The 72,089-nt window shown below is 36.3% G+C and overlaps 3 protein-coding genes across 4 annotated transcripts; 1 reads left to right on the top strand and 2 right to left on the bottom strand.

Moving 5' to 3' along the window:
* Positions 1 to 8,998: 8,998 nt before the first annotated feature.
* On the top strand, positions 8,999 to 11,271 carry LOC127120694 (cytochrome c-type biogenesis CcmH-like mitochondrial protein). 2 transcript variants are annotated; one of them, XM_051051212.1, is made up of 4 exons: positions 8,999 to 9,352; positions 9,759 to 9,908; positions 10,551 to 10,682; positions 10,783 to 11,271. In XM_051051212.1, exons 2-4 carry the CDS (start codon positions 9,765 to 9,767, stop codon positions 10,999 to 11,001), a joined length of 495 nt encoding a protein of 164 aa, XP_050907169.1. In that variant the 5' UTR covers positions 8,999 to 9,352; positions 9,759 to 9,764; the 3' UTR covers positions 11,002 to 11,271. The 2 variants fall into 2 exon arrangements, with proteins under 2 accessions (XP_050907169.1, XP_050907170.1); XM_051051213.1 differs by having other exon boundaries at positions 9,711 to 9,908.
* A 633-nt stretch (positions 11,272 to 11,904) lies between these two features.
* Positions 11,905 to 13,285, bottom strand: LOC127120693 (expansin-A7). The gene is made up of 3 exons (XM_051051211.1): positions 13,021 to 13,285; positions 12,611 to 12,926; positions 11,905 to 12,524 (listed from the first exon to the last, which is right to left on the bottom strand). The coding sequence occupies exons 1-3, from the start codon at positions 13,181 to 13,183 to the stop codon at positions 12,212 to 12,214; spliced, it is 792 nt and encodes a 263-aa protein (XP_050907168.1). The 5' UTR covers positions 13,184 to 13,285; the 3' UTR covers positions 11,905 to 12,211.
* A 48,618-nt stretch (positions 13,286 to 61,903) lies between these two features.
* LOC127120692 (PGR5-like protein 1A, chloroplastic) lies at positions 61,904 to 64,077 on the bottom strand. Its single transcript, XM_051051209.1, has 9 exons — positions 63,658 to 64,077; positions 63,459 to 63,555; positions 63,281 to 63,381; positions 63,140 to 63,196; positions 62,927 to 63,003; positions 62,661 to 62,712; positions 62,428 to 62,538; positions 62,241 to 62,338; positions 61,904 to 62,153 (listed from the first exon to the last, which is right to left on the bottom strand). Exons 1-9 carry the CDS (start codon positions 63,952 to 63,954, stop codon positions 62,090 to 62,092), a joined length of 954 nt encoding a protein of 317 aa, XP_050907166.1. The 5' UTR covers positions 63,955 to 64,077; the 3' UTR covers positions 61,904 to 62,089.
* Between the last annotated feature and the right edge of the window lie 8,012 nt (positions 64,078 to 72,089).

Here is a 72,089-nt window from a genome sequence, read left to right as displayed (position 1 = left end):
TGACCCTTATCTCTATAATAATGGAAAATAGGTTTAGATGAAACCTTTATTCTATTTCTCCTTGTGACATGAGGGTTTTTCTTAAAAATCTTCCCTCTTTCAGTTGAAGAACTATAACAAGTATTAGATAGTATGGTAGCATGTGCTAATTGTCCCTTAAGAGTTTCAATTTCAGTTTTTAAAATTAGACATTCAACACATTCCACACTTCTATCTTTTCAGCTAAAGTATCTGAAACAATAGAAAGCTCTTCCATAAGATATGTATGAACTTCCTTTAAACAATTTAAAACACGATTAAGATTCTATATCTATAAGTGTATCAATAATTTCTTTTTGGAGAGCAATTTTCTTAATCGATTTAATGCAATCAGCATACACAGCATTGAAAGAATTAGACAATTCACTATAAGTATACTCGTTTTTATAATCAAAATTATATACCTTTGAAGTTACACTTTTCTTTCATACCATCAAGAAAAAGTTGGCATACTCATCATCTGAACTTGAGCAAGAATCTGAGGAGGAGCTCTCTACCTCTTCTTCCCATGTGATGTAAGCTCTACGACCTTTGGAAGACTTTCCCTTTGTCTTGTAGAAAGCCTTGTCTTTTCTTGTATGATGTTTGGTGATATTTTGACATGTAGTTCTATAGTGTCCCAATTTACCACATTCATAGCATGTGATCTCATCATATTCTTTCATGTGATCCTTCTTTGGTAGATGAGTATCTCTGAAATTCATTAGACCTTTGTCGGTATGCTTGAGCTTGTTTCTCTTAATATATCTATTGTAGTGTCTGATGAATAAACTCATTTCTTCCTTTTTGGAAGCTTCTTTGTCAGAGTTGTCACTTTCTTACTTTAACTTCTTCACTTTTGAAGATGAATCTTTCAAAGAAATATCTCCTTTTATCTTATTTCCATTTCTATTTTTTCTTCGACTTTACTTCACAGTCGGCGAGTCATTTCATCTATTTCTCATGCTCGACTAACTTTCCATACAATTTTGTAATATCCAAAATACTAAGATCATTTGCTACTTTTATTGTAGTGACTTTTGGTTGCACCTCCCTGCACATGAATCTCAATGTTTTGTTTGTATAATCTTTGTTGGAAAAGATTTTACATAAGTCTCGTAGTTTATTGATTAAACGGAGGAAACTAGTTTTCATGGAACCCACAGGTTCTTCAGGTTCCATAAGAAATAGTTAAAACTCCTCTATAAACATACTGACTTTAGAATCCTTGATGTCTTTCTTTTCCTCGTAAAGAGTTTGGAGAGCATCCCACATACCTTTAACACTCATATGATGTGAAATCGAATAGAATATTTTAGCACTTAATGCTGAAATAATTATGTTCCTCACTTTCAAATCATATGAAGCCTTTTTGGTTTCATCGTCAGTCTAATCTTTTAGATGTTTAACAATGTCATTATCGCCCTTGGGAATATATGGTCCCTCGGTGAAGTTACACCACATATTTTTGTTAACCGATAACAAGTGTACATACATGATCGATTTCCAATATGTCTAACTTTCGCCTTTAAAAACTTGTGCTCTACTATACACTCCCTTAGGATCATTATCTTCCTACATATTCACAAACTTTTAGATGTTGACTATACACAATCAAAAGCCCGACTCTTGATGCCAATTGTTGGATATTAACATGGAAGTAGAAAAAAGGTCTAAAGGGGGTGAATAGACCCAAATTAAAAAATGCAACCGCCGTTTTCCAAAATCAAAGTGTTTTCCAAAATGAGTTACATGCGGAAGGTTTGAAGCGAAAATGAAAACTATACAGTTGAATATGATCAAGCTAACACAGTTCGTTTCACAAATATATAAGATTATAAAGATGAAACACTTCGTATGAATTGATTCAATTTGTATAGTCACAAGAAGTGTACACAATTGATTCAATGTGTAAAATTCGAAATTTAATTCGTTTTTAGATTTATCAATCACAATACTAGCTTGACTAGTTGTCCAATTCCAACAAAACCTAAGCTTTGCGTAATAAATCGCTATTAAGAACAAAATGATATGACACGGAGGAATTGAAAAACCTAGCATGCAATAACTATGAATATAAATGCAAGAGTAAGAGCTAGAGAGATGACACCGAGATTTATAGTGTTTCAACGTTCATCCTCGCTTGCCCTACATGCATTCTTCAATGGTTTCCCATTGGAACCGACATAGTTCCTTGCTATTTGACAAATATTTTCAAGAGTTCATACAGTCACCAATCCACAATTACAGCTGAGAAAATAAATCTCCTAACTTGGATCTTAACTTGTATACCACAAACTTGTCAAACGCTTCTACTTAATCTTTACTCGAATACATTTCTTGAACCTTCCAATAACACCAATTATGCTCCAAGCCTTCGTGCGTAGCTATCAACCCCTTGATCCTACCGATTCCTTGAGCGGGGAAATTTTACGAAGATCTGAGAAGAATTCCACCTTATATGTAGCCTTCTTAATAATTATTACTAAGGCAATTCTGAAGAGAAGAATCTACTTATTTTCAATGGAATTTGTCACCACCATTGACAATCCCTCAATCTTGCTAACAACCTGAAATCTCAACAAGATCTCAAAGAACGGTTAGTTTCAAATACATGCCTCATTCAATGAATCTAAGAACTTTCGTTATCAAGATCTGAACTCAGTTGAAGTTGAAGATGTAAGAAATTCATAGCAAGACTTTGAACACTCAAAACATAGGAAATTTATTTTCACACAAAATCACACTGAAAAATATTAACAGAATGATTGATGTTATTTAATAATGATGACAACAAATGATTTATATGTGCTTAAGATTAAGCACACAAAATGGTTTTAAAAAGGTAGATAAATTCGAATTAAGAAAAAAATGATTTGGATTAAATGAGCAAAATGAGGTTAAATGAAAGAAATAACCAATTTTTGAAAAAGATGTCAGTTGATTCGGATCAGAGAAAACATGATTCGAATCAAATTCCTTGTGATTCGAATCAAGCAATCAAATGACACAGAACTGACATGATTTTTAGGCAAAAGAAATTGATTCAGACCACGTTCAAAGTTTGATTTGGATCAAATCAAACAGAATCAACACATGATTTTTGAAAATTGAAATTGGTTCGAATCATGTATAAATTTTGATTCAAATAAAAAAAGACAAATTTTGTTCCCAGGAAAATGATTAGGATAAAGTGTAAAATTTTATCATGATCAAATTGCTGAGTTGAGCTACTGTCCAATTTGACCATGGTAAAAATTCAGTGTAAAACTGAATGATTCAAATCAATTTTGTAAAATCTCAAAATCTCAAAAGCTTTTTGAGATTTTACCTTTGAATCGACTTTGACCAAAACACAAAATGATTTCATTCCACTAACATATTTTATTGATCAAAGATCATTTAGATCAAGACTAAATCTAACCAAAGTTTTATGCATGCTAAAGAATGAATCAAACACAAACCCGATTCCGAGAAATGCAATTATGAATGAGACTCAACGAATCGAAATAAAACAAAGATGAAAGCGATAAGACAAGTAATAAAATAATTGGATAGTAGAGACCTGCAACTACACCCCTTGTGTTCCAATATACTAGCTTTGTAATGATCACCGAGGTTGATCCAAGACACAACATCAGATTGTCCCTGAGACTACAAATGGCGAGCAATTTCAACATTGCTAAGTTCATGACCAGTCACTACCCAATATGTTTAACAAAGCTATCAAGACATTCCCTCCTTTGATGAGAGGATTCTATTTCAGCCTCATGCAAAACACGAGAAGAAATTGGATTTTCAACAAGGTTTTTACCTCTATCAGGTTTCCTTGGAAATTGAGTCACCAATGAATCCATAGAAAGAACCCCTCCTGAAAGAGACTTTCTAGGCGTTGCTTCCATTTTCGTATCCTCAATCAAATGGATAATCCTTATTTTAAAATCTCAGTGACAGAGGAAAATGAATGCGATTCAGACTTCATCCCCCTTTTCGTATAAGAAAAAATACTACACTTTTAATCACTCTCGATGATGATAGGGTTATCGTTCATCACAATGAAAGTACAGTAAATGCTGAAATGAAAAGCCGAAAGGAAGGAAAGGTACCTCAAAATGTAAGGTCGGAGGCAGTAAAGTAAATGAGGAAACCAAAAGTCGAATCTTTGAAGCTTTAAATAGGAGGTAACAGTTACTCCGGTAAGATTCTCTAGGAGAAGAAGAGACTCAAAAGAAACAAGGGGAACTAAGTCTACAAGACTGCGAAATAGTTTCTCAACATTCTTTCTATCCTTATATAGGAAAAGACAATCAAGCTAATCATATCGAAAGTAAAAAGAAAACATGTATCAATGGTCAAATTTTTCCTGGGGAATATAATCAAACTCAAGTGCACTGGAGTGTACACTAAGCTACGTCACACCACTCCACACCTTTTCAAGTCACACATCAAAGAGAAATTCCAAAATGTTCCAATGATGAGACTACATTAAATGCACATGTTCCCCATTATAATTTGGAAAAACCAAAGCAGTGCATGCCAACCGACGTATGGATAACCATTCTCAAGGGCCGACCACAGATTTTTTTAAAATACTCCCCCGACATCCAGAGTGCCCGACATGTCTTGGGGGAAATTGTTTCGTGTCAGCCAAAGGCCTAAGGATCCACTGTTCCACGCAAGCCAAGGCTCCATTAACACGAGACCCATTTATTCCACCTGCTCCATCAAGCCCAAGGTATAAATACACTACAAAGGTTTTTTAGATACACAATCTCTAATCTCTATTCTCATTGGTTATCTCAAACCCTAAACTGACTTGAGCATTGGAGTGATATTCATGCAGGTACCCAATTATGAACCATTGTATCGGATATTAGTGACACATATTCAAGATCGACACCGATCAAGAATGTTGACTCAAGATCAACACTTTCGGTTCAAGAAGTACTGTGATCGCTACCTTCAATCTATTGTGCCACATTGCAAAGTCACATGCGAAACTTCACTCCACCGCAATTTCCGCAATCTCATCTATTTCTAATTCCACAATAGAACACACACACACACACACACACTCTCTCTCTCTCTCTCTCTCTCTCTCTCTCACACACACACACACACACACACACACACACACACACACACACATATATATATATATATATATATATATATATATATATATATATATATATATAATTTGATTAAATTGATTAAAAATATTTTTAATATAATTTATATTGTATTCCTTTACTAAAATTAGATTTTAATTTTATTTAAATAATATATAAATCGTATATAGATAAATATTTTATCAAAAACACATATTGCATCCACACTAGTGCTATTTTAGAACACACACGTAGTGGGGACTCACACGCCAAGAGCAAGTCTTCCATTCTTGAACCACATCATGCTACTAGTTGGTCTTCACGCAAAATTGGGCCAAATTTTTATTCATGTCAAACACAAAAAGGGTGTGCCTAACACCGCTAAATACACCTCCATCGTTCCCATAGTAAATTCGAATTCGGAGACCATCGCATGATACAACATGCCACATTTTGATCTTACAGTAAGTCAGACAAATGGAAATAACCAATATGCTATGGATGAGGGTGCTACTCAAGAAGAGGAAGTTATTCGTGAAACTCCCATTGAATGAGAGTCTGCTATGTAAATTGTCTCGTGTCCGAGACTTTGTTTGTCATCTCCATCATCCTGACTAGTTATGTTAGGTTTCAAAGAAGTTATTATGCTTTCCTAGAATATCCAAGGAGCTTATAATAATAAGGCTACAAGACACATGATGGATTTAATTATAAAACACTCTCTAAGGTTTTTAATAATTACGGAAACACACACTGACTTTCATAAGACCAAGTCCTTCTGGGACATAATTGGATATGTGAGTGTTCACTACGTGGAAGCATGTGGTCAATCCGAGGGCATTTTTGGGTGTTAAAGCAGAATGATAATAACATTGTAACTTTCGTGCATGTTGTCTTTATGGATACAATTACTATCAAGCTAACATTGGGAAGTTCCTCTTGGTATGGAACTAGAATTTATGCTAGTCCCATGTACACTTTTCGTCTTGACCTATGGCTTCACCTCATTGACCAGAGGAACACCGTGGATGATCCTTGGATGTTGATTGAAAACTTTAACCATATCATTCATCCAAGTGAACCCAAAGGAGGTAATTTTAATCATTACAGGACAACTTCGTTGTTGAATGTCATTGATAAATGTAATTTAGTTGAAGTAAACATGATCGGTAGGAAATTCACTTGGAATATGCGTTGTACTTGTAATCAAATGGTCTATCGCAAGCTGAATAGAACCCTGGTCGATGTTGCTTGGCGCATGGCTTCCTCTGATGCATATGTTTATGAGTTGTGTAAATTTCATTCTGATCATAACCCGATTCTCCTTAGATGCGACCTTCCTCTCCAAGACCACATGCTACATCCTTTTACGTTTAAGGCAAAGTGGATGACTCACCCGAAATACTCCAATATAGTCCAGACTGCTTGGAAGAAATTTTCATATGGCATTATATCTTCTCTCTAAAATGTGCAATATGATTCTATCTATAAGGAAATGTTCCTTAATATGAAAAAGAAATCAAGATTGGTTACTTAAAATACAATTGTGAAAGCTCCCACAACTCTTAAAGATGGATTTGAATTTAAATTGAGGGATGAGAACTTGTCTTTCTGGTGTTTCAATTGGTATGAGGTATGGAAATTAGCGGAGCAGGTTCTCTATGTGGATATACATGATATAGAAATACGAGTGAATGATGTTTACATTGATGGAAATTAGAACTCCAATTCGTTATATATTAATATTCCTCCAGTTGTTTGTGACCGTCTGAAAGCACTTCCTATTTGTTTGAATTCTCTAGTTCATGATCAGTTAACATAGAAAGACAATTTAGATGATATTTATACTACTTTAGATGATTATGACATGCTCAACTGACTTGAATTTGTTCAAGATACAATAAACAATAACTCTTGGAAGTGGGTGTAACATATTCCTGCTCTTGACAAGGTTAAATTTTTCCTTTGGAAAACTTTATATAAGTTCCCTTCTATGAGCTCAATATTCTATCATCATGGTATGCTCCGGACTAATCTTTGTCCTAGTTGCAATCAGGATGCTGAGTCAACTCTACACTGCTTAAGAGGTTGAGAATTTGTTACTCGCTTTTGGAAATCTATTGGCTTAATAGATCCAATTTTCTTCAAAGGAGATAGTTTATATGATTGAATTAGACATGACACCAATGATGGCTCTATCTTTTTGGTTGTTTGCTAGTGGTTATGGCGTGCTAGGAACAAACAGTGTCTTGTGAATGAAGATTTTGAAACTTATCACAATGAATTAAGCTAATCTATTATCTAAATGTTTTCTCAAGTATAATATGTCTCATCTAATGAAGACGATCACGTGGAATGCACACAAATGTAGTAATATGATTTTGAATGTTGATTGATTTGAAATCCTGATGGTGCTTGGATTCACGATTTTGCAAGTAATATTGGTTATTCCAACATCCTTCATGCTGAGTTGATGACAATATATCATGGTTTGTACATGGTTTGGGAACTTGGCATCAAAGATCTAATGTGTTATTCTATCTCAAACTCTGCTATTAAACTTATCTCAGAGTCTGTTAATGCTTAGCATCAATACGCCACAATTATTCACAACATTAAAGAGTTTAGGGAATGACGAGTTCAAATATTCTATATTCTTGGGGAGGAGAATACTTGTGTTGACTACCTTGCAAAACATATAGTTCATAATGATGTGGCGTATCAGTCTTTTGTTGATTCTTCGGCTAGAATAATCACTTTCTTATTATTCATCTGTCTCATAATAAGTGTCTTATTTGAGTTCTACATGTTTCTTAAAAAAATATTAGATATGTTGATTTTAATAATAAAATTAATATTATTTACTAAAATCTTTTATTTATTACTACCTCCGTTCCTATTTGTAAGAGACAAATTGTAACTTTCTTTTGGTCCTTTTTATAAGAGACACATTATAAAATTAAATTTTATTAATTGAGAAATCTCATTTATACCCTTAGTAAACAAAATGCAATATTTATTATTCATTGGGCATTAATGTTTTGAAAAGAACGTGCTATGTATATTCCCCATGCACATAATGGGTATCTAAAGCCAAACCTATTCAGTAATCAATATATAAAGAGATTGCTCACCATTTTCATCTGCCATGGACTTAATTCTAGTAGATGAAAACTAAATTTCTAGTATGATTGAAATGAAACACCAACTCTCTTTATATAAAAAAGACAAATATACTACCAAAATTGGTGGGAAGATTATTTTGGTTTTTAAAATTTGGTGGGAAGATGTATAAAAAAAATAGAGGGAAATTTAATTTGCATCTAATTTTTCACGATGAGAATGTGGAAAGCCAATTTTTTTGTTGTAATTATTTTTGGATAGAATAAATGCTGACCAATTTTTATTATATCAACATTTGGCTTAATTATAACATTAATACTACTAAATGTTTAACTTAGGGGTATTTTTGGAAATACAAGTTTATTTTTCAGAAAAATTAATTAAAAAAAATATTCCTTGGTTTGTGTGATTTCTTATGTTTGTCTCTTACAAATAGGAACGGAGGTAGTATAATTAATAGAATAATTAAAAAAAGTGAAAGTTAATAAATAGACGTGTAATAGTGAAAAAATAAATAAATATTATATTGGTATTTAAAAAAAACATTCATTTTAAAACATGAAAACAATTCAAAATAAAACACTTTTATAAGATGGAGTGAGTAGTTAAATAAGAGACTTTATTTTCTAAATAATTTCTTGACTTTTTATTCTTTGTCTTTTTCCATTGTAAAAAAAATACTCGTGAGTACATATTCGTGTTTTATTAGTTTTAAGAATTTTTAACATGTCAATATAATTCAAACTCATCTCCCTTAGCAATTCAATCCATTCTTATTTAACCACTCTAACTAAGATAGCTAAGAATTTGACCTCTCAAATTTACAAAATAATAATTTATCCCATAGTCATATTTTAATTTTAATTTACCATGCGTGTTTCATGAATCTATTCATATGATGTGTAGGTTTTTAATCCATATGTCTATTCCCTCAAATTTATTCGTTTCCTTATAATAAACAAAAGAAATAACGATAACAACTGTTGAAAGAAAAGGTGTGCCTGCCAGTCAGCTCTACCGGCGTATATACTCGACGGCACCGAGGACCCATTCTGCCGCACCGGTTTTCCTTAACGATCACCAGAATTCATAATCATCGGGTATTAAAGTTCAATAATCACTTTTTATTTTCAGCTATGTTTTTTATGTTCGTGTCTGCTACCTGTTTGATGAAATGCACAGCTGAAACAAAACTTAATTTGTCCTATATTTTAACTCACTAGTTTTTTTTTATTTGTTTGAAAATGGATTTTTTAACTGCCTTTTGAGCAAGATAGGATAGGATAATAGTAATACTAATACTGTGAAGCACCGACACCTTGGACACCTCGAAAACGACCCCGACACTGACACACCGCCACCGGTAATAATTTGAAAAAAATTAATAAATTAAACGTAATCACAACTATATATGCAAGTATCCGACAGCGACATGGACACTGTCACTTCTTTTTTCAGAGGTGCCGGTGTTACATAGACTAATACTAGTACTTGTTGTTCGGGAAGGTTTGAATGGCGAGTAAGGACGATGCTGTGAAAGAGGCACAGATAGTAGATGCTCGGGCAAGAAACATTAGTCACAATGTGAGATGTACTGAATGTGGGAGTCAATCCATTGAAGATTCTCAAGCCGACATTGCCATTCTTCTTCGAAAGGTACATCCACTTTCACTTTCTCAATCTCCCACATTGCATTTATCAAAAGTGTATAGAAACATAATCAGAACAAATCGTAGGAGCAGCATACTGCGAAAGTACAAAACTCAAGAACTACAGACAGAAATACCTTGAAAACTTGTTCATCAAAGCGGTCAGGTGAAAACATGGTAGAAAAAGTATGAGTAGTAACTAACTGTTAGAAACCCTTTGGCACATGGCCATCAGTCTTCACTACAACTTGATAAGCATACTCATCTTTTGCATCATCCACTGATGTCACTCTTAACACACTTGAAAACCGCTAGTGCACGCACATGACCGGGCAATGACTCTTTAAAACTTGCATCTGCACATAAAACACTAAGTTATATAGGGTGGAGAAATAGATATAAGTTGAAGTGCACTGCATTGAAGTTTAAATCCCATTTTCATGTTTTAGGTTAGTTGAAAATGTAGTCCATCAAGTGAAACCGGCCAAACCGCTGGTTTTTACCGGTTTTAGTGCAGGGCGGCTTTCATGACTGAACGGATGGTACACATCCGGGTTGAACCGCTGGTCAGATCGGGTTTTGAATTTCTTGTTTGAATGTGAGCTTTTTTGCTTTTATGTAAATTCTAAACACTCAAACAATTTTCCAGTTAATCCGTGATGAAATTCGTTCTGGAAAAAATGACAAGGAAATTTTCAAAAAGCTTGAAGATGATTTTGGGGAGACTATACTCTATGCACCAAAGTTTGATATGCAGACAGCAGCTTTGTGGTTATCACCGGTAAAGTTTTCCTGGGGGATTGAATGCACTTGAACTTGTAATTTTTTTGGCAGTGCAGTTTATATTTATACTGATTTTGATCACACTTGCTTTTGAATAGCTCTTAGTTGCGGGTGCAGCTGCTGGAGCATGGGCTTACCAGAAGCATAAACAGAAGACTAATGTTCATATTATGGCTCTGAACCTTGTTAGGGGTGTTCCATTGACCCCAAGAGAGAAGGAAACAATGCTTGATATTCTCACACCTCCTGCCTCACAGGGATTTAAATCACAGGAAGTTAAGAATTCCTTCTGGTGGAGGAGATTGGGTGGTCAATGATCACATTGAACATTCCGATTGTGGCTTTAACCTTTTAGGCAACTCTGCCAATTTCGATTGTGACTTTAGAGGACATCAAAAGTAGTCAACTTATATGACTATATATTAGATTTCCCTTTGATGTTAATCCATAAATTTCCAAGCCTAGTATTTTAAATTTGTGTCACTGTCAGCACTCAATCTTGGTGCATATGTACATGCTAAGAACTAGTTCATTTTGTAATAAAACAGATTTCATAGCATAATTTTCATGCCAATCCTTAAACTCTATTCCGGACTTGATATCCAGGATTTATGATATTGTGATTCTTTCTATTGACATTATATTTAGCAATCAACAGATAACCCCTATAACTTATTTGAAAGCTTCATAATGTTCTGTTTGCTAACACTTTTATTAGGACCCCCAATGACATGGTAGATATGCATTGAAATTATGGATGTGGTCCTTCTGATTTTTGTTTTGTAGAATTGCGAGAAGGATGTATTTGCAAAAGGCATCATAGGAGCCGAATATACCTTACAAGTAGACATAGCGGATTTTAAGCAAATCACAGTGCCAATGTGCAGTTTATGCAAAGCTCTCATGTGTAGTTTCTAGAAGTCAGTGAAAATGTCACCGTGGCGTGAAATTACCCTCATCTTAACATACAGGTAAAGATCTAACTCATGTTTGTTTTTATTCTAATTTAGGGTTTTCAATCATGTATTGCATGGAGAAGGGCTGGTTCAAGGTAACTGAATGTTATGTTCTGGATGTTATGTTATACCATCCATAACCATGAATTTGTTCTTCTGTAACCAAAAATCTAAACAATCAGTTTATCTTGATCTTCAAAATTATTATATTTTTTGTTCTAGCAAAAATAAACACCATTTAGTACACCAAAGTCTAATTTGTGCGATAAGCACTTTAATTTAGAGTATAAACACAAATTTCGAAAGTGTCAACCTTATGGAAAGATTAAGTTGACTGCAGGGGTAGGGGTCACATTTCAAATTTGTCAAACCAACAAAAAGGTGTGACAGTTTCTTTGCATTAGCCTTAAGCATCTGCTGAGCCTATGAAAATTTCATCTGCAGCAGACACAATAGCTTATTTACTAATAGTAAATCCTAAAAGACTAATAGAAAAGTGCTGTAGTTCATATTCATAGTATATTATAAAACAAAGTGGCCAGTCAAAAGTTTGTGGCATGCCATGAATTCTTCAGTGGAAGTTGGTGCTAGTGGAATAAGTGAGTCCTACGTTCCAATTAGAAGGAACAACATTCCATGCAATAATAGTCTCTTTGGTAGTGTATGAAGTAATCCTGAAAGATAGAGCTTGACCACCTAGTGTTGCAAATGCTTGGTAAGAAGCACCCCAGTTATGGCTCATTTTAATCCATCCTGTTCTGCTTCCTTTCACCATCATGCTTGAAATATCTCCTCCACCTCCCACATTCATCACATACACCAATAGCCAGTACCCATTTCCTTGGAAAGAGAATCTAACCCCTCCCTTCCTTTGGCATGGAACCCTATAAATTAATCACCAAAACATTAAAGGGAGGTACTAATGATTTCATACCAGGAAAAAAATATACCTTTAGGATTGTGAGTTTACCTGCGGTACATAACAGGGACGATACCGGCTTTCCACTGTGCAATTTTCATGAAGGCGGGTTTGGCCATGTCAAAATGAACTCTTGGCGGATTACACCACCCACCATTGTTGGAGGGCTTGGACCAGTTAGGAGGACAAAGATTAGTGGCAGTGACAGTGGTGTAGGCCACATTTTTGTAACAAGCACTCGCTTGATAGCATTTAATCTGGAAACAACTACCGCACGCATAGCCATTGTTGAACAATGTTGAGCTTAAAGCCACTGTATCTGTTCCGTAACCATTCTTAAACAAATTCCCGTATCCACATGCTCCTCCTTTAAGAGCAAAAATTATACATCAGTATTTGTTGAAATGGCTTAAGCAAAGTGAAAATCAATGAAAATTTTGAGATAAAATATAAATATATACCCATGGTTTCGGAAGCAGTTTCATCTCCATAAAATGTGGCATGAGCAAGAGACCATTTACTGGGTCTAAATGTCACAACAGCTGCTGTTGGTTCTCCCATGAAAGTGAACATCATTGCATAAGCAATCAACATGAAGCTACGAGCTTGAAGAATAGATGCCATGGTTAAGGTTTTTTTGGACAACTAATAGGTTAATTAGTTATCTTTGAATGCAATTCGATGCTCATTGAGAATTACAAGTACATGTATCCTTTATATATGAAGTACAGTTCCTACATCACGTTGTAGATTTATTGTAACTAGATCAGTCGTGATCCCACGATGAATTAGATAGAGTTTTTTAAATCTCTACATTACAAAATCAATATTAATATTATTTTTACAAGAGCACTAATATGGTTGATATTGATACATTGTACGTATGTCGGCGCCAAATAGAATTTGTCCTTACATATCTTATGATGAATTAACTATATTTTTGTTAATTAAGTAATAGGTGATTGATCCACGATTAGTAATCCATAAACTCAGGAAATGAAATGAAATATAAGGTAAAGGCCATTCTAAATTTTGTCATATATGACTGAAAAACGTGCGTACAAGTATCAGAGCTTTGGCAAGGATTAGAAAAATCATTTTTGTTAAGTCGTTATAACAATTACTTAATTAAGGTTGTTAGTCAACAAAGTTTTCAATAGCTGACTTTCATATTTAATGTTAGTTATATCTACTAATTAGTCAACTCGTTTTATTTTGTTATGAGAAAAAAAAACAGGAATGAAAAGGATACTGCAACGTTAACAGAAAGAATGGTGCTAGGCCTAGAAGATGAGTGAATTAGAAAGTTATGGTTAGATGTGTTAAGAAAATTGACTTGACGTGTCAATAGTTACATATAATTATATTCATAATAATTAATTTCAATTTATAATAATTAATTACAATTTATAATAATTAATTATACTTCATAATAACTAATTACAATTAATTATAACTATCCTTATAATCTAAGAAAATAAGTTATTCACAATAAGATTAAAACATTAGAAATAAGAATCGATATAGTAGCCAAACATTTTCACTTTGAGCTATAGATAGCCAATTACAATTTACAATTAGAAATAAGAATAAATTACCAACGACAATTGACAATGAAAAATCATGGGAACAAAATCAATCACAACAAAGAAATAAGAATCGAACAAGAATCAATTGCGATAAACATAAAATAAAGATCACAAAGGCAAAATCACGAGACAACAACTGAAAACTCATAATAAGAAACAATCATACATGGACGATGAACAAGATTTCGAGAGCGACCTGATTGGGTTTTGTTGTTCAACCAAGGTAACAAAATTTTGCAGGTTTGGTCGAACTTTCTGATACCATGTCCGAAAAATTAACTTGATGCCTTTCTCTATTGTATTTCACATTATATATAGTAGTCTGAGTAGTTACAGATAATTACAATTCATAATGACTAATTACAATTCATTATGACTATCATTCTAATATAGGAAATAAAATTATTCACAATAAGGGCAAAAACTAATTCCTGATTAACAAGATGAAACGTCCAACTTGATAATGAGAATTTGGATCGAACTCTAGTCTCGACAGGGATAACTTGATATTTTGACAAGAGTTATTCATGCTGTAGTCGAAGTCTATTCAAGCATGTTATCGAAATATGTTGACTTGTATTCAAAGTTAGTATGTCAAATTGAGCATTTGTTTAAATCCAATTATTTAAGTTAACTTGTTGTTTAAGTTAGCTTATTAGTTTATATATAGACTAGTTCTCTCAGGTTGTTAAGAGAGGTTAATTGTTGTTATTCACTTGTAATCTTTGAACCCTTATTGAGTAAGTAAATAATAAAACAGTTTTAATTAATTCTGATTTTCTTCTTCCCCCTCCTTTCTCTTTTGTAAAACATAATAGAGTTTCTTGTGTTCGTTCAAGAAACTCAATCTTTATCTCCTATTTTGGTTTGTTCTTGACGACATTAATTCACAACAAACTGATTTGGTGAACATTGAGAAGAAGATGCCGTCAACAAAGTATGAGATTGAGAAATTCACCGGTGTGAATGATTTCGGTTTTTGGCGCTTGAAGATGCAAGCCCTACTAGTTCAGTAGGATTTGTTAGAAGCGTCAAAAGGATAAGAGAAGATGGATGTTTCCCTATCAGAGAAGGATAAAACGACGATGGTCGAGAAAGCCCACAACACCATTATATTGAGCCTTGGTGATGAGGTTCTCTGGCAGGTTTTGAAGGAGAAAACTACAACTGGTGTATGGGGGAAACTCGAAGGTTTGTGCATGACGATATCATTGGTCAATCGTCTCTACCTGAAGCAAGCTTTGTATTAAGTCAAGATGAGTGAAGATAAAGTTTTGGCTGAGCAGTTGGATACGTTCAAGTTGATTATTGATCTTGAGAATATCGAGGTCAAGATTGATGATGAAGATAAAACATTGTTGTTGTTGTGTGCTTTACCTAAGTCTCATGCTCACTTCAAAGAAACTCTCATGTATGAAAGAGATTCGTTGAACTTTGAAGATGTTCAATCTGCCTTGTACTCTAAGGACTTGAACGAACGAAAGGAGCGCAAGCAATCAACAGTCGGCGAAGGATTTCCTGTTAAAGGGAAATTTTTGAAGAAATATGGTAGGTTTGAGAAGAAGAAGGTTAAAGTTCTACAAAATTCTTATGGTGGTAATGATTATGCTATTAAGTGTTATCATTGTAAGAATGAGGGTCATACAAGAAACATATGCCCTGATCGAATGAACAATCATGATAGAAAGGATAATGGTAATGCAACCATTGTGCAAGATGGTTATGAATTATCTGATGTCCTAGTGGTTTCAAGCAACGACTCTAGCAAGGAGTTGATTATGAATTTAGGATGTACTTGGCACATGACTCCTAACCAAAACATGTTTGAGGAATTATGTGTTCAAGATGGTGGATTAGTGATGCTGGGAAACAACAAAGCTTGCAAGATTACAAGAATTAGATCTGTAAGATTTAAGCTCCATGATGAGCCAATAAGGCTATTAACTAAGGTCAGGTATGTACCTAATCTTAAGAGGAATTTGATTTCTCTTTGTGAATTCGACAAGAAAGGATATGTTTCCAAATGAGAGCAAAATTTCCTAAGAGTAATGAAGAGGTCGAAGGAAGTCTTGAGAGGCGTGAAGAAACAAGGCTTGTATACCCTTAAGGCTAATGTTGTAAGTGGTTCAGCAGATGTGACATCCACAAAACCATGTCGAAAACTGAGTTATGGCACAAGAAACTTGACCATGCCAGTGAAAGATGTTTGGTCGAATTGTCGAAACAAAATCTGTTGTGTGGAGACAAAATCCTGTAGGGTGAAGTTTAACAAAGATAAACAGAAAACACATGAGTCCCTTAATTACATTCATGCTGATCTTTGGGGGTCTGCAAGGAATCCTTCACACTCAGATGCAAAATATTATTTTTTATGATTACTCAAGAAATTTATGGGTATTCATCCAGAAAACTAAGGATGAAACTTTTGAAAATTTCAAAAGTTGGAAGACTCTGGTCAAAAACCAAAATGGTAGGAGGGTCTGTGAAGTCATGGCTCTTTGATGATTTTGATGATTACAACATCTCTCAACAATTCTCATGTGAAAAGATCAAAAAGCTGTCAAAGACTTGAAGTGAATTGAAGTGGAGTAAAGATTCAAGTGAAGTATATCATTTCAAAGGATCAAGTATCATCATTGGTATATCTAAAACTTTCACTAATATGATATACAAGTGTTCAAATATTTATTCCATGATATCTTGGTTCATATAGAAAATTAGGATGTATTGCATTTCATTTTTCACATTCTGCCAAATTCTATTTTTCAAAACTGGGCTTCAGTAACCGGTTACCACTGTTGTTTTTCAAATATTTTTTGGACGTTGGAAGCAAGTAACCGGTTACACACCGAGCAGTAACCGGTTACCATTGACGAATTTTGGCAGATTGGTGCATTTCTTCATTCAAATGTTTTCTTTGCATTCCTTTGAATCATGGCATGCTTTCATTCACCATACTCTTTCAAAAAGGTGTTTGTAGAAATATATAAACATCATTACTCATTTTTTTATGACCACCTCCTTTCTTGCAAACACTTTCAATTAATCATTCTTATAAAAACTCAGATTTTTATCAAGTGTCCAAAAACTTTCTTAAAAAAGTATTCTTTGCATTAAACCTTCATATACCTTGCTAAGAATACATATCATTTGGTTTGAACACTTGTATACTACATTGAGTGATTGATATCCAAAGGGGAAGATTAATCCAAGTGATTAATATATTCAAGATTCATCATCAACTTTTTAATTAAGTTCAGATTTTTGTATCATACCTTGTTGTCCAGGATTGTTGGAAACAAGTGAAGTGTTGAAGAGGATTGTTCTTCATACACTTGATTACCTATAGGTTAGATAGTAAGCATCACCATTGGTGTGAGTAGGCTGTACAATAATTCTAACTATAGTGAAATCTCTTTCAAGTCGAAAGGGGAGTGGAGTACCTTCGGAGTGTGAAGGGAACCACTATAATTTCCGGTGTCCTTTTACTTTCCGCAATTTATTTTTCAGCACTTAAACGAAAAATAACCAAGAATCGGAAACAAGATCGAAGAAATTTTTACCACCTAATTCACCCCCCTCTTAGGCGCATTTACAACTTACATTTGGCATCAGAGCAAGTTATAGGTAACTTGTTCCTAAAGATTCAGATGGCTTCCGCAAACAATGGTCGTGTATTTAAAGATGGTGGTAGTAGTAACAAGCCTCCTTTGTTTTCCGGTCAATATTTCGACTTTTGGAAAACCCGTATGAAGGCACATTTAGAAGCACAAGGAAGTGACATATGGGAGGCGGTTCAAAATGGTCCTTTTATTCCTACAACGGTTGTCAACGGTGCTAGTTCAACAAAGCCACAAGGATCATGGGATGATGATGATAAGAAAAGGGTTCTCTATGATAAAAAGGTGATTAATATTTTACAAAGTGCACTTGGAATGGATGAATTCTTCCGCGTCTCAACATGTACAACGGCAAAGGAAATATGGGATACTCTTGTAGAAACTCACGAAGGAACGGCCGAAGTTAGGAGATCTAGATTGAACATATTAACTCAAGAGTACGAGTTATTCCGAATGCAACCGGGAGAATCAATCCTCGACTTGCAAAAAAGATTCGTGCATTTGACAAATCACTTGAAAGCACTTGGTAAGACACTAACTAATGATGAACTTAATCTTAAAGTGCTTAGGTCTTTAACAAGAGAATGGCAACCCAAAGTGACGACGATTTCCGAAAAGAAAAGTTTATCAACAATGACATCCGCTACTTTATTCGGAAAGCTTCAAGAATATGAGACGAAACTTTGACTATTGGAGAAACATGAGGTCCAAGAGAAGAAATCCAAGAGCATTGCCTTAAAAGTTGATTCCAAAGTTGTGAAGAAAGAAGACAATCCCGAAGAGGACGAAAACTTTATGCTTCTTGTAAAAGGACTAGGAAAATATTTTGGTGCAAAAAGTTCTTCATCGGATTCCGATAGTGATCAAAGCGCAAAACTAACATTGATGGCACCACATCATTCCGACGATGAAGACGATGAGGTTAGTAGTAACTTTTCAATTTTTGATAATGATGCTCAAGGAGCAATTGATGAACTTTTAAGTGAATGCAAAATTCTATACAAAACCATTTCATCTCAAAAGAATCAAATATCAACTTTGGAAGAAAATATTGAGAAAATGAAAAATAATCTCAAAGATGAAAAGGAAGAATTAATCAAGAATTTTGCATGCACTAAATGTGAGTCATTTGCTTTTCAAATAGTTCAATTGAAGAGAGTTATTGAAAGATATGAAAAAGGTCAAATCGGATTGGAACATGTTCTTAGTAGTCAAAGATACTCAAATGATAAAAGTGGTTTAGGTTATTCAAATTTTGCTAAACAAACTTCTAACAAGACCATTTTTGTAAAAGCTAAAGAACAAATTCCTTTAGATAAAAGTAACAAGCCTAAAGTGGTTCATCAATATAATAATAGGAAAAGGAACAAATCTTATTATAAAAATAAATCTTATCCCCCTAGATATAAAAGCAACTTTGAGCCTACATGTTTCTATTGTGGTATTAAAGGTCATACTCCTAATACATGTTATGTTAGAAACTTTAGTGTTGCTCAAGACCATTATGTATGGGTTAAGAAAAAGGAACTAACTTTGAAGGATCCAAAGCAATTTGGGTACCTAATAAAACTTAACTCTTTTTTGTAGGTATGCTTGAAGACCTCCTCAAATCAATGGTATCTTGATAGTGGGTGTTCAAGGCACATGACGGGTGACTTAAACAAATTTTCACATCTAACGCTTAAGGCCAAAGGATATGTTACTTATGGTGACAACAACAAAGGAAGAATCCTTGGCGTAGGCATCATTGGTTCACCGCCTTCAACAACTATAGAAGATGTCCTATTTGTAGAAGGTCTAAAGCATATTCTCCTTAGCATTAGCCAATTGTGTGACCGAGGTTTCAAAGTCAACTTCACTAAAGATGAATGTTTGATTGAAAATGAAGTTACTCATGAAGTTATTCTAAAAGGTAAAAGAGTTAATAATATATTTCAAATCTCTTTAGATAACTTGTCTTTGAATGTTAGGTGTCTCTTGACAAACAACAATGAATCATGGTTATGGCACAAGAGGTTTGCTCATATTCATACGGAGCACTTGAATAAATTGATCAAGCATGACTTAGTCATTGGATTGCCGAAGATCAAATTCATCAAAGATGGGTTGTGTGGTGCTTGTCAAAAAGGAAAGAAAACTAAGTCAACTTTCATTTCCTAGAATGTGGTGTCCACAACTAGGCCACTACAATTGTTGCACATGGATCTCTTTGGTCCGTCGAGAACAAAAAGCTTCGGAGGTAACTGTAGCGGTGTATTTCGTCACTTTATGATTTATTGATTAAATCAAAAGCAAAGCATACAAAGAATCGAGTCGCCACCGCACTTTTATTTATCCAAAGGAATGGCTAAAAAGCGAACAAAAGCCTAAGAAGTTTTACACATAGAAAACTAATGAAAAGATCAGAGATCTGGGTAAGGGGTTAATTACGCAATGGGAAGGTGTTAGGCACCCAAAACATCCTAGGTACTCCTAGGGAGCCCTTTTCACACTTGTTGTACGAAATGTTATTTGTTTATGAAATATTTATTGTGCAAACATGGATTGAAGGGATGAGAAAAGAATATACAAGTTATTATTTTTGTGTTTGAACGGATGAACCCGTTGCCTACGTACCTTCCATGAAAGGTAAGGATCAAAACGCCGTAGTTCGGCTAAAAGATTTCCAAAATATGAATGGATTCATTTTAAACAAAAGCCCTAAGGTCTTTCGTTATCCACGGGAGAAAACTCAACCTTATACAAACAACAAGTCCACCATGTGAGAAAAGCTTCAACTTGCTAGTGAGGGGTTAACCCTATAATAAGCAAGGAAGTCTTACAATTCAATCACTAAGGACAAAAGGTGAGGTTAACATCAACCAACTAGGATAAATCAAACGTATGGCTAATGTATGAAAACTTATCAAGAATGGACAAAGCCACAAAACAATTGAATGAGTGAAATTAACCAATTAGGATTATTCACAAAAATGGTCAAAGTATGATTAAAATTCAATTCAAAAGAAGTATTATGAAAATGAAGTTTGAAAAATCAGAGGCTTAAGGCCTAGGTTTCTAATTTGAAAAGAAATGAAAATGTTTGCACAATATTTTTGGTTTTGGGTTAACATGCAAAAGGAGGTTTAAAGAAACACAAAGGTGGAAGGTGAGGGATGTAAAACTTCTTAGATGTTCACCTCTTGAAATCGTATGTAGATGATTCAAGTGATTCCTTTGGAATAGGCAATGAGCAATAACAAATAAGCAAAACAAATGGATACCGGACGCCAATCAATGGACTTACACCAATCTCACTAACAAAGGTGGATACCGGATACCAATCAATGGATTTACACCAATCTCCTAAAACAAAAGGATATCAGATGCCAATAAATGGACTTATACCAATCTCCTAAAACAAACATGGATATCAGATGCCAATCAATGGACTTACACTAATCTCACAGAACAAAAATGGATACCGGATGCCAATCAATGGACTTATACCAATCTCCTAAAACAACAAACATAGATACCAGATGCCAATCAATGGACTTATATTAGTCTCCCAAAAACAAAAATGGATACCGGATGCCAATCAATGGACTTATACCAATCTCCTAAAACAACACAAACATAGATACCAGATGCCAATCAATGGACTTATACTAGTCTCCCACCATATCATAGGAACAACTGCCAAGTAATGGACTTATGCTTGTCTCCTCCATGGACAAAGTAAAATGCTACAAAGCAAAGTTTATGAAATGATATACAAATGATGATGATAAATGCACAAAGGCATACTCAAGCAAATACGCACAGATGAGTCAAGTAAGCAAACACACAAGTCAATTAGCACACACTATATACAATCAATTAGGCTCAAATAAGGTTAGACTTTACAGTCAACTGGAATGGGGTAATATGAGCTATTAACCCTAACATTGAGAGTTAGGGTGAAGCAGATGAAATGGAGATGAGGGGTGTGCCTCATAGCTCTTATCCCTGGCCTGGGAGAGCTTTGAATAATAGAAAGTGTGGGAGTTCAGAAAGTTGGAACTCTTCTCCACAGGTGATTGACTTTATAAGATCTTGGGTTAATATCCACAATGCATCAACATGTTATGTGAGCAAGGGGATGACACACTGAATAGTAGGAGATGGATTACACATCTCTTTTATCTACCAATTGCCTCATAAGAGGACTTTTCCTGCTTGGCACAAAAGATAAACAATCACAAGCATTGCCTCTTAAGGAGGACTTCAGACAGGTGCCTACCAATAACAGTAGGTCTTCCAGACTACATGAAGAAGAGAGGTTATACCTAAGTGGTTAAGCAACCAAGCAAAAGCAAGTTCAAAGTGAACTTAAAGCAACTAATGTACCCGTGGAAACATCAAACAAATCAGTACAACTATACAGACAAACAACCAATCAGTTAATATCAGACAAACAGACAAGGTTCAAATGTGCAAGCCAAAAGTCAAACTCAAATGAGTCAACATCAACCTACAAAACACACAAAGATTAGTAATCAAAGGCAAATATCAATGCTCAAATGATGGAGCATCAACAACTATGGGACTTGGATGGTCAACCTGAAATCAAAGCTCAAATGTGAGAGGCAAACCACTAGGTCAAAGCCTAGGGTCAAAGATGGAGAAAAAAATCCAAAACAGAAGCTGAAAATTAACATGAATCAACTTCAAACACATCTTAAAACAATCCAAAAGGTCTCACATCAATATCACATACCAAAAGCATTTCATGATCAATTGAAGTTCAAGACAATTTTAAAGCCCAAATGTGACCAACCAGAATGAAAAATATCAGTTAAATCAGACACGATTCAAATAATTCCAAGAAAATTCATGCTCATTCATAACATCCATAACATGCATCACACAAAAAATCAGGGCAATTGGAGATCATTTGGCAAGGCAAACACAATACATAAGTTGGACAAGCAAAGGTGTGACAGAAATTGTCACACCAACTTCACATGATCACAAAACAGAAATGATAAATGGTAAAAATACCAAATCAACACCAAAATGTCAAGCAAAGAGTCTAGTTTCATCATGCAAATTTTCAGATTCATTGGATAAAAGACCAGCATTTCACAAATGATATAGCAAGGCAAGGTATAAAATGCATACATGTTCAAATGCCCTAGCACAAAATGAAATCCAGCCAAACACAATTTATGGAAAAATGATCAAAAAATACTAGACAAGATAAGGAATGCAATGCAAAAAACCACATAATTTTTGGAGCAATTTTCAATTATATATGAATTTTTAAGGATGATGAAAAATTAAAAAATGATGTGAAGCATGTACATGGCATAATGAAGAAAAATGAATGAAGGAAATAAACATTGTTGCAGCCAAGAATCGAAGTAGGAGTCAATTTGAAATGAGAGAAACGCGCCACAGCCAAAACGACTGCGTTTTGGATCCAAACCCTAGCCTGGCGCGCATTCCATAATCCGCAGGAAACTCTATGAACTGGCAAATAAATCCGCAGGAATTCTGGAAATCAGCATGAACATGCATGAAGAACACGATGAAGATCATGAAGATCTTCATCCACTTTTTTCCAGATTTTCAAAAAAAGTTCCAGAAATTAACCAAAAGCATACCATTCGATTCATCATGCAATGCACATTCACAATCCATAATCATTTCAACATAAAACACCAAAACAAACACGGATCGAAGACATTAAGAATCATGCATGAAACTTCAAACAGTCATATCTCCCTCAATTTTGCACGAAATCTCATGGTTCAAAGCTCAGAACACTCAGCATAAAAAGATCTATCATAACATCATAACCTAATTGAGAATTAAGAGCATCGATTCTGTTACCTCTTGAAGAGCAGAAGTGGAATTCGATGGATTCAAGGCTTTGTAATGCTCAACAGTCCTTCTATGATGCTAGTACAGGTGTTTGTAGGAGAAAACTCAGCTCAATTGTGCACGATTTCATCAAAACTTGAAATCACCATTGTTGCTTCAAGCTTGATGAATGCTTCACTCTTGCACTGTTGGCCTCGATTCCACGTGTAATCCTGCTCAAAAACACCTCAGCAACAAGAATTAAGCAAGAAGAATGGATTGAATGTGAAGAAATTTCAAGAAAAAAGTGAGAGAAAATTTTTGGAGTTTTAGATCTAGATCTGAAATTGTGATTGTTGTTATGAAAAACAGTTAGGATTTGGCTTTTATACCTCTCCCTAATCATGTTTAATTAAGCTTAAACCAAGTGCAAATGAATTTGATTAAGTTTCAAGGTGTTTTGGCAAATTTGGTTTTTCACCTTTATGCATGAAAATCATGAATGAACAGTACACGAATTTTATTTATTTTCACCTAAAATGCATTTTTAAAATCATTGGTGAAGGCAAAAATGTTTAAATAATGCACCAATTTTGAATATTGAAATTTCCCTCCAAAAATTCAAGAATTTGCAAATGATTATGTGATGACAATTTGTGCAATGCAATGCATGTTTTGGAAACTAGAGGTTAAAATGAGAATTTAGCAAAAAGAACCACTTGAATTGGAGTTTTGGTTGAGAAGTTATGCCCATTTGAATCTTCAAGTACACTTTGCCATGTTTTGATCATATCTTCTTAACCACACATGAGAAATTGATGATCTTGGACTTTTTGGAAATGGGAGAGAAAGATCTACAACTTTCATGTTCAACAAAATTTCATTTGAAACTTTCTTGATAATGTATTTTGAAGTTGAAGTTGGGTTAAAACCTTTCCATTTTTGGCAAGTTTGAATTATAGGTCACTTTCTATTTTTGGAAAGTTTTGACCTGACTTTATTTTCTTCAATGTTGATGTTTGAAATGTCAAATGAGACATGTTTGAACATGAATGAAGTATTTCTAATCACTTTCCACCTCCAAATCCAATAGTTGACTTGGCAGTTGACTTTCTAGGTCTCCAGTTGACCTGACAATGTTCTGATGAAATTCAAACCTCTACCACTTGGGATTTTGATTCAAAATGATATCATGGTTCATATGAACTCTTGTGAATGATTGTGGTGTCCAAATTCTCAAGAATGGCCACCATCTATTGCTCAATGAATGCCTTTGACTGTTTTGACTGTTGATTGCTTCATTTGCAAGACCAAGGTTAGATGACATATTTTTGTACTTTTGGTTAGTGGTAAAAGGAAAAGAAATGATATACAAATGCAAACATGCTTGGTGATCAAGAACCACTCTAAAAAAGATAACCCAACCACAGGGAAGGAAGCAAGGTGCACAATGATCCTTGAGGCAATGTGATGATATGATATGATGCCATGAGGGATCTTAGGGACAAAATTGGGGTCTTACAGATGCCCCTATTTAAGGTCATTCTAGCCGGAGAAGTGAAGTTTAGAAATCTTCATCTCGACGCGGTAGAATGGGCTTAAATAACAGTAATGAGACAAATTTTGGTCCCTAAGAGACCTCATGATGCAGATGTATGCATGCAAAAGAGACAAACTCTGTGGGGAATAACGGTCCACAAAGAAAAGGACGATCCATAGGAGTAATACACTCACCAGGAACAGAGACTCTAACAAGACTCTCATGGGGATAAGAAAAAGAAAAGAATGCATGAGCAGGACACGACTCTGAATTAGGGGACAAAACTGACACTGCGTGAACAAAGCACGACTGGGCTGGAGACCTCACTGGGGAGTAAAGGACTCAAACAGGGGAAAGAAGAAATCCAAAGGAGGACACATCCATTGGAAAGATTCAAGCTGACTCAAACTATCCACGAAGGATACTTCGGATAAAAATCCGGACTCGGACTGGGGAAAAGATTCACATAGAACCTCCCTGCCGGGAAAAAATTGCATATATTGGGAAAAACGCCAATACAGCAAAACGGTAAAAACACAGCAGAAAACTCCACTGGAGAAGGTCTAACAAAAAGACTCTCCTGGAGAAGCAACAAAGAATGAGGTGTTACCGGTATAAGGGTAACATGCTCAGGAAGAATGACTATCTAAGACCGGTATAAGGGTGATAGATATCTGTAAGACCCCAATTTTGTCCCTAAGATCCCTCATGGCCTCAAGGCATCATATCATGTCATATCATTGCCTCAAGGATCATTTGTGCACCTTTATTTCCCCCCTAGTGGGTGGGTATCTTGTGAGTATGGTTCTTGATCACCAAGCATGTATTGCATTTGTATGTCATTGCTTTTCATTTGTTTACTAACCAAAAGTACAAAAATATTGTCATCTAACCATGTTTCTTGCAGATGAAGCAAACTAGGTCAAAACAGTCAAATCATTCATTGAGCAATGGATGGTGGCCATTCTTGAAGAATTTGGGCACCATGATCATTCATCAAGAGTTCATATGGGTTATGGTATCATTTGGTATCAAAATCTCAAGAGAAAGAGGCTTGAAATTCATCAGAACATGGCTCAGTCAACCAAAACCCTAGCAAAGTCAACTGTGGTCAACTGTGCATTTAATCAGGGATTGGAAGGTGTGAGATGGTTGGAAAGGTCTCATTCATGTCCATATAAGCTTCATTTGGCATTTCAAGCATCCACAGTGAAGGATTTGAGGTCAGACAAGAAGTTTCCCAAAATAGTAATGACCTGTAATTTTCACCTGCCCAAAATGGAAAGTCATTCTCCTCAAAATTACATCATGAACCAAGCTTCAAATCAAAATTTGTCCAACATGAAAGTTGAAGATCTTGCTCTCACCTTTCCAAAAAGTCCAGGAACACTCATTTCCCATGTGTGGTTGGCAAGTTATGATCAAATCATTTTCAGAAAAAAGTTGAAATTCAAAGTGCCATAACTTTTGAATGGAAAGGCCAAATTGGTTGATTCTTTTTTGAGCAAACCATATTTGATGTGTACTATCCAAATCCATCATCACATTTTATCAAAAACCTTCACATAAAAAGGTCATTTTTCAAGTGAACCATTTAATATTTGGTGGAAAAAAAAAGTCAAATTCAAAAATACAAGGGATTTTCACATGAAACCAATTTAGCTCACTTCCAAATGTGATTTGTGATTTGCTCCAAGTGGAAAATTACTGTTACATTGCATGGGATTGCATGAGGGCATTTTTGCCAAATTCCATAATAAGCTTCAATTCACTAATCCATCCAAATTGAGCTAAACATGATTAAGGCATGGATTAAGAGGAACTATAAAGGCTTAATCCTAACAGAATGCTCGAGATGAGAATCACAATTTCAGATCAAATCACAAAATTCTCAAATTCTCTCAATTTTTCTCAATTTTTCTTCACACTTTTTTGCAATTGTTCATCAAAATTCTTCATCATTTGTGCTATTCCTTGTACTAAACTTCATCTGCAGGTGGATTGGAAGATCTGTTTGAAGCTAGAATTGGAAGAATTGTGCAAATTCGCAGCTGTGGAAAACCTTGCTCATCCATGGCAGTTCGAAAATCCATCATCCTCGTGCATTGTTGAGCTGAGCATTCATCACCATACACCTCCTACATCATCCAAGACCATCTGTTTCACACAATTTGGATCAAACACGCACGGATTCGACAGCTGCACATCAAGAAGGTAAAATTTCAACTCCTTTAATTCTTGCAATTGACATGTGGTTTAGGTAGAGTGTGCAACATAGAATAATCTGACGTTTGAATCGTGCGATTTCGTCCAATATCCATGGAGAAATCTGGATCTAAAGTTTGAATGTCAAAGCAATTTTCGATCGAATCTTTTTGTGTGTTAATTTCTGGACGATTTCACTGTGATATTTGTAATCTACGTTGAACGCCGGTTCTAACCATATGTGGCATGATGATTTTCATGGAGATTTGGTCATGGTGATGTTTCTTGATCAAGAACGCGAAGAACACACAAAATTCCTTTCCAGATTCGCGTTTAGATCCAATTGGCCTGGCTTCGTTTCAAATTTCTTGTTTCCCGCGCGAATCAGCCACTCACTCAATGCCACCGCGTTTAGTGAAACGGGGCGTTTCGCCCCTGGCTGTGGATATTTACGAAAATGCCATCCGCGCCCATTATTTGATTTGAATTGTGAAATGTTTATTTCATTTTTAGATTAAACTTCAAAAAAATCATAATTAACCCATTTTTGATCCAAATTGAGTGAGGATTTTTGTGTTGATCTCCAAATTTTCTCTAGTTTTTTTTAGGTATGATAATCAAAGTTGTGCCTGGCTGATTTTAAACTTTGCCTAATGACTTTGGACATGTATGCTTTTGATGTATGTTTTTCCATTTCATTCATAAAATAATGATGCTTGCTCAAAAATGCTTGAAATTTTATATGCATGTTCTTGACTCATTCCTGGCGATTTTGATGTATAGTTTGCTAATTTTGAGTTCCTAGTTAGAGAGATATGATGTGATCTTTTTGAGTGTGACAATGTGTGTCACACTATGTTATGCCAACCTCATGAATTTTGTTTCCATGCCTATGCTATGCCATTTGTTCTGGATTTTTGCATGTGATTACATATATATGTCTAGTTTGAGCATGATTTTTTGTAGGATTTGTTGATCAATTTCCTATTTGATTGGTATTTTTGTTTGCTGTTTACCATTTTGTGAACTTTTCTTGAGTGATCAACTTACATGACTTGTAAAATTCTCATTCCTTATCATGTGAATATGAAATTTGGTGGAGTGGTTCTTAACATGTTTAACTCCATCTTGGCTTTGGTCCCATTCATTTATCATTTGTTTTCACTGTTTGGCATTCATTTGAAGTTGATACATGATTTGTAGCCTTATTTGAAGTTGTTTTTGTCTACCATGACTTGTTGATTTTAATTTCTATACTTCCATTTGTCCAAATAACATGAAATTTGATATGCTGTTCATTGAATGTGTTCTGTTTGAACTGGAATTTTTGTGGAATTTATTGAGCTGTTTTGATATTGGTTTAATTGTGATCATTCTGTTTGCTCTAATGTGATTCCAAAATGCATAGTTTGACATGTTATGTGTATAAAATGGATTTGGTGCATAGTTTTGATGTGAGACCAACTGGAAGTTCTTCTTGTTTGATAAATCTTGATTTTGATCAATTTTCACTTGCTGGTTTGAATTTTTCACCTCCTTTTGACCCTAGGCTTGTCCTAGTGGTCTTACTTCTCACATTTGAGTTGTTTTTTCAGGTTAAAGAAGCAAAATGCTTTGAAGAGTTTAATTCAAATTGATTGATTTTGGTTTATTTGATTATCATGAACTAACTTGGTTTGTTTTGTAGGATGCTAACTCATTTCATTTGAGTTTGTGCTTTGCACATATGATTGATTGTGTTGTCTGTTGGTTCTTATGCTTGTCTGTTTTGACTTTGTGATTGGGATACTGATTATATTTGATTGATTTCAGGTACCATAGTCGCTTTAGTTCCTTGAGAACTAGCTATTGCTTTGCTTTGCTTAAGCATTGAGGTAGACTCTCTTGTCTCCATGTAGTCTGGAAGACCTGGCTTGTTATTTAGCCAGGCAACTGTCTGAAGTCCTCCTTAAGAGGCGATGTTTGTGATTGTTTAACTTTGTCCCCAAGCAGGTAAAGACCTCATATGAGGCAATTGGTAGACAAAAGAGATATGTAGCCTATCTCCTACTATTCTGTGAGTCACTCACCTTGCTCACACCACATGTGTTGATGCATAGTGAGTAAAAACCCAAGATTCATCGAGTCTAACTTGTGGAGAGAGTTCCATCTTTCTGAACTCCCACACCTTCTGATATTCAATGCTCTCCCCGACCAGGGATAAGAGTGATGAGGCACACCCCTCATATCCTTTCATCTGCTTCACCTTGGCTCTCAATGTCAAGGTTAAGAGTGCCATCTACCCTATTCCAGTGGACTTTTAAGTCCAACCCTTTGATTGAGCCTAATTGTTTGGTTATAGTGAGTGCTAAATGACTTGGTTTGATTGATTGCTTGTTGCATTTGTACATGATTTGCATGCTTGCCCTTGTGCACTTATCATCATTGATTGTTCATTAGTGCATGATCATCATTGCATATCTTTGTGATTCATATTTGAGTTTACCCATTGAGGACAATTGTAAGACCATGTTCTTTGGCCATTGTTCCTATGATTTGGAAGGGACAGAGTGTAAGACCATTTCACTTGGTCACTCATGTCCGTTGCTTAATGCTTGTTTGTTTGTTGTATGTGAGGATGCAAGTATAAGTCCACGTTGTTGGCCCTTGTATTCCTATGATCATCCTTTGGAGGTTAGAGTAAGCCCAGATAGATTGGCATCTGACATCCAAATTTTGTTTTACTTTAGGAGATTGGTGTAAACCCATTTATTGGTATCCGATATCCGCTTTTTGCTTTGTGAGATTGGTATAAGACCATTGATGGCATCCGGTATCATTGTTTTGTTTTAGGAGATTGGTATAAATCCATTTATTGGTATCCGATATCCGCTTTTGTTTGTGAGATTGGTATAAGACCATTGATGGCATCCGGTATCACCTTGCTTTATTTTTATTTGTTTGTTGCCTCATTCCTAAGGACACACTTGAATCATCTTCTATATGACTTCAAGAAGTGAACCTTTTTAAGAAGTTTTACATTCCATCATCCACACCCTTTTGTTTCAAAACCCCCTTTTCACTTGTTGACTTTTAAAAAACTTGAAAATGCATGTTGTGCAAACATCTTCATCCTCTTTTCAAATTAGAAACTTGGACCATAAGTCCTTGATTTTTCAAACTTCACTTTTCATAACACTTCTTTGAATCAATCCTAATCATACCTTGACCATATTTTGTGAATAATCATAATCAATTAACTTCACCCATTCAATTGTTTTGGCTTTGTCCATTGTTAATATGTTTTCATGCATTAGCCTCAGGTTTTAATTACCATAGTGGTTGATGTAAATCTTACCTTATCCTTAGTGAGTTGATTGTAAGTCTTCCATACTTATTATAGGGTTAACCCCTCACTAGTATGTTGAAGCCGTCCTCGCATGGTGGATGGTTGATGTTGGTTGAGTTTTCTCCCATTGGTAATGAAAAGCCTTAATGCTTGTGTTTTAAAATGAACTCACTAATTTTTGGAAATCTTTTAGCCGAACTACGGCGTTTTGATCCTTACCTTTGATGGAAGGTACGTAGGCAACGGGTTCATCCGTTCGAACACAAAAATAACTAACTTGTATCTTCTTTTCTCATCTTCCCATTCATGTTTGCACAATATGTCAAAACAAATAAACATTTTTTTATACAACAAGTGTGAAAAGGGCTCCCTAGGAGTACCTAGGACGTGATGGGTGCATAACACCTTCCCATTGCGTAATTTACCCCTTACCCAGATTCTCTGATCTTTTTCATTAGTTTTCTACGTGTAAAACTTCTTAGGTTTTTGTTCGCTTTTTAACCAGTCCTTAGGATAAATAAAAGTGCGGTGGCGACTCGAATTCATTGTATACTTTGCTTATGGTTTAATCAATAAATCATATAGCGACGAATACACCGCTACAATATCAATCAACCAAACATCTGAGAAAGACCTGAAAAAGGTACATCAACTCAGGAAAATCTGACTCCACAGGGGACCAAGGTCATAATAGGGAGCAGAAAGGAAGGAACACCAGGGATACCGGGTACTGGGTATATCATAGGTGGCCAACCGAAACGTGAATTGGTATATATGCCAAAACACTCATCATCCGAAAGGAGGGCTTGAAAAAGCAAATCGACTTACAGGATGGACATTCGAATCCACAACGGGAGAACGAATCTTACTCAGCTTGGGGATACAAACCCAAAGAGCGCATGAGATATAATATCCATTACCGTCAGAACGTGGATAGTATACTCGCATGGAAGGAAACACCAGGGATACCGGTTACTGGGTATATAATAGGTGACCTACCGAAAACGTGAATTGGTATATATGCCAAAACACTCATCATCCAAAACACAAACTTGTCAAAGGATGGATATTCGATTCTGCAAAGAATACGAATCTTACTCCGCTGGGGAAAATCAACAAAGGATTCCAACCAAAGAGTGAAAGAGATATATTATTCATTACCGTCAGAACGTGAATAATACACTCGAAAAGGAAGAGACACCAGAGATACCGGTTACTGGGTATATAATAGGTGACTAACCAAAAAGAGAGACAATCGATACCAACAACAACAGGGTAAACGAAAGATAACTCACAGGGGATAAATTGCAAGCATCCGACAATCATCCAAGAGACAACAAATATTCGATTCCACGAAGGAAAAACGAATCTTACTCGACTGGGGAAACACAACAGGCTTCGACTGAAGAGTGCATGAGATATATTATCCATTACCGTCGGAACGTGGATAACATACTCGCATGGAAGATTATCCACAACCGGTTACTGGGTTAATAAAGGATAAATCGACCGAAAAGAAAGGCATCGGGATACCAAACTAGGTATATAAAGATGACCGATCAAAGGGAGCAACAATCATTACCAAGCAAAAGGGTAAATGAAAGACGACCCACTGGGGATGAATTGCATAAACAACAATTATCCACAAGGACTTGCTGGGGATACAATTGCTAGCAAACAACAATTACCCAGAAGCAAGGAAGGAATATCAACATCGAATATTGAATGAAGATAACCACAAAGAGTAACCATCATAGGTTAGGATGAATAACAAGGTTAACTCTGCAAAGAGGAGAAATTAGGGTTTACATCTACCGAATACGGGGTAGAAAACCAAAGACTCAACTGGGGATAAGGTGAATGAATGCCAAATACTGAGCAATTATTCAACTTATTCCACAGGGAGACACAGGCTCCGTTGGGGATAAAACCACAACAGCACAAAAACCACCACCAACCAGAACGAACCACAAAGGTTACCTCTGCTAGGGGAAAAGAGATAGGACTTACAACTACCGAATACTGGGTAGTAGCCAACAACTCTGATGAGGATAAAAAGTAGGGTTTACATCTACCGAATACGGGGTAGAAAACCAACAACTCCGCGTGGGAATGAAGGAAATCACAAATCCACACGGGAACAAAAAATAGGGTTTATAACAAACCACAAACTGCTGGAGAGCAGGAAAATAGGATTTACGACTACCGACTACTAGATAGAAAACCAACGACTCTTGCTGAGGAATAAAAGGTATATAACCACAAATTCCGCCAAGAGGCAAGAAACATAGGACTTATAACTACCGGTATAAGGGTAGAGGCCCAAAAGATTCCGCTGGGGATAAAAGAATTATTGCCGATTACTGGGCAATTGATTCATTTATTCCACAGGGAAGCATAAGAAACAGTTGAAAATGCCAATTCAGGATCAAACCAAAAAGGCAAACTGAATCAAAACTCGTCCTAATGAGGATATAACTCAATAGGAAAATCCATCCCAATATATGTGTTGGGAGGAAACGGAAGAAACCGTCATCCACGAGGATATATCTCAGTGGGGAACTGCAGAAGGAAAGACAAATACTTTCTGCTTATGGGGCTGACTCTAAATTGAGAGATTAAACACCCGACATCTGCTTGGAAAAGATCTATAAAGAGATCTATATCACCCATAGCAGGGAACAACAAACAAGAGATATATGGCAAAAATGCAATATGAATATCTGAATGTTTATAATTATGCATGAATATGCGTAATTTATGTTTGATGAATGCTGACAAAACAGACATATCTAACACAAACAGGGTCCAGGAATCAAACGCCCGGTACTACACTTCCAGAGGAAACAACCCAACTGGAAAGCCAATCTGCTGGAGATCCACATGCTGAAAAGCAAAGATCTGCGGGGAGGCAAAAGATCAGAGATATCAGGAAATCACAACTCTCTGAGTGATGGATCAACAATCAACCCAACTAGGGTACAGAAAGTCACAACAGGCAACAACTGCCACAAAAGCAAATCTGTTGGGGAATAGAGAAATCCTGAGAGTCCTGCAGGGAATCCTCAGTATCACCTGGGAAACAAGAGTTCATTGCACAGGCGAGAACTGTCACGAAAGCAACTCCAAATAACTCCACTGGGGAACAACCCACAAAGGGAGAACAGATCATCCATGTAGAATCTAACTGCACAAGCAACTCTACTGGGAATACTGTCAGCCACTCCAATGGGGATAAACCCACTGAGGGAAAAAATAGATCACAAAAGTAGATTCTGCAACAAGCCACTCTACTAGGGATCAAAAGCATCAGGGAATCAACCAAATCTCTGGATGATAGATCACTAACCGACCCTACTGGGGAAAACAACTCCGGCGGGGATCCTGACTCTGTTGGGGATACCAACTTTGGCGGGGACTCTGGGGGAAATCACAGCTACAGTCCACTATACCACAAATCTACTGGTGGCTTTACTGGGAAATCCACTGGGGAATCCACCGGGGATGAAGAGGAGAGCTGGGGATCAACCACCAAATGCTGAACCTTCCAAGAAAAACCCAACAACTGCTGAGGAGGAAAATAAACACTGCTCTGCTGAAGGGATAAGAGGTGAAAACCTCAACAACGCTCTAATAGGGAGAAAAAGCATAAGTGCAGTATATTATATCAACAACTCTGCTAGCAACTGTGCTGAGGAAAGTGGTAAAGTACCGGGATGTCAACCCACCAACCACTGAATCTTCCAAGAGGGAAAACACCCATGCTGAAGAGAGAATACTGTTGGAGAGAACTATGAAGTCTTAACCAACACTCTGCTTGGGGAACAACCCCAACAAAAGCTCTGCTTGAGGAACAACCCCAACAACAAAAACTGGAGAAAGAGGACACAACCAAGCTAGGAATATGAACAAATGTCTTACCTGTTGGAAATCATGCCACCCTTGGGAGAGCACTGAGAAATTCTTAAGTATCCTTTCATCATTGTGAATGTTCACTTTGTTTAAAACAACAATTTTGAAATTTTTTATTTGTTTAAAACAATGAGATTTTATCAATTAAAACATGCAAAACATTTGTTGAATTGAAACAAATAAGAGTGCAAATAATTGGGTAAAAGCTCAAATTAATTTGATGGAATGGTAGCCTGCAAATGGCGAGACTCCATAGATCTGTACAAATTTGAAACCAGTGATATATATTGGAAGAGGGCTACATTGAACATAATGATCCTTTCTCTACCAATTTGAATCTCGATGTATTCGAAGCTTCAGTCGACGACGAATCGAGAATCTCTGACGAACAGACAGCTGCTGAACAGAAAGTCTTGTCAGGATGCAGTTACTTGCCATATCCCTAATTTTTGCCTAGATTGCCCCAGGGTGAGGTACTCAATCTAGCGGGATGCAAATATTCTCTTTTTATGTCTCTAATTTTTGCCTGGATCGCCCTTTCGGGTTCTCCACCGAGACGCTCATTTTTGCCTAAGCCGCCCTTTCGGGTTTTCAACTTAGCGAGCTATTCTGTTTTTCTTTTGCATATACTTTTTTTTAGGCAAAGTATTCCTTGACTGCATCTGAATTCACAGGACGAGTGAAATCCTCCCTATCCATTGTTGTAAGCATCAAAGCTCCGCCTGAAAAAGCTCTCTTAACAACATATGGACCTTCATAGTTTGGAGTCCACTTGCCCCTGGAATCGGGCGCGAAAGACAAAACTTTCTTGAGCACAAGATCACCTTCTCGAAACATACGAGGCTTGACCTTCTTATCGAATGCTTTCTTCATTCTCTGCTGATATAACTGACCATGACACATGGCAGTCAATCACTTCTCTTCAATCAAATTCAATTGGTCATAACGACTCTGAATCCATTTAGCATCAGTCAACTTGGCTTCCATCAAGACTCTCATTGATGGGATCTCCACCTCTACTGGGAGAACAGTTTCCATGCCGTAAACAAGAGAAAAAGGGGTTGCCCCTGTTGAAGTGCGTACAGACGTACGATATCCATGCAAAGCAAATGGCAGCATCTCATGCCAATCTTTGTATGTAACTGTCATCTTCTGGATAATCTTCTTGATATTCTTATTTGCAGCTTCAACAGCCCCATTCATCTTAGGTCTGTAAGGAGAGGAATTATGGTGTGCAATCTTGAACTCGGTGCACAACTCTTCCATCATCTTATTATTCAGATTAGATCCATTATCAGTAATGATCTTATCTGGCACACCATAACGGCAAATCAGCTGGTTTTTGATGAACTTCACGACCACCTGCCTGGTCACATTCGCATACGATGCGGCTTCAACCCATTTGGTGAAGTAATCAATTGCTACGAGAATAAACCTGTGCCCATTGGACGCTTTCGGTTCAATCATGCCGATCATGTCGATTCCCCACATAGAGAAAGGCCATGGTGATATAATCACATTCAGAAGTGTCGGAGGAATATGAATCTTGTCCGCATAAATCTGACACTTGTGGCATTTTTTCACATATTTGCAGCAGTCAGACTCCATTGTCAGCCAATAGTAGCCTGCTCTCAACATCTTTCTAGCCATGGCATGTCCATTGGAATGAGTACCAAATGAACCCTCATGGACCTCAGTCATCAACAGGTTTGCTTCGTGTCTATCCACGCATCTGAGCAAAACCATGTCAAAATTTCTCTTATACAACACTTCATCGCTGAGGTAGAAACTGCCTGACAACCTTCTCAAAGATTTCCTATCTTTCACAGATGCCCCAGGCGGGTAGACCTGGTTCTGGAGGAAATTCTTGATATCAAAATACCAAGGCTTGTCATCTTTCACTTCTTCGACTGCAAATACGTGAGTTGGTCTATCCAAGCGCATCACGACAATATTGGGAACTTCATTCTAATACTTGACCACAATCATTGAAGCAAGCGTAGCAAGAGCATCTGCCATCCGATTATCCTCTCGAGGAATATGATGAAAGTCAACTTTAGTAAAGAAAGTCGAAATCCTCCTCGCATAATCTCTATATGGAATGAGACCAGGCTGATTCGTCTCCCATTCACCCTTCATCTGATTAACAACTAGGGCCGAATCACCATACACATCAAGATGTTTGATTCTCAAATCAATACATTCTTCCAGTCCCATAATACAGGCCTCATACTCAGCCATATTATTCGTGCATTTGAAAGTTAGCCTTGCGGTAAACGGAATATGCGTACCATGAGGAGTAATGATTACTGCCCTAATTCCATTTCCATACTGATTCACAACGCCATCAAACACCATCGTCCATCTGGAACCAGGTTCTGGACCTTCATCAAGTGTAGGCTCATCGCAATCTTTCATTTTCAAATACAGAATCTCCTCGTTTGGGAAGTCGTACTGAACAGACTGATGATCTACAATCGGCTGATGCGCTAAGTGGTCAGCCAAGATACTACCTTTGATAGCTTTCTGAGCTCGATACTCGATATCATACTCAGACAACAACATCTGCCAACGGGCAATCCTCCCGGTTAAAGCAGGCTTCTCGAAAATATACTTAATTGGATCCATTATGGATATCAACCAAGTTGTATGATTTATCATGTACTGGCACAAACGCTTAGCAGCCCAAGCCAAAGCACAACACGTCTTCTCAAGCATAGAGTACCGAGACTCACAATCAGTAAACTTCTTACTGAGGTAGTATATAGCAGATTCTTTCTTCCCTGATTCATCTTGTTGACCGAGTACACAACCCATCGAGTCTTCAAGAACAGTCAAATACATGATCAGAGGTCTTCCTTCTACAGGCGGAGACATGATCGGAGGTTCAGACAGATATTCTTTGATACTGTCGAAAGCTTTCTGGCAATCCTCGGTCCAATCATGAGATTGATCTTTCCGGAGGAGCTTGAATATCGGCGCACATGTGGCAGTCATGTGGGATATAAATCTGGAAATATAGTTCAAGCGGCCAAGAAAACCTCGGACTTGCTTTTCAGTTTTGGGTGCAGGCATCTCCTGTATTGCTTTGACCTTTGCAGGATCAACTTCAATACCTCTCTCACTGACAACAAAACCCAACAACTTGCCGGAACGGACTCCAAATGTACATTTGTTCGGATTCAGACGAAGTCTAAACTTCCTCAGACGCTGAAAAAGTTTCAACAAATGCTCAACATGTTCAACTTCCGTTCGGGACTTAGCAATCATATCATCAACATAGACCTCTATCTCCTTGTGCATCATATCATGAAACAAGGTAGTCATAGCACGTTGATACGTGGCTCCGGCGTTCTTCAAACCGAAGGGCATCACTCGATAACAGAATGTTCCCCAAGGTGTGATGAATGTTGTCTTCTCCATATCTTCGGGTGCCATCTTGATTTGATTATATCCGAAAAATCCGTCCATAAACGAAAAGACTTTGAATTTAGCTGTATTATCTACCAACATATCAATGTGTGGTAGAGGAAAATCATCTTTCGGACTAGCCTTATTCAAATCTCTGTAATCAACACACATACAGACTTTTCTATCTTTCTTAGGCACAAGCACAATGTTGGCCACCCATTGAGGATATGTAGAAGTCACCAGAAACCCCACATCAATTTGCTTCTGAACTTCCTCTTTGATCTTCACTGCCATATCTGGATGAGTTCTTCTGAGCTTCTGCTTCACAGGCACGCACTCAGGCTTTAAAGGCAGGAAATGTTGCACAATATTTGTATCTAGACCCGGCATGTCTTCATACGACCAAGCAAAGATATCGGAATATTCTCGTAGCAAGTTGATCAACCCCTTCTTGACAGACTCTTCAAGGAGTGCCCCAATCTTCACCATACGAACACAATCTTCAGACCCCAAGTTGACTGTTTCCAGATCTTCGAGATACGGCTGAATGATCTTCTTCTCGTGCTCAAGGAGACGGGTAATCTCATCAGGAATCTCTTCAACATCATCTTCCTCTGCTTCGAATACAGGGAATTCAAAATTGGGAGATGGCGTTGGATCATTATGTTCAATGGGTTTTAGAATCAACCTGCATAATGATTTTGGTTAATAAAAACTTTAGAATTTAAACAAGCAAACCATTATGCAGATGAAAAGGTTGCTTTTATTCTTGTTTTTAGGGTTTTTTGTGATCACCGATTTCATGCAAAAAGCAAAAAGTGAAAACAAATGGAAAAACAAATGTTTAACAATGCATTAATTGAATGAAATATCATTGTATAAATGCTGCCAACAATGTCATCACTTCTCCTTTTGGCATGGGAGAAGGGTTTTGAAACAAAGTGAACAAATTACGCTGACTTATGAATGACCGTAGGAACATCCACAGCGACCCAATTGTGGCAGATCCCGCCAGGGATAACAAAGTTGCTCAAGTCCTCTGCATCCTCTTCCAGAATAGCGGCAGCTTCCTCAGCTTGATCAGCATGGATGAAACCTCCACTCTTGAACAATCCTTGCTCGTTGAATGCCCCAGAAGAATAGCCAATGCCAGCCCGGGATTTATTATCTTCAAGCTCAATCGTCTTCCCTAAACCAACAACTGCACCACATTCAATGGCCAGTTTCGCATCACGATAGGAAGCAAATGAAGGAGACTTCTTCTCAATTGGCTCAGCAATAGATAAAGCTTGGAAAGGAGTTCCAACTTCATCCTCAGCATCAATATATGAGAAAGAAGATAGGTGGCTAACTAGGAGAGCCTTTTCTCCCCCTACCACAACCAATTTCTTATTCTTAACGAATTTCAGCTTCTGGTGTAGGGTGGATGTCACGGCGCCAGCCTCGTGAATCCATGGTCTACCAAGGAGACAGCTATAAGATGGGTGGATATCCATAACCTGAAAGGTAACTTGGAAATCACTTGGTCCAATCTTGATTGGGAGATCAACTTCCCCAATCACGGTCTTACGCGACCCATCAAAAGCTTTCACAACAACACCACTCTGCCTCATAGGAGGCCCCTGATATGACAATCTCGAAAGAGTGGTCTTCGGCAATACATTCAAAGATGACCCAGTGTCCACCAGCACATTGGACATGGCGTCGGTCTTGCAGTTCATGGAAATATGTAAAGCCATGTTGTGGTCTCTTCCCTCCTCAGGGAGATCAGCGTCACAGAAACTCAAAGTGTTGCAAGCAGTGATGTTTGCAACTATACTATCAAACTGTTCAATCGTGACATCATGATCAACATAAGCCAGGTCCAAAACTTTCTGCAGAGCCTCCCTATGGGGTTCTGAATTCAGAAGCAAAGATAGCACGGAGATTTTGGACGGCGTTTGTAGAAGCTGGTCTACAACATTGTACTCACTCTTCTTGATGAGCCTCAGCATCTCATCACATTCTTCATTCACATTGCCACCCGGGCCAACAGAAGAAGCATGAGTCTTTTGTACAGAGGAGGGTTTGGCAACAGGTGCCGGATTCGGAACATTCATCGCAGTCCCAACCGGACGCTCAGCAGAATCAGAAACAACAGCTTTAGCCTGAGGCTTAGGTGCTGAAAACACGCGACCACTACGGGTCAACCCACTCACATCAGCAATATTAACGATAGAAGTTGAAGGCAACGACACCTCTTTCCCATCTTCCACAGCAACGGGATTGTAGCGGAAAGGAATAACTTTATCCGAAGAATAAGGCACAGGGCCTGCTGGCTTGATTACCAGAGAAGGAGAAACCTTCGACTTGCTACCATCGTAACGGATGACAACAGGCTCGGGCAATTTGAACACAGGAGAAATAACATTCACCTCTGGTTCGTCTTCATCAACATTTCGATTCTGCAGAATCTCAATGGTACCCTCATCCAACAGCTCTTGAAGCTCTCTTCGCACTTGGCGACAACCCAGTCTATTAACAGAACAGATGCGGCATCTGTCATGGTCGTGCTCCATATGACTGTACTGACACAGCAGACGATGCAACTCGACCAATGACTGTCGAATATGGCTCACATATTTGACTTTATATTTCCCAGGGCAACCCTGGACCATGTTAACCGACTTCCCATGCTCGGGCAATGGGTTCTTCGTAACATTCGGGCCTGAGTCCTCAAAGCTCAGAATGCCGCATCGCATAAGGTCTTGAACCTTAGTCTTCAATGGATAACAATTTTCAATATTGTGACCCGGAGCACCGGAATGATAAACACAATGTTGATCTGGCTTGTACCACCACTGCGGGTTAGCAGGCACAGCCGGAGGCTCCCTGGGAGTAACCAGTTTCCTCTCCAATAAGGAAGGATATAACTCATCATATGACATAGGAATAGGATCGAAACTGATCTTTTTCCTATCATAATTCAGATTAGCCTGATTACTGGTGCTGCCACGAGGCTGGTAAGCCTGTTGCTGTGGACGATGTTGCTGTTGATACTTAGGTTGTTGCTGATGGTGATGCTGATTAGGCTGCTGATACTGCTGAGAATCATCTCTGAAAACAGGTGCTATATGAGCCACCTGGTGCTGATGACGCACTGGCTTCCTCTTGACAGAGGGTCTTCTTGGTTTGGCATGGGATTGCACAGCATGTGCCTCCCCATCTTTCTTCTTAAACACCCCATATCGTTTAGAAGAGCTCTCATCTTTAGACAACCGTCCTTCACGGACACCTTCCTCCAGACGCATCCCCAAGTTCACCATCTCGGTGAAATCAGAGGGAGCACTAGCTACCATCCGCTCATAATAAAATGAACTAAGAGTCTTCAGAAAGATCTTAGTCATCTCTTTCTCTTCCAGCGGAGGAGTGATCTGAGCTGCTAACTCTCGCCACCTCTGGGCGTACTCCTTAAATGTCTCTTTATCCTTCTGAGACATGGCTCTGAGTTGATCACGGTCAGGAGCCATATCAACATTATACTTGTACTGCTTGACGAAGGCTTCGCCAAGATCGTTGAAGGATCGGATGTTTGCACTATCAAGGCTCATATACCAACGAAGAGCTGCACCAGACAAACTATCCTGAAAGTAATGAATCAGAAGCTGATCATTATCAGTCTGAGTAGACATTTTCCTGGCATACATGACCAGGTGAGCGAGAGGGCAGGTATTCCCTTTATATTTTTCAAAGTCAGGAACTTTGAACTTTACCAGAATCTTCACACCGGGAACCAGGCAAAGTTCAGCAGCAGACTTGCCAAACAGATCTTTCCCTCTGAGGGTCTTCAATTCCTTACGGAGCTCGAGGAATTGGTCGTTCATAGCTTCCATCTTCTCATTAACATCTGGGCCCTCAAACGACTCAGAATGATAGATGGTGTCGTCTACCCTAGGAGTGGTATGCACAAAAGGAGGAGGCATAGCAAGGACCAGGCTAGATGCCGGCATGGAAGCAAAAGTTGGAGCTGGAATATCAGGCATGAAACCTGGAGGCATACCCCACGGGAACCCGGCTGGCATGGTTGGCACGAAGTGGGCACTGGCAGCTGGCACAGTTGAAGAAACCACTTCAGATATAACAGTCCTCTGGGGAGGAGTTGCAGGCGGTGGAGATGGTTGATTCTGAGCAGCTAAAAATTGCTCCATCAAAGCAGTGAGCCTAGCGACTTCATCCTTCATCTCTCTGTTCTCTTGTTCCAATTGATCCATCACTCTTGCAGAATTGGCTCTGGTATAGTACCGGTGAGTCAGCTTGTCTTCAAAATAAATGAATAGCACAGAGTTAGGCCACAGACAAGAAGACCAGAACAACACCTGCTTATGCAAGATGATGCATGCAATGCTTGTGCATATGCTTTGTTTTATTTTCAAGGAACTTTTAGGGTTTTATTTGCAATTTTGAAATATTTAAAGCATTTAATAGCATATGGAAAATATCTCATCAAATATATATTCAAGACAAAGAAGTACAACATTGTTGATTATTTACAAGGGAAAAGGAAAATAAACATCCTATGGATCCCTAGAAGCTCGGGATGCTGGAAGACGAGATGCACAAAGCTTCTTGATCTCTCTCTCATATGCTGCTTCCATATCTGCTTTTTCCTTAGTAAGTCGATCATACTTCCTCTTCCAAAACTTGGAAGACTGAGGAAGCAGAGAAGTCCAGGTATCATTAGGATCATCTATCACCTGATGCTCGAGAAATTCAATCAGAGCGTCCTTTTCCTTGATTTGCTGAAGCAACTCTTCTCTTTCACGGATCCAGGCACGTGAAAGGTCTTCTTCTTTCAACTCCTCTACATCTTGGTTAGGGAGGGTTGAAGGCCCAGCCACAACCAACGGTGTAGGTCTCGGATAATCATATGGCATAAGATACTCAGAAGCTCTCTGTCTGACCCAAGAAGTATACGGCTCCAAAGCAATGCAGTTCTTCGGACCCAACTCATTCCTACCCTTCTTGTGAACCTTGCGCCAAGCGCGGACCATCCTGGCTTTCAGGCCTTGGGGATCTTTACCCTCCTGAAATAATACACCTTCTAACAGAATGTTATGAGGTTTATCCTTTAGGGGGAACCCAAGCTGACGACGTGCTAAGATAGGATTGTAACTGATCCCACCACATGTACCAAGAAGAGGCACATTAGGGAATTCACCACAATAATCAATGATCTGAACTGTATCATACACGCGATCATACAAAGAGATATCATCATTAGTGAGAGACATAAGTCTCGTAGACCACCGTAAACATCCCTTGTTCTCCTTGAAAGCAACCGTCTGCGGTAAGTGAGAAATAAACCACTTATACAACAGAGGCAAACCACACACAATAGCTCCTCCACCCTTTGCATTCCTCAGATGCAAAGAGAAATAGGCATCACCCAACAGAGTCGGAACGAGATTAAGAACTGAAAAGATCCTAATGGCGTTCACATCCACAAATTTGTCGATGTTGGGGAACAATACCAAACCATAGATGAGCAACACAAATATGGCCTCAAAGGCTTCCTCACTCATGGCCTTCCCATAAACAGTAGCTTGAGCGATGAGGAAATCAGAAGGAAGACCCTGAATTCCACCTTTGGTGGTCATATGCGCCTCAATCAAAGATTCATCTATGTGCAACAAGTCTGCGATCTCTCGAGAAGTCGGAATACTCTCCAAGCCACTGAACGACACCTGATCCAGAATAGGAATACCCACAAGATGAGCATACTCCTCGAGCGTAGGCAACAACTGAAAGTCCGGAAAAGAGAAGTAGTGATACAGAGGATCATAGAACTGCGCCAAAGTACTCATCAACCCTTCGTCAACCTGAGTAGTCAACAGAGGCAGAAGCTTCCCATACCGAGCTTTGAAACCCAAGGGATCTAGTACATAAGATGTCAGATTCCTTAACTCTTTCACATCGGGCTGTATAAAGCTGTACTTCTTCGTATGCCTTTTTGGTCTTTCCATGTCTGAAAATTTTGCAAATAAACCCTTTAAGTTCCTTGAAAATTTTCTGATTTTTCTGATGACATGAATGCAGATGAATGCATGAATGCAACAATCACACTCAAGGATCAAGCAAATCACACCAGACAAAGGTCATGGGAAAGCTCATAGTATCCTTAATATCAATCATCCATTTTGGTGGATTATGGTCTTCACCTTATCGACACCCAAGTTCCATTGATATTAACGATACATGAACCGGCTCAATCATCCTTAATATCAATCATCCGTTTTGGTGGATTGTGGTTTTCACCTTATCAACACCCAAGTTCCATTGATATTAAGGATGTCTGAACGACTCAACCATGAATCACGGGTTTGCTGAGAGTCACGAGCATGGAGTCTCGGTTAAGAACCACCCAAAGGGAGTGTACTAGGGTTTAAACCTGCCGAACATGTTCTACCAGAGGTTCCCATAGTCATCATTCCATCTTTTGAATATTATCGGAGGAACGAATACTCGTATTCCAAAAATATTCTCAAGAGAGACTCTTATGAGTGTAGTATCGCGTAACAATCGCATCAGATCTTACATCTGAACGACCTCCGCACTACGTCCTAAAAATAGGCCAAGATGGGCTTGGTAAACTAAGGTCCTTGGCTTCTAAGGCACATGATTGAAAGAATAATGCCTAACCACAAATAACTTGTGTGACATTATTAATCCAACACGACCTCCACCAAGTGAATGGACTCGCAAGTCAACTTGTTAAGGAATACTCCACACAAGTCGACAAGACTACGCCATTCTCCTATCCTAAGGTGCACTCGAGTTCGGGTATAGAACTCATCTCACAGAGATCACCAAGCAAACAACAATTGTATATCAAGCAATTCAAACATTACAATCAATACAGTTATCCCAAATTATACAAAAATATGTCATATAACAAATAAACAATATCATACAACAAGGGTGAAAAGTAGGCAAAACCACCAAGGATGTTTCTCCCCAGCAGAGTCGCCACTTTTCTGTAGCGGTGTATTTCGTCACTTTATGATTTATTGATTAAATCAAAAGCAAAGCATACAAAGAATCGAGTCACCACCGCACTTTTATTTATCCAAAGGAATGGCTAAAAAGCGAACAAAAGCCTAAGACGTTTTACACATAGAAAACTAATGAAAAGATCAGAGATCTGGGTAAGGGGTTAATTACGCAATGGGAAGGTGTTAGGCACCCAAAACGTCCTAGGTACTCCTAGGGAGCCCTTTTCACACTTGTTGTACGAAATGTTATTATTTTATGAAATATTTATTGTGCAAACATGGATTGAAGGGATGAGAAAAGAATATACAAGTTATTATTTTTGTGTTTGAACGGATGAACCCGTTGCCTACGTACCTTCCATGAAAGGTAAGGATCAAAACGCCGTAGTTCGGCTAAAAGATTTCCAAAATATGAGTGGATTCATTTTAAACAAAAGCCCTAAGGTCTTTCGTTATCCACGGGAGAAAACTCAACCTTATACAAACAACAAGTCCACCATGTGAGAAAAGCTTCAACTTGCTAGTGAGGGGTTAACCCTATAATAAGCAAGGAAGTCTTACAATTCAATCACTAAGGACAAAAGGTGAGGTTAACATCAACCAACTAGGATAAATCAAACCTATGGCTAATGTATGAAAACTTATCAAGAATGGACAAAGCCACAAAACAATTGAATGAGTGAAATTAACCAATTAGGATTATTCACAAAAATGGTCAAAGTATGATTAAAATTCAATTCAAAAGAAGTATTATGAAAATGAAGTTTGAAAAATCAGAGGCTTAAGGCCTAGGTTTCTAATTTGAAAAGAAATGAAAATGTTTGCACAATATTTTTGGTTTTGGGTTAACATGCAAAAGGAGGTTTAAAGAAACACAAAGGTGGAAGGTGAGGGATGTAAAACTTCTTAGATGTTCACCTCTTGAAATCGTATGTAGATGATTCAAGTGATTCCTTTGGAATAGGCAATGAGCAATAACAAATAAGCAAAACAAATGGATACCGGACGCCAATAAATGGACTTACACCAATCTCACAAACAAAGGTGGATACCGGATACCAATCAATGGATTTACACCAATCTCCTAAAACAAAAGGATATCAGATGCCAATAAATGGACTTATACCAATCTCCTAAAACAAACATGGATATCATATGCCAATCAATGGACTTACACTAATCTCGCAGAACAAAAATGGATACCGGATGCCAATCAATGGACTTATACCAATCTCCTAAAACAACAAACATAGATACCAGATGCCAATCAATGGACTTATACTAGTCTCCCAAAAACAAAAATGGATACCGGATGCCAATCAATGGACTTATACCAATCTCCTAAAACAACACAAACATAGATACCAGATGCCAATCAATGGACTTATACTAGTCTCCCACCATATCATAGGAACAACTGCCAAGTAATGGACTTATGCTTGTCTCCTCCATGGACAAAGTAAAATGCTACAAAGCAAAGTTTATGAAATGATATACAAATGATGATGATAAATGCACAAAGGCATACTCAAGCAAATATGCACAGATGAGTCAAGTAAGCAAACACACAAGTCAATTAGCACACACTATATACAATCAATTAGGCTCAAACAAGGTTAGACTTTACAGTCAACTGGAATGGGGTAATATGAGCTCTTAACCCTAACATTGAGAGTTAGGGTGAAGCAGATGAAATGGAGATGAGGGGTGTGCCTCATAGCTCTTATCCCTGGCCTGGGAGAGCTTTGAATAATAGAAAGTGTGGGAGTTCAGAAAGTTGGAACTCTTCTCCACAGGTGATTGACTCTATAAGATCTTGGGTTAATATCCACAATGCATCAACATGTTATGTGAGCAAGGGGATGACACACTGAATAGTAGGAGATGGATTACACATCTCTTTTATCTACCAATTGCCTCATAAGAGGACTTTTCCTGCTTGGCACAAAAGATAAACAATCACAAGCATTGCCTCTTAAGGAGGACTTCAGACAGGTGCCTACCAATAACAGTAGGTCTTCCAGACTACATGAAGAAGAGAGGTTATACCTAAGTGGTTAAGCAACCAAGCAAAAGCAAGTTCAAAGTGAACTTAAAGCAACTAATGTACCTGTGGAAACATCAAACAAATCAGTACAACTATACAGACAAACAACCAATCAGTTAATATCAGACAAACAGACAAGGTTCACAATGTGCAAGCCAAAAGTCAAACTCAAATGAGTCAACATCAACCTACAAAACACACAAAGATTAGTAATCAAAGGCAAACATCAATGCTCAAATGATGGAGCATCAACAACTATGGAACTTGGATGGTCAACCTGAAACCAAAGCTCAAATGTGAGAGGCAAACCACTAGGTCAAAGCCTAGGGTCAAAGATGGAGAAAAAAATCAAAAACAGAAGCTGAAAATTAACATGAATCAACTTCAAACACATCTTAAAACAATCCAAAAGGTCTCACATCAATATCACATACCAAAAGCATTTCATGATCAATTGAAGTTCAAGACAATTTTAAAGCCCAAATGTGACCAACCAGAATGAAAAATATCAATTAAAAAAGACATGATTCAAATAATTCCAAGAAAATTCATGCTCATTCACAACATCCATAACATGCATCACACAAAAAATCAGGGCAATTGGAGATCATTTGGCAAGGCAAACACATCACATAAGTTGGACAAGCAAAAGTGTGACACAAATTGCCACACCAACTTCACATGATCACAAAACAGAAATGATAAATGGTAAAAATACCAAATCAACACCAAAATGTCAAGCAAAGAGTCTAGTTTCATCATGCAAATTTTTAGATTCATTGGATAAAAGACTAGCATTTCACAAATGATATAGCAAGGCAAGGTATAAAATGCATACATGTTCAAATGCCCTAGCACAAAATGAAATCCAGCCAAGCACAATTTATGGAAAAATGATCAAAAAATACTAAACAAGATAAGGAATGCAATGCAAAAAACCACATAATTTTTGGAGCAATTTTCAATTATATATGAATTTTTAAGGATGATGAAAAATTAAAAAATGATGTGAAGCATGTACATGGCATAATGAAGAAAAATGAATGAAGGAAATAAACATTGTTGCAGCCAAGAATCGAAGTAGGAGTCAATTTGAAATGAGAGAAACGCGCCACAGCCAAAACGACTGCATTTTGGATCCAAACCCTAGCCTGGCGCGCATTCCATAATCCGCAGGAAACTCTATGAACTGGCAAATAAATCCGCAGGAATTCTGGAAATCAGCATGAACATGCATGAAGAACACGATGAAGATCATGAAGATCTTTATCCACTTTTTTCCAGATTTTCAAAAAAAGTTCCAGAAATTAACCAAAAGCATACCATTTGATTCATCATGCAATGCACATTCACAATCCATAATCATTTCAACATAAAACACCAAAACAAACACTGATCGAAGACATTAAGAATCATGCATGAAACTTCAAACAGTCATATCTCCCTCAATTTTGCACGAAATCTCATGGTTCAAAGCTCAGAACACTCAGCATAAAAAGATCTATCATAACATCATAACCTAATTGAGAATTAAGAGCATCGATTCTATTACCTCTTGAAGAGAAGAAGTGGAATTCGATGGATTCAAGGCTTTGTAATGCTCAACAGTCCTTCTATGATGCTAGTACAGGTGTTTGTAGGAGAAAACTCAGCTCAATTGTGCACGATTTCATCAAAACTTGAAATCACCATTGTTGCTTCAAGCTTGATGAATGCTTCACTCTTTCACTGTTGGCCTCGATTCCACGTGTAATCCTGCTCAAAAACACCTCAGCAACAAGAATTAAGCAAGAAGAATGGATTGAATGTGAAGAAATTTCAAGAAAAAAGTGAGAGAAATTTTTTGGAGTTTTAGATCTAGATCTGAAATTGTGATTGTTGTTATGAAAAACAGTTAGGGTTTGGCTTTTATACCTCTCCCTAATCATGTTTAATTAAGCTTAAACCAAGTGCAAATGAATTTGATTAAGTTTCAAGGTGTTTTGGCAAATTTGGTTTTTCACCTTTATGCATGAAAATCATGAATGAACAGTACACGAATTTTATTTATTTTCACCTAAAATGCATTTTTAAAATCATTGGTGAAGGCAAAAATGTTTAAATAATGCACCAATTTTGAATATTGAAATTTCCCTCCAAAAATTCAAGAATTTGCAAATGATTATGTGATGACAATTTGTGCAATGCAATGCATGTTTTGGAAACTAGAGGTTAAAATGAGAATTTAGCAAAAAGAACCACTTGAATTGGAGTTTTGGTTGAGAAGTTATGCCCATTTGAATCTTCAAGTACACTTTGCCATGTTTTGATCATATCTTCTTAACCACACATGAGAAATTGATGATCTTGGACTTTTTGGAAATGGGAGAGAAAGATCTACAACTTTCATGTTCAACAAAATTTCATTTGAAGCTTTCTTGATAATGTATTTTGAAGTTGAAGTTGGGTTAAAACCTTTCCATTTTTGGCAAGTTTGAATTATAGGTCACTTTCTATTTTTGGAAAGTTTTGACCTGACTTTATTTTCTTCAATGTTGATGTTTGAAATGTCAAATGAGACATGTTTGAACATGAATGAAGTATTTCTAATCACTTCCCACCTCCAAATCCAATAGTTGACTTGGCAGTTGACTTTCTAGGTCTCCAGTTGACCTGACAATGTTCTGATGAAATTCAAACCTCTACCACTTGGGATTTTGATTCAAAATGATATCATGGTTCATATGAACTCTTGTGAATGATTGTGGTGTCCAAATTCTCAAGAATGGCCACCATCTATTGCTCAATGAATGCCTTTGACTGTTTTGACTGTTGATTGCTTCATTTGCAAGACCAAGGTTAGATGACATATTTTTGTACTTTTGGTTAGTGGTAAAAGGAAAAGCAATGATATACAAATGCAAACATGCTTGGTGATCAAGAACCACTCTCAAAAAGATAACCCAACCACAGGGAAGGAAGCAAGGTGCACAATGATCTTTGAGGCAATGTGATGATATGATATGATGCCATGAGGGATCTTAGGGACAAAATTGGGGTCTTACAGTAACGTTTATGCATTAGTTATTGTTGATGATTTCTCTAGATATACTTGGACATTGTTTTTAGTGCAGAAAAGTGATGCCTTCAAAGCATTCAAGAAGTATGCCAAGCAAATTCAAAACGAGAAGTCTCTTTCAATTATCTCCATTAGAAGCGATCATGGTGGAGAATTCCAAAATGCCTCATTCGAAGAATTTTGTGAAGAACATGGAATCTCACACAACTTCTCCGCACCAAGAACTCCACAACAAAATGGTGTCGTGGAAAGGAAGAATAGGTCATCAATAGAACTTGCAAGGACAATGCTAAGTGATTCAAATCTTCCTAAGTATTTTTGGGCGGATGCGGTGAGCACGACATGTTTTGTAAGTAACCGTGTTAATATTCGGCCTATTCTCAAGAAAACCCCTTATGAACTTTTCAAAGGGAGAAAACCAAATATTTCTTTCTTTCATATTTTCGGGTGTAAGTGCTTTGTCCTCAACAACGACAAAGACAACCTTGGTTATCATTTTTGTGAATGAATGCTTATTATGTTTGTGAATGTATGACTATTTTTTTATCAAGTCTTTCCCCAACCTTTTTGCTAATGACAAAGGGGAAGAAGAATTTCTTGTTGTTTTTGTTTCTCTAACATTTTGTAGGAAAGATACACATTTCGAAAGCTTTGCCCATATTCCAAAAGAAAGGGGGAGCACTTGCATAGGGGGAGATATCCTTGGATTAGAGAAACAAGTTTAGAATCAACTTTCAAGTAGTGAGTTGTCATCATCAAAAAGGGGGAGATTGTGAAGTCATGACTTCTTGATGATTTTGATGATTACAACATCTCTCAATAATTCTCATGTGAAAAGATAAAAAAGCTGTCAAAGACTTGAAGTGAATTGAAGTGGAGTAAAGATTCAAGTGAAGTATATCATTTCAAAGGATCAAGTATCATCATTGGTATATCTAAAACTTTCACTAATATGATATACAAGTGTTGAAATATTTATTCCATGATATCTTGGTTCATATAGAAAATTAGGATGTATTGCATTTCATTTTTCACATTCTGCCAAATTCTATTTTTCAAAACTGGGCTTCAGTAACCGGTTACCCACCGAGCAGTAACCGGTTACCACTTTTGTTTTTCAAATATTTTTTGGACGTTGGAAACAAGTAACCGGTTACCCACAAAGCAGTAACCGGTTACCACTGACGAATTTTGGAAGATTGGTGCATTTCTTCATTCAAATGTTTTCTTTGCATTCCTTTGAATCATGGAATCCTTTCATTCATCATACTCTTTCAAAAAGGCGTTTGTAGCAATATATAAACATCATTACTCATTTTTTTATGACCACCTCCTTTCTTGCAAACACTTTCAATTAATCATTCTTATAAAAATTCAGATTTTTATCAAGTGTTCAAAAACTTTCTTAAAAAAGTATTCTTTGCATTAAACCTTCATATACCTTGCTAAGAATACATATCATTTGGTTTGAACACTTGTATACTACATTGAGTGATTGATATCCAAAGGGGAAGATTAATCCAAGTGATTAATATATTCAAGATTCATCATCAACTTTTTAATTAAGTTCAGATTTTTGTATCATACCTTGTTGTCCAGGATTGTTGGAAACAAGTGAAGTGTTGAAGAGGATTGTTCTTCATACACTTGATTACCTATAGGTTAAATAGTAAGCATCACCATTGGTGTGAGTAGGCTGTACAATAATTCTAACTATAGTGAAATCTCTTTCGAGTCGAAAGGGGAGTGGAGTACCTTCGGAGTGTGAAGGGAACCACTATAGTTTACGGTGTCCTTTTACTTTCCGCAATTTATTTTTCAGCACTTAAACGAAAAATAACCAAGAACCGGAACACAAGGTCGAAGAAATTTTTACCACCTAATTCACCCCCCCTCTTAGGCGCATTTACAACTTACAGGGTCAAGAGGTTGAAGACCGACAATGGTTTTGAATTTTACAATGAGGCCTTCAACAACTATTGTGTTGCTTATGGTATCACAAGACACATAAGTATTGAAGGTACTCACCAACAAAATGGTTTAGCTAAAAGGTTTAATCGAACCATTTTGGAAAGGGTCAGATGCATGCTGGTTAGTGCTGGATTGAAAAAGGTGTTCTGGGCCGAGGCTATTACGACTACAACATACCTGTTAAATATGTGTCCTTCATCTGCTTTGGAGATAAAGACACCTGAAGCAGTATGGTCGAACCATCCACCTAATCTCGACAAACTTAGAGTATTTGGATGCTTAACATATGCTCACATTAGGCAAGACAAAGTCGAACCTAGAGCTCTGAGATGTATATCCAAGAAGAAGTCAAAGCTTATAGGTTATGGTGCTTAGAGCCAGGTCACGAGAGGTGTATAACAAGTCGAGATGTAGTTTTCAATGAAGTATAAATGACGTTCAAGAAAACTGACGGTGTTGGTTGAAGTACCAAGATCTCTGAAGAAGAGCTGGAACAGGAAGAGATTCCTGTTGAGGTGGAGCATGTTGATGCTGAATTGCATAATCAAAGAAGAAGTAGAAGTTGATGTCAAAACCGAGGAGACTGATAATGACTACTTGCTGGCAAGAGATAGGTCGAGAAGAGTCATCAAGCCACCTTAAAGACTTGGTTATGTTGATCTTATAACATTCACCTTAATCTCCACAAGTGATGTCCTTGATGAAGAACCTAGAGATTACAAGGAAATTGTGAGGATTCGAAACAAGACTGAATTGCTGAAAGCCATGGAAGATGACATGAAATTGCTTCATGATAAACAACACTTAGGAGCTAATCGAGAAACTTGCAAGGGCCATGTTAGTCAAATGTAAGTGGATCTTCAAGGTTAAGGAAGGAATCAAAGGAGTGATGTCGAAGAGATTTAAGACAAGGTTGGTTGCTAGGGGGTTCACTCAGAAAGAAGGCGTCGACTTCAATGATGTGTTCTCACCTGTTGTAAAGCATAAATCCATTCAAATGCTGATTTTTATGGTGGTGAAGTTCAACCAAGAACTTAGTCTGATGGATATGAAAATTTCCTTCCTGTATGGTGATCTAGATGAAACAATTCCGATGGGGCAATCAGAAGGGTATGCAGAAAAGGGAAATGAAGATTATATGTGCAAGCTGAATAGGTCATTATATGGCCTGAACAATCTCCTCGACAATGGAATAGAAGATTCGACAAGTTCATATCACACATAGGTTTCACTAGGATCCAGTTTGACCACTCTGTTTACTTCAGATTTCAACCTAGAAATTCACTTGTTATTTTGTTGCTTTATGTGGATGACATCCTTATAGAAAGCAACAATGTCGATGATGTTACGAACGTAAAGGTTGAACTCGATAAGGAGTTCGACATGAAGGATCTGGGAGCCTCCTCCAGGATTCTTGGGATTGACATCCGGAGAGATAAAAAACATTCAAGATTATGCTTATCTCAAGAAACATACCTGAGGAAGATTCTCGACAAGTTTGGTATGTCGAATTCAAAGCTTGTGGTAACACCGACTAATTCTCAATTTAAGTTGAGTTCGACTTAGTCATAATACTGAAGTCGAAAGAGCCTATATGAATAAAATTCCATATGCTAGTATAGTAGATTCTTTGATGTATGTTATGATCTGTACGAGGGCAGACATAACATACGGAGTGAGCCTTGTAAGAAGATATATGACCAATTATGGAAAGAAACACTGATAAACATTAAAGTGGATTCTAAGGTACATAAATGGATCTCTAAACAGAGTACTTATTTATGGTGGAACCTGTAGTGATGATAGCAAATTCGAAATCGAAGAGTTTGTCGACTCTGATTATGCAAGATGTATGGATTCCAGAAAATCTATTTTTGGATATGTGTTCACTATGTTTGACACAACAATTAGTTGGAAAACAACACTTCAAAAGGTTGTTGCCTTATCAACCACTGAAACAAAATATATTTCCCTCATTGAAGTTGTGAAAGAAGCATTGTGGCTTGAAGGTTTTGCTAAGGAGCTGAAACTTCAAGGTCAAGTTATCACTGTTAAATGTGATAGTCAAAGTTCAATACACCCGTCAAAGAATTCAGCCTATCATGAGCGAATCAAACACGTCGATGTGAGGTTGTATTTCGTCAGAGAGATAATCGAGCATGGAGAAGTCCAAGTACTGAAGGTTTCGAATGATGACGATATTGCTGATATGATCACCAAGACATTGTCAAGCTGCAACTTTTTCACTGTATACAGTTGATAAAGCTATATGAAGAAAGATAGTTTGTTCCCTTGATGTTTGTAGAGTTTGTTCAAAGATGAAGATTTATAAGAATTTGGATCAAACTCTATCTCGACAGGGATAACTTAAGAGTTCGACAAGTAAGAAAATAATGAATCATGCTACGAACATTCAAAATAAGGTGATAAAAGGGAATCAAATCATGAGTGATACAAGTAAATTTTTCATTCTTTTAGCTCCACCATAAACCCGCATTCTATTTTAAATACAATTGTTGCCATGCTGATTTGTGTAGAACCCATAGTTTGTAAAAATTAAGAAGTTTTTGAAGGTGTGTAAAGTGCAAAAACTCAAAATGCTCATATTAGGATGATACAACATGGAGAGAGTAAGGATTGAATTGTGACTGACGAGCCAACACAAGAACTTGATTTTTTTTTGGAGGTAGAGCTTCCAAATCCAATAGACTATGAAAAAAGGGGAATTAATATGATGGTTAATGGTAACATCTTTGCTTTTGAGAAGCCGATGGTAACCATTTTTTGTAATGTAGTTCCCAATATAACCGAATCAAACAAAAGTATCTTTCATGTGACTGTTGAAGTATATACTCTTGTTGTTGACTTCTGTAAAAAACCATCAAAAGGTAGTTGAGTGGGAAATAGGTTAAGGTTGGCCATCTGAATGATAAAACCTCTCTTTCATCGTTAGAGAAAAATCATGGATATAAACATAAGTGGCAACATTATCAAGGGGTAAAGGGAGGTCTAATGGATGAACTGAAGGATGATGAATCAAAACCAATCTTTCATTCGAAACCGTATTTTAGCTCATTTTTAACTTTAACTATGAAGTTGCAGGTGAGGGAACCTGTGTGACAAATTGAGAGAGAATATTGACTATTGTTAGTATTTTAGTTACTTTTCTAGTTTAATAAATTCAACAAAGTGAGAAAGAAGGTTGTCAGATTCTCTTGTTTAATTTAGATCATTATTATGTTGATGCTTTTATCACTTTCTAGAACTCTCCAACAAGTGACATTGAAATTCTGATTTTGGCTTAGTGATGAGTGATAGTGGGATTTCGATGATTGATCAATATGTCGATAGTGTTATTATTGGCAATGTAATGAAGAGGAATATGTTGTTGATAATAATAATTGTGCAAGTATATGATGTAACCCGATTGATATGAATTATTTATCTAATGTTTTAAGACTTTGGATGATGATATAATCTTTCAATCTTTTATTGGTTATGGATCATTGGGACGCTGTTGCTTTATGTGTTTCTCCGAAATCTTTGACAAAAATTCCTAATTTTTAGTGCTAGATAAAATTGAATTAAAGACTTTAATATTATATCTTACTATTTTCTTTTTCTTATATTTCAGTGTTATAAGCTACAGTATAAGTTAGTTATTAGCTTTAAAAATATTAAAAGTCCGAGCATGTTAGATATAATTGCCATGCTAGCGCAACGTCTGAAAAAGATTAGAGTCAAATGTTAGCGATCTATCTCTCATCATGGGAGAATTATTTCTTCTAAAAAAGAAGAGAAGTATATCCTCGTAAAAGACACAATAATATATATATATATATATATATATATATATATATATATATATATATATATATATATATATATATATATATATATATAAGGGATATAATATTCTTTAGATTTTTAGAAATCTTGAGGATCAACAACAAATATAAGACGGTAAATCGAAAAAATAAAAGCACAAAAGAACACCGATATTTTTAACGTGAAAAACCCCTTAATATGAGAGTAAAAACCATAAGTCGTAAATACCAAAGAAATAGCTCTATTATAATCAATTAAGGATACAAGAGAGTCTTAAAGTGATTCACAAACTAGTGTTAACAACCGCAAATCACAAAACAAATTAGCTTACAAATAAAAATAAAAAAGCAGAAAAATTTCTCAAATCTGCAGCTTCAGTGCGAAGCCAATAACTCTCACCTCAGACGTTATTTTGAAATTCTGGACGGTTAAAAGTTAGATATATGTGTTAAAAACATGCCCTCTAAATTTGAGCTCTATCCAACGGTTAACAAATCAGGGATCATTGGTTTAGTGAGACTGGTTGTAGAAAAACGGAAATGAGTTTCTCATCTTTTCTCTCTTTTGAATCCTTATTTCTCTCTCTCTCTCTCTCTCTCTCTCTCTCTCTCTCTCTCTCTCAATCCTAAATTGATCCCTTTCACTTAAATAAGTGAGACAAATAAGCTAATCATATTTGAGCCTTTATCCACATAGGAAGGGAGTCCAAACCCAACAAATCCCTCCTCACAACTATGTGGAGGAAATCGCCAAACCGACGATATCACAACAAGCTTCAAAATTTTCTCTTGGTAATACTTTAGTCATCATATCAAAACCATTATCATCTGTATGAACTTTATCCAACTCCAACAATTTAGCATCTAAAACATCATGTATCCAATGATATTTCACATCAATGTGTTTGAACCTATTATGAAAAGTCGGATTCTTACAAAGATGAATAGTTCTTTGACCATCAATAAATAGAACATATTTGTCTTGAACAAAACTAAGCTCCTGCAAAAATTTCTTCAACCATAATAACTCTTTACTTGCTTCGGTAATTGCAATGAACTCAGCCTATGTAGTAGACAATGCTACACAATTTTGCAATCTGGACTACCAAGCCACAACTCCCCATACAAATTTAATCATGTAGCCTGAAGTGAAATTTCTGGAATCAATGTCTCCAGCCATATCAGAGTCAGAATATCCCACTAGAGTAGGCTTATCTTCTCTAAAATAAAGTCTCGCAAAAGTAGTACCGTGGAGATACCTTAAAATCCATTTTACAACATTCCAATGCTCTCTACCTGGATTTTGACAAAAATCTATTGATTGTACCAACAACATGTACTATATCTAGTCTTGCACACACCATTGCACACATCGAACTACCCATAACAAAAGCATAAGGAACACGTTTCATATCAAACACTTCATATTCACTTGAAGAACTTTGATTAGAACTCAACTTGAAATGAGCAGTGAGAGGGTGCTTACCGCCTTAGAACTTTCCATTTTGAATCTTTGCAGCACTCTTTAAATATAATGTTCTAGTGATATCCAAAGTTTCTTCTTTTTTCTGTCCTCCCATATCTTTCATGTTAAATGACTCTCCTAGTTGCTTCTTTAATCTGTTAATGTTAGAAATGATTTACCCTACAATAAGCATATCATAAACATATAACAACAGGATAATAAAGTCATCGTTAGAAAATTTTCTAACAAAGGTGCACTGATCTAAAGTAGTCTTCTAGTATCCTTGACCACACATAACAGGCTCAAACTTCTTGTACCACTGCCTTGGAGCTTGCTTCAGCTCATATAAACTCTTTCTCAATCTACACACATGATCTTCTTTAGCTTTAACTTGAAAACCACTGGGTTGGTTCATGTAGATCTCTTCCTCCAAATCACCATGAAGGAAAGTCGTTTTCACATCCATTTCCTCAACCTCTAAATTAAGAGTAGCAGTCAAAATCAACATAGTTCTAATTTATGACATCTTTACAACAAGTGAGAAAATATCATTAAAATCAACACCATTTCTTTGACAGAAACCTTTCACCACTAATCTGGTTTTATATCTTGGAGACTTAAAGTTACTTTCATGTTTAACTCTATAAATCCATCTATTTTCCAAATCTCTTTTGCCTTTAGGAAGCTTCACTAAATCATAAGTGTGATTATGATGCAATGATTTCATCTCATCATGCATTTCATCCATCCATTTTTGATTTTTATCACTTTTCATGGGCTCTTGAGAACACTCGGGTTCACCCTCATCAGTCAAGATCACATACTCATCAGAATTATACCTTATAGAAGATTGTCTCTGCCTGTTAGATCTCCTAAGTTGAACTTGAGGTGATTCTAGAGCTTCACCAAGATTCTCATCCTGTGACATATCACTCTCCCCTTCACCATCATTAGTTGGAATATTTACCCCATCTTTAAGTTGTTGATCATCAATATAATCATATGGCTCACCATTATGATCATCACCACCAATATCATCCAGATTATGATTAGGTAATCAAACTGGACTAACATTTGACAAACTGATATCTTTATTGGGTGTATCCCTCTCTACCTTAACAATGTCTTCAATAGTTTGGTCTTCCATAAACACCCCATTGCAGATTCGAATAAGCTTCTTCCCTACAGGGTCATATAACCTGTAACCAAACTCATCTTTCCCATAACCGATGAAGATACATTGTTTTAACTTTGCATCCAACTTGGATCTTTCATCCGTTGAAATATGCACAAAAGCCTTACAACCAAAGACTCTCAGATGATCATACTTGATATTCTTTCAAAACCAAATTTTGTCTGGAACTTCACTGTTCAAAGCAACAGTATGAGTGAGATTAAGAATATGCACTCCCGTGTAAAGTGCCTTGCCCCAATAATGATTAGAAAACTTAGCTTCAAAGAGCATACACCTTACTCTCTCAATTAGTTTTCGATTCATCCTCTCTGATAAACCATTCAATTGAGGAGTTTTATGAGGAGTCTTTTCATATGCAATACCATGCTGCTTGCAATATGAATTAAATGGTCCACAATACTCTCCACCATTGTCTGAACGAATATATTTCAGCTTCTCGCCTATCTTCCTCTCAACTAAAGCATGTAATTCTTTAAACTTTTCCAACACTTGGTATTTTTTCTTCAAGGCATAGACCCATAGTTTCCTGGATCAATCATCAATAAAGGTAACAAAATAAAATGCACCACTAAAGGTTTTTACCTTTAATGAACCACAAACATCAAAATGTACCAATTGAAACAACTTTGACTTCCTTGAGGGAGGATGTCTCTTGAAAGATACTCTAGTTTTTTTACCAGCCAAACAATGAGAACGCTTCTCCAAATCTACAGTCTTTTATCCCGGAAGAACATCCTTTTTGGCCAAAACAGCAAGCCCCTTTTCACTAATATGACTAAGTCTTCGGTGCCACAAAGATGCTTCCATGTCGATAGCATTCACATTGTCCCTAGCAATAAAAGGTTTTGTCTAATACAGTTTAGAAAGCTTTTCCCCTCTAGCCACAACCAAGTTACCTTATTTGAGTTTCCACTTTCCAGAACCAAAGTTATTATCATAACCACAATCATCTAGCATATGCACAAAGATCAAATTAAAGTGGACATTTGGAGCATGTTTAAAACTTCTAAACAACAATTGCATTCGCATGTTAGTTTGCAAGCAAACATCGCCAACACCAATTACCTTAGATACACCATCATTATCCATCTTCAACATTCTAAAATCACCAGAATTATAAGATGTGAAGAATTCATTTTTTGGTGTAACATGCAATGTAGAATCATTGCCAACTATCCATATGCTCTCGTCTGATACAAGATTAATAAACTCATGATCACAAAAAATAACAAGATCATCACTAGTAGTAGTAGTAACACGACCATCATCATGATCTTCATGGTCTCTTTGTTTATACTTACCATTCTTGCATTTGTTATCACTTTTTCACTGATAACAATACTTATGTACATGTCTTGGTTTGTGACAATAATGACACTCCAGATTCTTTTATCGTGGCTTGGACTTGCTTCTGATATTCTCTCTACCATCATTCAGTTTCTTTTTATGACTCCCCCCTTAGTTTTAGTGACAAGTACCTCGGGTTGAGATGAAGAACCCCGTACCTTCCTTCTCATCTCCTCATTAAGAACCCTTAGTCATTTCCAAATAAACAACACCTCTAGGAGCAAAAACTTATGATAAAAACTCGAAACGTCTTCCAAGACTCTAGTAAAGATAACAATAGAAATAGTCCCAAAAGTTCATCATCAAATTTGATATTCATTCCTGACATCTGATCAAGGAGCTCTTGAAATTCATTTAGGTGATCTGAAATAGAAGTTTCCTCCTTATACTTTAAACTTATAAAGCTATTCAACAAGAACAACTTATTATTCCCTGACTTAGAGGCATACAATGACTCTACCTTCTCCCACAAAGTTTTTGCATGTGTCTCATTAGCAATATGATTATAAACATTAGTTTCTATATATTGTCGAATAAAACCACATACCTGTTGATGTTCGAACTCCCATTCTTCATCAGACACAATATCTGACTTTACAGAAGAAAAAAATCGGTAAATGCAATTTCTTCATAAATAGTAAGTCTTTCATCTTGCCCTTACATAAATGGTAATTAGAACCATTCAACAATACCATCTTCATCTTTGTATTTGACTCCATCATTCAAACAAGTAAAATAACCCTTAACCAAGAGCTCTGATGCCACTTTGATGGGAAATTAAGACACAATAATAGATCAATACACAACAGATATAAAATTCCTCAGACTTGTAGGAACCTTGAGGATCAACAACAAATATAAGACGACAAATCGAACAAATAAAGGCACAAAAGAACACCGATATTTTTAACGTGGAAATCCCCTAATATGAGAGTAAAAATCACGATTCGTCCAGACCAAAGAAATAACTCCACTATAATTAATTAAGGGTACAAGAGAGTCTTAAAGTGTTTCACCAACTAGTGCTAACAACCACAAATCACAAAGCAAACTAACTTACAAATAAGAATAAAAAAGCTGAAAAATTTCTCAAATCTGCAACTTCAATGAGTAGCAGATAACTCTCACCTCAGACGTTGTTTTGAAATTATGAACGGTCAAAAGTTAGATACATGTGTTACAAACCTGCCCTCCAAATTTGAGTTCGATCAGACGAGTAGCGAATTGGGGATCGTCGATTTAGTGAGATTGATTGCAGAAAAACAAGAATGAGTTTCTCTCATCTTTTCTCTCTTTTGAATCCTTATTTTCTCTTTATCTCTCTCAACCTTAAATTATTCCTCTCCACTTAAATAAGTGAGATAATGTACTAATTATATTTAGGTATTTCTTCATATAGGAAGATAATCTCAACCGAAAACTTAGTAGAATTTTCGTATGTCAATGGCAAATTATAGGCTATTACTAACGGATTTGTATATGATTTTTTTTAAGTTTAATTTATAAAATGAAATTATATTCGTGACCGAAGAACTTTCTATTAAATGGAAGTTTGCACCATAGGTATTGAGTTTGATTTTTGACGTGTACAAGTTCTTTAACTCGTTTAACTTCGAGGTTTTACCATTAGAATATGATAATTCTTTTGAATAATGATAATTGGTGTAGATATTTGAAATAAATGTATCAATTCCATTCGAGGCGAAGATTAATTATTGGCATTGGTTCAAATTAAATCATCACATTACCTAGTATTGCAAAGGAAAAGGGAAGTGAAAATTCTATACATAAATTTTAGTTATTTATTACAAGATGCATGAAACACAAACACTTATACTTGAACGTTTTTAAAATATCCATATATAAAAGCCAATCTAAGTTTTGTTGAACTTGCCTCCTTAATTAGTGATGAACAATTAGCATACCATCATAATATATAATTTCAATACATGAAAATAAGAGAAAAATATATACCAACTATGTTAATTAATTAAAAAAGTCAATAATTGGAGTTAAGGATCCTCATAACCCATCTCTCCCAATGAAAAATTCTTTGTATGCTATACAAATATCACATAATCATACATATCAAACCAATGGTGTTCATGGCCTTTAGCCAGAGGAAGACTCTCATAATTTCTTGACTTGACTCACCCTAGCTTCCTTCTGCCAATGTTATCAATCTTGTAGTTGAATCATATACCATCACAGTCGCACAACTGAGTCATAAATTTGGAATGTTAAATTAATGTCTATCATAAACTAATGAAATCACTTAATACTGCAAAAAATAGTTTTATACTTACTTCTCACATTTGACTTTGTTGGTTGAATCACCACTTGAAATTGACAATATAGTCCCAAAGAATGAGGTGTTTTCAGTACCACAATTAGGACATGGACCCTTTAATTAAAAAAAACAACTATCTTAGTTCATGTAATGTTCAATTCAATAAAATCCAACATTGACACATTATTATCAAAACTATATACCTTCAAAATCAAGAAATCTTTTATGATTGCATTTGTAATTGACTGTGCTAACCACAGAATGAAAGGAACTGCAGCAAACCAAGTCAAGATGAAACTGAAAGGCTCTGGAATCTGCACTTAGCATTTCACAAAACCTATTACAATCATTAATTATATGAAACTATTGAATCTGAATAACTAATTAGAAATTAGAGATGCTAGAACAAGGAAAATGACGAGATATGTATATATACCGCTATCAGATAGTTGATCTCAAATCCAGTTACATCATCAAGAAAGAAGAACCTGATATTATAAAGAAAAGAATTAAAAAGAAGCAAAAATAAACCATGACAGAAAAATCGTCCAAAATGTTCTTCCACTCATGGATCGTGTGCTTCAGTGTCATACAGATTATGAAACATTGACACAGACTCGAACATCAGACATGATAATGACATGTTAACACCGATGGTAATTTTTGCTAATGTAATCGATTAAAAGAATGAAAGTTACTTACAATCCTAATGCAAGCACAGTTGCTGGAACTTTCAGTAACAATGCCTTGAAATAATCAACAGTAAGGTCACTATAAACCTATATATAAAAGACTATTAATTAGTAACAAATAAACACACAGCATATTTCAAAACATACATGAATCATATCATGAAATCCTATAGAAAATTATTCGCGGATTCTAACTTTAACCAAGTTTATTCGAACATGATACCTTTTTACTACGGAGACTGCACCGAGGACCTTCGGCCACAATTTCACTCCCTTCCATCTGAGAAAAGGAATCCATATAGAATCATTATCTCATATATAAGAAAAGTCACTATTTTGTATAAGTTTCATGAAAATTGAAAACCTTTAGCTTGAGTTTTAATTCATCAAACTCTTTATCAGTCAAGATTGGATTTCCAGACACATAAGCAATAGATGCTTCCAGAAATTTCTGCTCAGAAGAACCTGCACAGGTAACCAATATTGAAGATGAAAACTAAAAGAAGAAAAGATTGAAATTGAACAGAATTTGAAATACATACTTAGCATTACAACACTGCTTCCTTCCCACATGAGTTCTTCTTTGAGATTATCGAATTCTTCATTCGACATAGTAGCCTTTCCCTCATAGTAGAATGCCTATTCAATATAATTGCCAAGTAGATTAATGAAAGTTTCTCACAAGTTTATAACAGAAGATATAATAATGAGAGGAAATAGTTGAAAGGAATATATATATACTTGAAGTGCTTGAAGAAATTCTTGTTCAAGTTCACCGATTGATTTCTTTTCTTTTTGGTCTATGCTACAATACTGTAAGATTTTACTGTCAACAACAGCATCTTCCTGTTGATCGGAGGTGGCTTTGGGGGGAAACTGGAATAGGCGGCGGCGAAGGCAAGAGTGGCGGGCGGCGTTGAACTGAATAGGATGATGGAGTGTAGAAGCAGAAGTGGATGATGATAAGGAAGAGAATGCTGGAGAGGCAGTGAATGGACGTGGAGATGTTAATGTGAAGGATAATAATTTGGTAGCCATGATGAAGATGATGATTAATTAATAAAGAATGGAGGGTATTATTATTTTAGTGTATTTGAGGGAAACAAAAGAGAGTTGAACGATAAGGTAACGGCTAATGTGTGGAGGGAGTTGGGGGCATTTTCACTAATAATATCAATGTCGTGATCAAAATCCTAGGTAGTAAGTAAGGTCCTTTCTTGGCTGTACTCTGTTTTCAAAATCCTATTTCATATTAATGTTTTAAGTTAAGTAATTTCATATATGTTTAATAAGATTCACCATAAATTTTACACATTCTATGCTCTTTTCGTTCATCAAGAGGTCAATATATACATTATAAAATGTTAAATGTCGGATTCATACATTAAAAAGTTTATGGATTCTTTTTATTTCTAATATAAAAGGAGGTGGTGTTTCTTCACTTTGAAACAAGTCGGATTTCAATCATCATTTTTTTCATTCTCACCCTTCGGTTTCTCTTTTATTTTCTTTTATTAAAAGTTGTATTATTGTTTTTGAGAGTGAAAAACACTTGTGAGATTTTAGTTGCACTTTAAGAGTGCGATTATTTTGAAGTGTTTCTCTTATTTGATTGTTGAGGTTATCTTGATAAAACTTATGTTTTGTTTCCGAGATTCATTCAGTTAAAATCTCATTCTTGATTCGTGAGTTTAACTTGTTAAAAACTCCATTTGATTTGAGGGATCATCATGTTAAAATCTCTCCGTCAATTGTAAGAAGCTTTTTAGACATAAATTGGTAAAAACTCAAAAATATTATTTTAGTGGAACTCTCAAGAATAATTTCTTGAGGAGATGAGAAGACCAAGAGATCGACTGCACCTCTATGAGTCCTGGTGCAATGTCTCTTAACTATCTCTTTATTTTCCTTTATTATTTCTATTTCCGCTTCTTATCTATGCTCTCTTAGAGTACTAACACAAATTGTTGTCTTATGTATTAAACTTTTAAATTAATTAGGAATTTTGAATATTACAATTCACCCCCACCAAACTCTTGTGCGTGAAGCCACTTGTTCAACAAGTGACATCAGAGCCTACATTCTGTTAAAGACTAATCGTCCGATAAGTGTCAAACTTACATAAAATATGAAATCACTTATTAACTTATTTTACAAATAATCAGTACAAAAACCCTAAACTTATACTAACTAAAAATAGGTAAAAAAGACTATAAAACATCAATTCAGGACGCAAAGACCAAGACAGACAAAATCTTGAAAAACAAAGCTCGATAAGCCATGAGAAAAGATGCGCTAAGCAAGCTCAGGAGGCCAGATGACACTTCCAGACTAAAGTACTTCATGATGAAGGAAGGGTATGTGCACTAAGCGCAAAGGTGACATGCCTAGTAAAGCAAGACGGGTAGGGTCACCTTGGACTACAATAGGATAAAAATAGAGGAAACCTAAAGGAGGAAGAAATACTCAAGTGATAGTGCATATAAACTTTCGAGCTCAGCTTCGTGGGATTATCCGTAAACTACTATGAGTAAGCATATCTAAAAATATTTTTGTTGGGATTAGATGTAGTCATTATATTTATGTATTATATAGGTCATTATATTATATGTAAGTCTACTCAAGCATTAATATTGATGACTCTTCAATCTTAATATATATATATATATATATATATATATATATATATATATATATATATATATATATATATATATATATATATATATATATATATATATATATATGGATATATATATATATATATATATATATATATATATATATATATATATATATATATATATATATATATATATATATATATATATATTAGATTTGCCACCTAAAAATCATTTTCATTGTGTGACCTGACATTCGAAAGGTGTTTGTCATTACTAGATCCAAGATAATCATCTATTAGATACTAATGCCTAAACATAGGGTTAGGTTCAATATTTGTACTAACTATAATGGGATCGGTGTGAAGTCTTGCTGCTGTATAACTGTTGGAATGTAATGATTTTTATTGATTAATATACCAATATATCAACTATTAGGTAATGATCTCAAGGCATTGAGACCGATAAAAGATATGAATGGGAGCAACAAGTGGCAATGTTAATAGTTGATTAGAGTACCATATTACTGACCTATGTTTATACATGATAAATACATAATGATGAAATCTATCCTTAGCAAGCTTTCTTATTGTTAACACTGAAATCTCCGTTTTACTTTTTGTAATACCTTGTATAATATATATCATGAATAATATCATATAGGTGTTAATTCTTGGTACTGACCCAATATAAGGGCCTAATGGCATTATTATATACACATGTCCAACTAAATACATCAATGACACATGTTATACAATAAAACCTAAAAATAAAATCTAAGAACTATGTACAATATCTTCTTTGTACGGGACTCCACAACGGAAGATGACAATAATCAACATCCCTTGAAACATCAATGCACAACTCCTTTTGCATATATAACCTACAAACAACGCCTGAAAAACAACAACAATATTGGGGTGAGATAATAATCTCAATGACTTCTCCTATCATATGGGTCCACTCGGCTCTATAGGATTTTCTAATCGAATCATAACTCAAATCTTCTTGTCTCGTTACTTGCATATCATTCACACAAGATAACTAAGACTTAAGTGTCTAAGGGATATTCACAATGTATGGAAACATGTCACTGAGTTCTCACAACTCAAACAATCACTATTCGGATTCACAAAACATCAATCTCCAAATGGACCTACGTCTAAGCCAGGCTCGGTTCATGCATGCACGTATCACTCGACTTTCACGGTGGATATCAAGCCCTCTATGAGACTCAGACTTAGTTCAAACGACTGTCACCCGTATGAGACTCTAACCCACTTAGGGTATCTTTCACCGTATATGACTCTAACCCACTTAGGTGTCCACCTTTCCCCCATGTCCTCCATGGTTGGGACTCAAACTCAATTGAGGCATGAATCATTGGTTCCACATCTCCACTTACCATTTTACCTAAGCCTTTGAAGTGGCATGTGCACAATCACATCCAAATACATGATTAGGTCTCAACAACAAAATAAGACTTTTGGAGCAAGGCTCCTCACCAGATAGGACTTTTGAAACAAATGTTCCTCACCAAATACCAACTCAATTCTCATGGTATTCGTTAAATAATAGGTGTTCATATCCACCCATTCACATATAATTCCACATGTTCCATACAAATCATATTGATTAGTTTATCAGGCGAATACTTGTCCATGATACACACCTAGGTACCGTTGCGACCAAGCATCACTGTATATCCATTTCTATAACCTATATTATCTTTCTAAGTTATTAATCAAGTTATTCTCATAGGTTTCCTCACTCATCTTTATAAGGTTTTTAATCATGTTATTTCACAATCAAACATCCAACAAATTCATAGCATACACATTATCATAACAAAATTTCATACATGAAACACACATAGTAGCATAACGTGTCTCAATAAACCCTAGGTAAATCTATCTCACAACTCACTCATCATTATCTTAGGTTATTCAAGTTGTTATGCACAACCAAGTCAAACATAATCAGACATAAATGGTTCACTTAAGACATATAATCATTACCATCCTCTACGAAACATCCTTGGTTAGTTCGTGATCTCTTATTACCATGTAATATCCCATTGGAATATCTTTCTAAAGCTTCAAGTATCATATCAATCAGATTCACGATTCTTAAATTATGGCAGAAACAAGAACCATGTATTCAATCAATAAAACAACAACTCATAATATATATCATCATTATCCTATCCATAATTGGAATATAATCATGTTTTTAGTTCACTATCTAATATGGAACTCAAAGATATTTCCAACGCCTTCGACCGCGTCCAAAACCGATTTGCGAAACTCATTTTATTGTGAAAACAATTGAACCAATCGATTGCTCACAAGGACCAATCGATTATATGAACCTTCTATTCAAATTTTCACTATCTGCATTGGACTAAACATTTAAGCATTGTATCCAATTGATTTTCATCATCAAAAATTCAACTTTTCTTCACCGTAACATGAACCAATCGATTGGTTCTACAACGTTTCTGCAACCAATCGATTGTTACCTACATAATCTCCAAAAATATCTCTTATAAACTCATCCTTTTCCATCTTTAATCACTCTACATCATGCTAAGACATGTACCAACATAAGTTCATATAAATCAACAACATAATCCACACAACTATAACATCAATTCATATAAGCAACATGAAAGATCATAAACAACATATAACAACAAGAATACATACAATACTATCCATTTTCTTCATGATTCAAGACAACAACACCAAGCCCTAGTCTTCTATTTCATGAGAATCTTACTCTAGATATGAAACTAACTAGAACTCTCCTTAGATAGATGAAGATGATGAGATGATTAGGTGGTGACGATGAAGAAGATGAGATGATTATGTGGTGATGATGAAGAAGATGATGAAATGATGGTAGTGAGCTATATGGGTCTTCTTCTTCCTTCTTCCCCTTTTCTCTTCTTTCTCCTTTCTCCTCTCTTCTTTTCTGTTTTCCTTTTCTATCTTTTCTCTTCTTACTAATACTCTACCAATCTCTTTCTCTCTTATCTACTTTTTTTTCTTCATTCCTATCCACTTCTTCTTTCTTTATTTCTCCACCATACAAATATATAACATATAATTAATATATATTATAATATTAAGTAGTAATACAAAATATCTCAATTGATATTTTGTCTTCTAGTACTAATTAGGGGTGGCAAATAGGTATGACCGCCCCGTTTAGGCCCGCAAAAAATGGGGTGGGGTAGGGCGGTCATATTTAAGGATGTGAGCCTAAAACTTAGGCCTGTCCCATAAAAAAGTGAGGGAGGGGCGGGGAAAGTCCGCGGGCACTGCACTCTTTAATCCTAAAAATGCAAAATTTCATGTAAATGTCCATGCCTGCAAAATCCCGCGAAGAAAACGGGGCGAGGTGGGGCGGACATATTAGAGGGTGAAGGCCTAAATCCTTGGCCCGCCCCGCACTAAAGTGCGGGAAAAACGGGCTTGCCCAATGGGCCGAACCCGTTTTGCCATGTAAACTCTTGACTTTACTTCAGTTCAATCCTCTGACATGCTCAATCCTCCTACTTATCTTCACTTGCAATTCCTTCTTTCATGAACTATCTAAACTTCATGGTCTTACCCATACCTCTATTTCAAATCCTTGATTTACTTCTTACCCTTTTCCCACTTAACTCATCTAATACGTCGCTTTGAACTCCTCGATCATGGTCCTTCCTAGAGTCTCCAACTTATCCTTCTAACAGTGAGTTAATCAAAACCATAACCACGACATCATATTATGATTGAATAGTCAATACTCATTGAATCTCCATAAGAAAAACTTATGGATTCCTTGACTACCCATAATATTGACTACTCTTCTCGTATTACTCCAACAAGACAACATGCTTGGCATGATATTATCTTACTTCATTCCTATAAGTAGTTATCTCTCCGATCTTGCATTAACTTTCTTGAACTCTTCCACTCATCGCCTTCCATTGCACTACTTTGATTCAAACAATGTGGAACACCTGGGATTCCTAGGAATTATTGGTTAGCTAATAGTCTACATAGAAAATCTCACTTATTCTCCAGTGCGCCCACCACCTAAAACGGTACTAGGACCTTACCAACATCCATTAGTAAAATGACTTTCTTGCTGTCACACAAAAGTTTAGAATAAGATCAACACCCTCTAGTAGATAGATATGCAGGAGTCACACAACTACATCCATAAAAGGGTACAACATTCAGATTTATCATGTGCTCGAAGCAACTTATTCAACTTAGTTTGAAAATATCTAGTTCTGGTTACTATATTCCATATCAAGTCCTCTTATAGGGTTTTGATTCGTTCAAGGTTTCTGCTAATACATGATCTTGACAAATAACAAAATAACACCAACTTTAAGTCATTAATGAGACACCACTTCCAAGGAACCTTAAGCAATCTAAAAGGTAATTTGTGAGTTTCAATACTACTCACAAAGTCACACATCTAGAGATAACATTGCACTTCCTATCCAAAGTCATTTATCTCAAACTTCCTACTCAATCTCTCACAATCTTAGCTAGTGTTCTTGTTCATATACAATCCGAGTTACTTACTTAACTTCAGAAATGTCTGTAGAGTCTATGGTTTCCTGCAGAAAGACCCATATACCCCTCACAGGTAGATTCTAGTCTTCAAGAAGTTAGTTCCTAAAAGGTTCCTAGAGTCATCGACCCAAAATGAAAATACCCTAATGTGGCGAATTCTCGCAAGATAAAAGTACTTCTAAGTGAATCTAGTATGGGTGTGGTTCTCGTGACAACCCAACGCACGAAACACAGGTGAACACGACTATCCACGAGTCTATCCTGTGTATGTACTTAGCTCGGGTATAGAGTTTCTCTCATGTAGCATAACCCCAACCCAACAGAGAGTATAACAGATAATATCCAGTATAAACAATATTTAAAGCGATAAAGAATGAAATAAATAAAGAGTAAATCATAAAGGTAAACACACAAATAAATGGAGAAGCAATCAAAACTAGGCCCAACTCCTTTTAGCGACTATGAATCATTCCAAGTAGCAGAATTTGCGATTGGATTTTACGGTCAACAACAACATCTTCCGGTTGATTGTAGGTGGCTTTGGGGGAAAGTTCTAATAGGTGACGGCGAAGGCAAGACTGGCGGCCCGTGTTGAACTGAATAGGATGATGAAGTGTAGAAGTGGATGATGATAAGGAAGAGAATGATGGAGAGGCAGTGAATGGAGGTGGAGATGTTAATGTGAAGGATAATAATTTGCTAGCCATGGTGATGATGATAAAGTAATAAAGAATGTATTGTATTTTGGTGATGAATGAAGGGTACTATTATTTAGTTTATTTGAGGGTGAAGATTGTTTGGAGGGAAACAAAAGAGAGTTGAACGATAAGGTAACGACTAATGTGTGGAGGGAGTTGGGGGCATTTTCTTCTTCTCTTACTTTCACTAATAATATCAATGTCGTGATCAAAATCCTAGGTAGTAGGTCCTTTCTTGGTTGTACACTGTTTTCAAAATCCTATTTCATATTACTAATGTTTTAAGTAAGTAATTTGATATATTTTTAATAAGAGTCACCATAAATTTTATAAATTTATACTCTTTTCGTTCATCAAGAGGTCAATATATACATTATAAAATGTTAAAATCCGGACTCATCAGTTAAAAAGTTTAAGAATTTTTTCTATTTCGAATCACCTAAAATGGATGTCTCTTCACTTTGAAGCGTATCAGATTTCAATAATCATTTTCTCATTCTCACCTTCCTCTTTTTTAAGTTGTTTCACTCAAAGTTGTATTAGTGTCTTTGTGAGTGAAAAACACTTGTGAGATTTTAGTTGTACTTCAAGAATGCGATTATCTTGAAGTGTTTTTCTTGTTTGATTGTTTAGGTTATTTTGGTAAAATTTATATTTGGGTCCCGAGATCATCCGGTTAAAATCTCGTTCTTGGTTCGTGGGCTTAGTCGGTTAAAAACTCCATTTGATTTGAGGGATCACCCTATTAAAATCTCCCCGTCAATTGTAAGAAGGTTCTTAGGGATAAATGGGTTAAAACTCAAAGATATTATTTTAGTGGAACTCTCAAGAATAATTTATTGAGAAGATGAGAAGGCCAAGAGATCGGTCGCACCTCTATGAATCCTGGTGCAATCTCTCTTAACTATCTCTTTATTTTCCTTTATTATTTCTATTTTTCGCTTCTTATTTTTGCTCTTTTAGCGTACTAACACAAACTGTTGTCTTATGTATTAAACTTTTAAATTAATTATGAATTTTGAAAACTATAATTCACCCCCACCCAACTCTTGTACGTGAAGCCACTTGTTCAACAAGTGATATCAGAGCCTAAATCCTGTGAAAGATTAATCGTTTGATAAGTGTCAAACTTACGTAAAATATGAAAGCACTTATTATCTTGTTTTACAAGCAATCAATACACAAGAAAGAGGGGGTTTGAATTGGGTTTTACAAGCAAAATCTTTTTCTAAAACAAGAACATACCACTAATAAGTCAATAACAAAGAGATAAA

This window comes from Lathyrus oleraceus, chromosome 2 (genome assembly GCF_024323335.1).
Source record: "Lathyrus oleraceus cultivar Zhongwan6 chromosome 2, CAAS_Psat_ZW6_1.0, whole genome shotgun sequence".
Taxonomy (NCBI): domain Eukaryota; kingdom Viridiplantae; phylum Streptophyta; class Magnoliopsida; order Fabales; family Fabaceae; genus Lathyrus; species Lathyrus oleraceus.
The sequence above is the reverse complement of the archived record's forward strand: the minus strand, read 5'-3'. Positions and strand labels throughout refer to the sequence as shown.

What these genes read in the sequence shown, in the direction of transcription:
- LOC127120694 (XM_051051212.1), top strand. Translation starts at nt 9,765, where the DNA reads ATGGCGAGTAAGGACGATGCTGTGAAAGAGGCACAGATAGTAGATGCT. An exon ending in TTGCCATTCTTCTTCGAAAG is followed by an intron (nt 9,909 to 10,550) that starts GTACATCCACTT and finishes ACAATTTTCCAG; the next exon opens with TTAATCCGTGATGAAATTCG. An exon ending in CAGCTTTGTGGTTATCACCG is followed by an intron (nt 10,683 to 10,782) that starts GTAAAGTTTTCC and finishes GCTTTTGAATAG; the next exon opens with CTCTTAGTTGCGGGTGCAGC.
- LOC127120693 (XM_051051211.1), bottom strand. Translation starts at nt 13,183, where the DNA reads ATGGCATCTATTCTTCAAGCTCGTAGCTTCATGTTGATTGCTTATGCA. An exon ending in AACTGCTTCCGAAACCATGG is followed by an intron (nt 12,927 to 13,020) that starts GTATATATTTAT and finishes TTGCTCTTAAAG; the next exon opens with GAGGAGCATGTGGATACGGG. An exon ending in GTCCCTGTTATGTACCGCAG is followed by an intron (nt 12,525 to 12,610) that starts GTAAACTCACAA and finishes ATTAATTTATAG; the next exon opens with GGTTCCATGCCAAAGGAAGG.
- LOC127120692 (XM_051051209.1), bottom strand. Translation starts at nt 63,954, where the DNA reads ATGGCTACCAAATTATTATCCTTCACATTAACATCTCCACGTCCATTC. An exon ending in GCAGTCTCCGTAGTAAAAAG is followed by an intron (nt 63,004 to 63,139) that starts GTATCATGTTCG and finishes TTTTATATATAG; the next exon opens with GTTTATAGTGACCTTACTGT. An exon ending in AAGATTTCTTGATTTTGAAG is followed by an intron (nt 62,339 to 62,427) that starts GTATATAGTTTT and finishes TTTTAATTAAAG; the next exon opens with GGTCCATGTCCTAATTGTGG.